Source organism: Podarcis muralis, chromosome 14, assembly GCF_964188315.1.
Source record: "Podarcis muralis chromosome 14, rPodMur119.hap1.1, whole genome shotgun sequence".
NCBI classification, from domain to species: domain Eukaryota; kingdom Metazoa; phylum Chordata; class Lepidosauria; order Squamata; family Lacertidae; genus Podarcis; species Podarcis muralis.
Window position 1 is genome coordinate 4,685,753 of NC_135668.1, and position 70,674 is coordinate 4,756,426.

At 47.0% G+C, this 70,674-nt stretch overlaps 3 protein-coding genes across 29 annotated transcripts in view; 2 read left to right on the forward strand and 1 right to left on the reverse strand.

The window, feature by feature from the left end:
* The first annotated feature begins 18,608 nt into the window (after positions 1–18,608).
* Positions 18,609–52,233, forward strand: TPM1 (tropomyosin 1). 27 transcript variants are annotated; one of them, XM_077919047.1, is made up of 10 exons: positions 18,609–18,919; positions 20,189–20,314; positions 34,363–34,496; positions 35,670–35,787; positions 36,270–36,340; positions 36,664–36,739; positions 39,310–39,372; positions 39,888–39,957; positions 49,639–49,718; positions 51,232–51,463. In XM_077919047.1, the coding sequence occupies exons 1-9, from the start codon at positions 18,806–18,808 to the stop codon at positions 49,710–49,712; spliced, it is 846 nt and encodes a 281-aa protein (XP_077775173.1). In that variant the 5' UTR covers positions 18,609–18,805; the 3' UTR covers positions 49,713–49,718; positions 51,232–51,463. The 27 variants fall into 27 exon arrangements, with proteins under 27 accessions (XP_077775173.1, XP_077775170.1, XP_077775176.1 ...); XM_077919050.1 differs by lacking the exons at positions 49,639–49,718; positions 51,232–51,463 and adding exons at positions 20,485–20,610; positions 41,961–42,043 and having other exon boundaries at positions 18,612–18,919; XM_077919045.1 differs by lacking the exon at positions 36,664–36,739 and adding an exon at positions 37,605–37,680 and having other exon boundaries at positions 18,615–18,919.
* A 5,557-nt stretch (positions 52,234–57,790) lies between these two features.
* On the forward strand, positions 57,791–69,012 carry LACTB (lactamase beta). The gene is given in 7 exon segments (XM_028705425.2): positions 57,791–57,849; positions 57,851–58,154; positions 59,248–59,314; positions 62,354–62,544; positions 62,880–63,210; positions 63,856–64,021; positions 66,334–69,012. Coding segments are annotated over 7 exon segments (1,668 nt in total). The 5' UTR covers positions 57,791–57,805; the 3' UTR covers positions 66,899–69,012.
* Positions 69,013–69,458: 446 nt separating this feature from the next.
* The window catches only part of RPS27L (ribosomal protein S27 like), a 7,879-nt gene continuing 6,663 nt past the window's right edge, over positions 69,459–70,674 (reverse strand). The window contains exon 4 of the mRNA XM_028705426.2: positions 69,459–70,674. This exon is cut by the window's right edge and continues 696 nt beyond it. The gene's annotated coding sequence lies outside the window, so the exon portion shown is untranslated.

Sequence of the window (70,674 nt, forward strand, 5' to 3'; positions counted from 1 at the left end):
AAAACTTCCCTATTCAGGATTGCCTTCAGACGGCTCGGGGGTTGGATAATTCTATACCCGCCAACATTTCTCCGATGAAAATAGGGACATCCTAAGGAAAAGTGGGACATTCTGGGATCAAATCAGAAACCAGGACGGCTTCTCTAAATCAGGGACATCCCTGGAAAATAGGGACACTCAGAAGGTCTGGGCTCCTTGTGAACTTCCCCTTTGTGGCTCCGGTTCTGGTTGCTGTGCTCAGGCTGCCACATGGCTACAGCTTGCAGGACGCCCAAGGACTTGGCTGTGGGTCCCCTTAGATTCCTTGACTGGGTCTTGCTTTCCTGTCAGGTGACAGAGGGCTTCTCCACACTTCTGCTTGTCCTGTGCTTCCTGGGCATGGGTCTGAGCAGTTTTGCCATTGCAGGGGTCAGCAAACTTACCGCGCCTCGGGCCAGTGTCTCCAGTGCCGATCGTGTGGTGGGCTGGAGGGCAGGGGAGCGCGTGCCCATATGCATGCGCACACGCTATTTCCGGCACACTTCCAGGTCGGAGGAGCACTGGAAATAGCTTATGTGCATGTGCACAGGCCTCCTCTGACCCGGATGTGCACCAGAAATAACGCTTGTGCATGCGCAAATAACACATGCGCACAAGCTATTTTCTGGTGCTCCTCCGACCCGGAAGTGTGCAGCCGCGCAGTGCAGCGCCAGTAAGAGCGGGCAGCAGGCAGTGGGGGACGCTGTGGGCCGGATAAACAAGTCCCTCGGGCCTTATCTGGCCAGTGGGCCTTAGTTTGGGGACCTCTGCCCTACTGCTTTCCCCCAGAAAACCCACTCTTTGGCACTAAATCAGAACAAACAGCCATCAACCTGATTGCTGTTTGCTCAGATTCAGCTGAAATCAGGCTTCCCCAGCAAGACAAACAGAGGTGTGGAGAAGCTGAGAGTCTTAACATTCTGCCAAACTCTGATTCTTATCCTGCCTAGTCAGTTACCTACCAGGGGCTGTAGGTCTGTGGGCAGAGCCCATGATTTGCATGCAAAAGGTCTCAGGTTCAATCCCCTGGCTCTGGAACAAACTCCTGTCTGAAGCCCTGGAGAGCTACTGCCAGTCAGTGTTGACGCTACTGAACTAGATGGGCCAACACTGCACAGCCCAACACTGGCAGAAAGTCAACTCAGGTGGGTTCCATTCATGGGCTATGAAAACAATACGGCTGTTTGAACCGGCCCTCAGAATAACTCTGACCAATGTCTAGTGTGCAATAAAGCCCATTGTCTGCTCTGTCAATTGTCCTGGCAGACCAGCAAGTGCCAAAATAGATGGTGATGAAACAGCAGCTCCTCTCTGGCCGTTGTCCTGTTATCCAGCTATTCTGGAGCTATGCCCTCCCTGGGCCAGCTTTCAATTCTACTTGATTAGTGATTCCTGCAGTTCCCTACGGGGCTGGGGGGCAGGTAAACATTTTGACACACGAAGACCGAGCTTGTGAACTGCATCCCCACTCCCTGGGATGCTGCTAGCTGCTATTTTGATAGCCATTGTTAGAACATTACTGAGGAGACAGCAGAATGTAAAAAGAAAAGAAAAAGACAGATACTCCATTACTCAGAAACACTAATCTGGAAGCCATTCTTTCCACTTAAAATAAGTACACTGTAGGCATAGTATGCAGAATACATCATCATTATTATTAGGTCTGATGTACGCTCTGTAAGAAGGAATACTAAATGACTGCTACTTGACCAACCAATACCACAACTGTCCAGACAAAATCCTGAAAATCAATTAACTTTGAAGTGAATGAAATGCATCCTGAGAACTATAGTTTGTCAAGGATGCTGTTAATTGTTGCTCTGTGAGGAGCAAATTACATTTCCCAGGATTCTTGGGGGAAATGTACTTTGAATGTATGGTGTGTTTGCAGACAAATTCAAAGATTAAGTAGGGGCTGGATACGTATTTCCTTTTCTTTGATGGAATTCCTGTTTCAGCTGAGCAGTGTAAGTGGTCATGCTTCATTACAAGAAGTTTTCCATTTCAAATCCAAGGCTAACGTTTGCATTTCAGCTGTCTGAAGGTCTTTTGTTAAGGCTCAGTGTGTTTTTCAAGCTGAACCTATGCAGTCAGAACTAAGCATCAGTGTGCTTACTCCCAGGAAGCAATGCATATGATCACAGTCCTACTGGTTCCTAATAAACTGGGTGTTACTCTATGCAGTGCTGCTCTTAGGAAGAATTGTTGTGTACTAAAGGATCAACGAGGGACGCAGGTGGCGCTGTGGGTAAAACCTCAGTGCCTAGGACTTGCCGATTGTATGGTCGGCGGTTCGAATCCCCGCGGCGGGGTGAGCTCCCGTCTTTCGGTCCCAGCTCCTGCCCACCTAGCAGTTCGAAAGCACCCTTAAAGTGCAAGTAGATAAATAGGTACTGCTTTATAGTGGGAAGGTAAACGGCGTTCCGTGTGCTGCGCTGGTACAGGCTCGCCAGAGCAGCGATGTCACGCTGGCCACGTGACCCGGAAGTGTCTCCGGACAGCGCTGGCTCCCGGCCTCTAGAGTGAGATGAGCGCACAACCCTAGAGTCTGACAAGACTGGCCCGTACGGGCAGGGGTACCTCTACCTTTAAAGGATCAACAGAGATGCTTGCATTTGGCCTCTCCCTGGGGGCATGGCAATGGGGCCTACCATGATGAGCTCTTACGCTTCCAGTTTTACTACTGCACCATTAGTGTGGTGACAATGATGAGAGAGAGAAGCTTTTCTCCCTCCCTGTTGGAAGATTCAGGGCAGATTTTTAAAAAGTACTTATTCACACAGCCCATAGTTAAACTATGGAACTCACTCCCAATGATGGCCACCAACTTGGCTGGCTTTAAAAGAGGATTAGATAATTTAATGGAGGACAAGGCTATCACGATGGCTGTGCTCCACCTCCAGGAACAGAGGCACTTATGCTGCTGAATACTAGCTGTTGGAGGCCATTTCAGTCTTTTCACACCCTGTATTTCTGCCCTCAGTCTTGTAGACATGTGTTCTATTAGAGGTGGTTATGAGACACCCACACCTACAGGAGAACGTCCTCTAAGATGGCACAGAATTGCATCTGATCCTAGGCTTTCCTTGGGAGCCAGAAACTGTCAAACATGGCGCGCGCACACACACACACGGAAGGAGTAACCAACTTCAGCCTCATGGTAAAGAGCCTGTTGAAGGGAAAGTCCATAGTATTACCTAGTGAGTAAAGGGCCTGGTTTGGTCCCTCCTTAGAATGGAAGATGAAGAAAAGCCTTCCTCCTGCATGATATTTCAAGGCATTAGCTCACAATGTCTCGCTCCCAGCATTTGCCTTGGTATCTGAGCTCAGTCTCTTGAGTTACAGACCCAGGCAGGTGCAGCAGGGTGCACTATAAATACTCTCGCCCTTAAGGGACTCAGCAGGCAAGCAAGGAGATGCCTTCTTGAATGACAGTTTGATGGGAACAAGGCCTCCTTGGCTAACAGGGCCAGCCAGACGCAAAGCCACATTGGTCCGAAACGACAAGGCTGGGTCAGACACATTTGCCCATTCCATTCTTTGTTTTTCAGAGCCACACTCTTCTTAGTAATCCTTAAAACAAGCAGTTGGAGTTGCTTGTGACAGTGACACAGAGACCTCTTAAAGTGTGCAGCTGCGACATTCCTCAGTGATTCGGAAGGCTGCTTTGGAGGCACGAGCCGGGAACAAGGCATCAGGGCCCCTGAGATCAGTTTCAAGTTCTGCCACATATAGAACACAAGAACAGCCTTTGCTGGATCAGACCAAATGTGCCTCTAGCCCAGTGTTCTGTTTCCAAAGGCGGGCAGCCAGATGGTCCTGAGAAGCAGGTCCCTGGAGAGCCAGCCACACGCCTTCTCTTTGCCTTGTTGTTGCTTGTTGAGATCAGGGGCTGATTCTGTTTGAAGGGGGTGGGGGAGGGGAGAAGGGAGGGGGGCCTGGGGATGATAGTGCTTAGTTCAATATTGATATCCTACTTTTGTGCATAAAATAAATCAGAGCACCTGCTGCTGCCCCCCAAGGTAAGGTGCTGAGTAGGAATAACTGAGACGACAGGAGGTTGGATGCAGGTGAGCTGTGCAGAAGCACGCTGGCAAGCATTCTCCAAGCAAGCTGCCGGCTAACTCTGCCGCGGCTCCTTTTATTAGCAGAAGTCAACAATTGGAAACAGTAGTGAAACCACCCTGAACTTAACGTATTTCCATCTAAGCTCATTTCCAGCATTAGCAAATACACGTGTCAGCAGGTGTTTCCCTCAAATATTTTCCCTGATACTTGATTACGTCTGTGTCCCCCGTCATGCTCCAGCCAAGTGATATGTCTAACAAACAAATTGTGAGAGGACAAAAGGTCAGGGGGAAAACCCTGTTTTCTAGCCAAGAAGGCAAAAGGTCAGGGAAAGCAGGCGCAATGCTCCTTGACATACATGCATGTCTGGTGCGAGGTTTGCCTTCGCAAAGCGGAGCGTTACCTCCACAGTGTTGGCTTCACATTCACCTTGGGCCAGTCTCCATCAGGCCACTAAGGATGGGAGCCTCCTCTTCCCAGGCCCTTGTGGGGCAGTGTGAGGAGGCACCTCTCTTTGGGCAGCGGGGGGAGGAGAGTTCAGCAGTTGCCCAGAGGACTCTCAAGAAGAGGAGGCTGGGGGAACACTCCACAAAAGAGGGGGTTCAAAAAAGAGGCTGAGAGGCTGCCAGCTTGGCAGGCAAGGAGTGACATAACTGGGCTCCTGAGCCCCACAGGGGTAGCACAGGAAGAATGTGGTTGGTCAAGGGAGCTGTGAGCCCAACAGAATGCTGCTGTCTGCAGGAGAGTTTCTCCTGCAAGTCCCAAAGACCTCAAAAGACCTTTCTGCAATAATTCGGAGCAAGGCTTTAGCGTGGCTGCTCCTGTTCTGTGGAACAGCATCCCTGTTGACAGGCACCCACTCTCTGCACTTTCCAGAAACAGTTGGAGACATTTTTGCTCCAACAGACCCTCCAAGCTGGACGAATGGGTCTTTCACCACGAGTGCCTGATTCTTAGGTTTTTAGTCTTATTTTAAATTTATTTTTGCGTTTTTGAACTGTTTTTAGTTATCTTATGTGCAAATCTCCTTGAGATGGTGGTTTAGAAGGCGGTTGATAAATTAATTGTAATAATAATAATAATAATAATAATAATAATAATAATAATATAATGGTTAAAAGAGTGGATCAAGAAGAAGACAGTGGGCAAGGCCTCTTGGCTCCAGAAAGGGAAGAGAGATGACGATGAAGGAATCTAAAGCGAGACAGAAGGCAATACAGGGATGAGGGAGGGTGTGAGCCATTGCCAAATTAGGAATTTTATATCTGTACAGCCAAGGGGGCTGTGACAAAATTTGATATTGGACCCTCAGAACTCCAGTGTAGGCCTGAGTGGCACTGACCCAGAATAGTAAATCCCAGTTCCATAAGGCAAAAGAATAAGAGAGAGGATGTTCCCCCAATTCCAACACCCATGGGATGGATTTTGCATATCCATCTTATTTAAGCTACATATTTCTTTCTATGCCCCAAAACAAACCAGTATTGACTTTTAAGTGCCATGTACTTTGCAGCAAAGGACTGCAATCAGACACTGCATTGGAAAATAATAGTCCCTCACACATAAACTCCCTTTAACCAGCCTACATAAATGCTTACTCAGTTGAAAAACAGATTACCCCAGAACTGGTGAAACCAGCCCTACAGATGCAGTCAACAGGATGACTCCGTTTAACAGCTCATGGAGGAGGAGGAGGAGGAGGAGGAGGGTGAGGACAGCCACACATGGGAGAAACTGCTGCTTCTCTCACTAAGTGCATTGCAAGTCCTACAGGAACCTCGGTTGCTTGCCTGGGAGTCACAAGTAGGGCAAGCGCTGTTGCGTTCAGATCCTGCTTGTGTGGTTCCCTTAGGCCTCAGGATGTTGGGCCAGGTGGGCCTCAGGTCTGAACCAGCAGCCAGGCTCTTCCAGGGTTTCTGTAGACAAAATGCTCACAATCCAGTGAAACGGACCATGGCTTTCTCCTTAGAAAGCAGCTCAGTCGTATTCTTTCCCTGAGGGTCAGCTCAGAACATTTTGGTGCCTTAGCCAGGCCATCCAAACATTGACTTTCATAAGCAGCGGTTCACATACATGGGATCCAGTCCACTGGGAAATTCTCTTGCAGAGCCTCCCTATCCTAATCATTCCCATGAGGATTCTGCAGAAGAACTTCCCTGTGGCTTGTACCTGACATGGGTCAGGCCTGCCTGCATGTCTTTCTCACTCCTCCTACGCCCAGCGAGGGCAGACACTAACTTGCACAAAATTTGCAGGTGCTAATTTATGTGTAATGGTGAGAACTGAGGAACAATTCCTATAACCATTAAATAGAAAATGAAATAAGAGGCATATTGCTATCCTGGGGGAGATTGTGGCCAGACAACCTGTGTGCTTGCTCAGTCTGCTGACCAGGGGGTGACTTCAAGGCCACTCCTGCTCTCCAGTCTTCTGGTATTATTATTATTATTATTATTATTATTATTATTATTACAATTTATTATATGCCCTTCACCCTAAAAAGAATTAAAAACAGTTCCATGTATAAAAACAATTAAAAAATTGTAAAAATAATTCCATATATAAAAACATTTAAAATCGCTTCTCTACAGATGCAGAGGGAGATAAATATCTCTACTTAAAAGACTTATTCAGAAAGGAGGTACGAGGAATTGGGGAGAATTTTGTTTTGGTTTGAACTGAAAGGTGAATCTAACCCAATTCACACTACTTTACAAAACACAATGCGAATAATCAGAATTCATACCTCTGAATTTTGCAATGCAGTTATTTATGTGGGAAAATGCATATAGTGAAAGGAAGGGTGCGTAAAAATACATCTATATTTGTAAATCTAACATTAAAAATGCTTTACATTATGGCAAATTGGCTTCCAAAAAGTGTGTGTGAAATTCGCACTAAAATATTATTATTATTATTATTATTATTATTATTATTATTATTATTATTAATAAATATGATGGTGATGCCAGTTGGCAGGAGACTACATTGCTGTGGCAAAGACCCAGGCTAAGATGCAGGCCTTACATAGTCCTCTTGCGCTTGCCTCCAGCTGCAGCACATCTCATCACCTGACTGGGCATGCCGGCCTGCACCTGATTCACATAAGATCCGCCCGGCCAGGGGCCGGCTCCTGCAAACCCTCACAGTGCTCATTGCAGGACACACAGCTACCCTGCACCTATCTCATTGCTCTCTAACCCTGTTGGGACCTGGGGTTTGGTGTGTGTTTTTAACTGAAGAACAAAATGGGGGAGGGATTGCAAGACAAATATATTTCCTTTCCACCAACTCCCTTTTTCTTCTGTTGCACAACCACACAGGAGTTCCTTTCCACCTACATAATATACAAATGTTTCTCTGGGTCATTTCACCCTTCTTCCAGTCAGCATTTCCTAGGCAGGCAGAACAATTGCCTCGAGGTTGCTCAGAAAGACTGCTCTTTTCCAGAAAAGCCTGTGAGGCAATCAGCAGTGCCCTGCATGTTGAATGCAGTGATGCAACTAGTGTGTCCCTCATTCTTCTTCCAGGCGGCACAAGCTGGCAGCGTTGACTTTGGACAACTGGACTGGTTGCTAAAAGCTTCTACCCTGGAGAGCAATGTGGTCCCCTCCCCTTTGCAGACTAGCCCTGCCCCCAACATTGCATCCCCCAGCACCTGAGCATAAGGTGTGAACAACCTGCGCATACCTTTGCGCATTCAAACCCATTGATACAATGTATGCAAATTACTTCTGAAGGGAGGGGAAGTCTCCTTCTCCAGTCAGCGGTGCAGCCATGTAATTTTACTCTGGACTTCACAGCCTTAGGGGCCTGGATAGGGGCCTTCAGCCTCTTTTGACTGTATGTATGATTTTGCCTACTTTTGAAATGTTGTGAGCCAATCCTGCTGTGTTTCGTGACCCTTCCTGCTCATCTTCCTGAGTGGCGTCCTGAACCTCTTCCCTAAAGTCCTGCCCTGACAGTCCCAAGGTAGCAAAATAAGGCAGGCCTTGCTTTTGGGGGAGGGACTGGCATTGGTCTGAATCTCTCTCCCCTCCCCCTTCTTACCTCCCAAGGCTTTCACCCGCCTGGCAACTATCCTCTGAGGCTGCTGTGTGGGCAGTGGGGATACTTGGCCACAAGTGGCTGGACAAAGTGACTTCCTTGCACATCTGTGAGGCGCACAAGGAGAGTAGGAGCCATTCCGAGCCCAGTGCAAGGCACCCTCCTTTCCCCACCCCCTTAATTGACAGGTCTGTGCAGGCCACAGATGAGGTGGGGAAAGAGGCCCCAAGCGGTGGGTGTCTGGAATTTCCCAGGGTGGAATCACAAATAATTGGTGGGGGCTGCAATTGTCCCATACTGTCCTTATACTCTGCAAACCTGATGAAATTTCCCTGCTGGGTCTTTTGAAGAATCTGTGCAAGCATGTTGTGTTTTTGTTTTACGTTCCTGTACACATAACTAGAGGAACAAGTTAAATTGCCAGATATTCAGCTCCCTGGGAGAAGCAAACTCTCACTGTAAACAAGAAAATCCTCATTCACAGATTTCAATGCTTGCTAAAGCATTTAGGGTTGGCAACGTTCTATCTTCCTACAGGGAAAGAAAGATTTCTGTACCCAGACTGGTTCTCCAGACTTCCCCCCATGCCTGGGGCTCCCAAACCACATTCAACATCCTCTCTCCAAAGAGGAACTGAATGAGAGGTTTGTCAGTCCCTCCTTGTAAGTAGTCAAACAGGATGCTGCCTGAAAGATGTTCCCTTTTGCCCAGAGGCAATAGAAGAGCCTTCCTCTGTTTTAGTCATCCGGGCTCAGGCAGGATGTAATATGCAACCTTTCCTTTTTTAAAATTTTATATCCCACCCTTCCTCCCAAAGCGATAAAAACAATTTAAAAGTTCTAAAAGCATCTTAAAAACAGTTCCAGTGTAGATGCAGACTGGAAATAAATCTCGACTTAAAAGGCTTGTTGGAAGAAGAAGACCTTCAGCAGGCACTGAAAAGACAGCAGAAATGGCGCCTGCCTAATATCCAAGGGGAAGGAATTCCAGAGGGCAGCTGCCACACAACACTAAAGGCCTGACTGCTGTGACAAACAGGTGTTATTTGATCAACTGGGTGTATGAGAGCTGAGACGATATCAGAACCTCAAGTGTCACTATTTTCCAGGGACAGTCCCAGATTTTTAGAAGCCATCCTGGTTTCTGATTTGATCCCAGAATGTCCTGCTTTTCCTTCAGATGTCTCTATTTTCATCAGAGAAATGTTGGAGGGTGTGGTAGTGAAAAATCCGGATGCAGACATTGTTGAGCTTTTTAAAGTTTTGCCCAAAGTTGTTGAGCTTTTCTTGCAAAATTTTTTTTTAAAAAGAGAGAGATTTTGAGCTATTTTTAATTAAATTCGCTAAAAGCTACACTTCCAACATGGGCTTTCTGGATTTCCCCGGACATTTCAGTGATTTCTGCCTGGGCGCTGTTTACCAGGGCTGAATACCGGCTATGTCTGGGAAATTCCAGACGTATGGCAACCCTAGGTATGGAGTTATGTGACCCCATGAACCAAGGAGATAAGTAACTATACATCTGGACATCTGTATAGGGGAAGTAACTTAATGTGTGATGCTTTATTATGTTTTTATATATGTTGGAAGCTGCCCGGAGTGACTGGGGCAATCCAGTGAGATGGGCAGGGTATAAATAATAAAATGATGGTGATGGAATAGGACATTCCTATTCCGATTGGAAAAACGTTAGAGGGTATGCAGTATTTTTTGGTATCATCTCAAGCTGCATTGGGGTTTGTATACCAGAACCAGAACTTTGAACTTAGCTCAGTAGCTAATTGGTAATTCTTTCAACCGCAGCGTAACATGGTGGTGATTATCCTGCCCCAGTGATCAGTCAGGCTGACCCATTTTGCACTAGCTGCAACTTCCAGACCAACCTCAAGGGCAGCCCCACATAAGAGTTCACTGCAGTAATCTAACCTGGATGTTACATGGAGCTTTTTGTGTCAGCCAACAGCTTAACAAAGGAGCCACCTCTACATTCCAAAATGAAATGAATGTTGTTGCCATTGCTGATAACCTAGGCCAGCTTTCTGCATCAATGGGGTGACTTCCAGATGTTATTGGACTATGGTATGGACTGGTTGGACGTGGAGGAATGGTGGGATGTGCCTCCTGGGGAACCACCAAGAGAAGAAGACTCAGAGGAGTGGTGGTGGGACAACAATGAATGGCTGCAGGGAGAAGAGGGAAAAGACTGGGGAGAGGAGGTGTCGGAAGCTGAAGGGGTAAACAGGGCTTAGTGAGCAGGGAGAGTCTGTGATGGAGAGCAGTCAAGAAACAGACAGAAGCTGAAGCAGACAAGTGGGAGGAGGGAGGTCAAGAGGCTGAGATGAGTCAGGCGGGTGAAGAGTCACAGGTGTTGTTGTCCCCCCCCCCCCCCCGCTGCTGGGACAGCCCCTCTGACTCCTAGAACCAGGAGCTGTATGGAACAGGAGCAGCAAAGACAAGCTTCACGCAGGCACAGTCTCCGATTGCTTGGAAGAAGCCCTGGAGAAGAGGAAACAAACACGGCTGTGGGGAGGCCAGGACACAGCAACTGGTTTCATGCAGTAAGAGCTGAGTGAGCTAGCTCCAGCTTTGAACTGTGAGATTGACTGACAGGAATACAACTGTCATCAGTCCCAGTACACATGCTCTTGAAAAAAACACTGGTGCATTAATAGTGGATTTATTCTGCTTTTTTAATGGTTCTGTGATGCTTCCCCAACACCACCACACTGTCTGCAGGGGCTCCAGCACAGCGAAAACAAACCTAGAACATTTGGGCATTAAAAGTCACAGGGCTTCATCAAGAAATTACAAGGCAGGCAATGGTTGGAAATGAAGCAGTATGAATACCCCAAAGCTTTGGGATGCACAAATAGTGAGGAAAGTGAAATCATGTATGACCGTCCAGATAACATCATGAGCACAAATCATCATAAAAGTAAAGGTAAAGGACCCCTGACAGTTAAGTCCAGTCACGAACGACTCTGGGGTTGCGTCGCTCATCTCGCTTTACAGGCCGAGGGAGCCAACGTTTGTCCGCAGACAGTTTTTCCGGGTCATGTGGCCAGCATGACTAAGACGCTTCTGGTGAACCAGAGCAGCGCACAGAAATGCCATTTACCTTCCCGCCGAAGCGGTACCTATTTATCTATTTGCACTTTGACGTGCTTTTGAATTGCTAGGTTGGCAGGAGCTGGGACCGATTCGAACCACCGACCTTCTGATCGGCAAGCCCAAGGCTCTGTGGTTTACACCACAGCACCACCGGCGTCATGAACAATAAACAGGGCATGTGGAGCAGCCCTTAAAAAGTCTAGTGTTACCTTAAGGACTAGCAAATACAGTGGTGCTTCGCAAGACGAAATTAATTCGTTCCGCAAGTCTCTTCGTCTTGCGGTTTTTTCGTCTTGCGATGCACGGTTTCCCATAGGAATGCATTGAAAATCAATTAATGCGTTCCTAGGGAAACCGCCTTCAGACCAGGTCCGGGGACAGACTGTCCCCGGACCTCTTCTGAAGGCTGGGGGGGGGACAAGGGCTTTTCCTCCCACCCCCAGCATTTTAAAAAACCCTGGGACAGCGGAGGACTTCTCCGCTGTCCGGGCGATCTTAAAATGCTGGCGGGCGGCATTTTAAAATCGCCCCGGGACAGCGGAGGACTTCTCCGCTGTCCGGGGCGATTTAAAAGCCCCTGGGAAGGCAGGCAGGGGGGACAAAGACTTTCGCCCCCCGCCCGCCTTCAGAAGGTGTTCCCGCCCCCCCCGCCCGGCTTCGCAGCAGCACTACGAAGCCCGGCGGCTGGGGCAGGTGTTCCCGCCCCCCCACCCCGCTTCGGAGCAGCGTTCCGAAGCGGGGTGGCTGGGGCAGGTGTTCCCGCCCCCCACCCGGCTTCGCAGCAGCGCTACGAAGCCCGGCGGCTGGGGCAGGTGTTCCCGCCCCCCCACCCCGCTTCGGAGCAGCGTTCCGAAGCGGGGTGGCTGGGGCAGGTGTTCCCGCCCCCCCGCCCGGCTTCGCAGCAGCGCTACGAAGCCCGGCGGCTGGGGCAGGTGTTCCCGCCCCCCCACCCCGCTTCGGAGCACCGGGAGAAGCGATCTCCCCGCAGCCCCTTGCTTCAAAAGAGGTCCGGGGGCAGACCTCTTTTGAAGCAAGGGGCGGTGGGGAGAAGCGATCTCCCCGCCGCCCCTTGCTTCAAAAGAGAAGACCCGCTGTCCCCGGGGCAAGCTTCGTTTTGCGAAGCAAGCCCATAGGGAAATTCGTCTTGCGAGGCAACTCGAAAACGAAAAAACCTTTCGTTTTGCGAGTTTTTCGTCTCGCGAGGCGTTCGTCTTGCGGGGTTCCACTGTAAATGGTGGACTTCTGGAAGGTATGTCCATAGGCAAAGTACAGGGAGAAGAAGAGAAATTGTTGTAGCTTTTTTCAACCAAGTGAGACCCAGAGATCAAATGCCAGAGGCAGGTGTTCCAAACGGGCACCTGGGGATGGTACTGCTGGGCAGCTGCTTGGCTTCAGCACCTCTGGAGAACCCCCCCCCCCCAGTGCTGCCATCGATACTGTATTTATTCTCCATTGGACATCATGTTGTATGATGTACATTCAAGAATATAGGCAGCAGGAAGTGGGGGGAGCAGAGAAACGATTTCAGCCTGCATACTTCCCTCCAATTTATGCCACCGTCTTTTATGCCTTGCTGTGCTCTGACAGGCCTACATGCCTTTAGGCCATGTCCACAAATTACATATTCCTGATTCCCATCCCATTTAAGGGAATGTCTCTAAATTATACACTCAGTCACTCTTAACTGCTGGCCCCTAACATGCACATGCTTCAGGCCTGCAGTTGAGCAAGACGCTCCATTGCTTGGGTTGAAAATTGGGAGGCCTGAAATATTTTGCGACCCCAAGCTGCCCACCCTCAGAGAAGGCTGCTCACTGCAGCTCTGTGTGATGTGCCTACAGTTTGAAAAAGAAGGAAAGATCTGGTAGCAGTGAGTGATGGAAGTGATGGATCTGTGCCCACGATCCCCCTGAAGAGCCACTGCCAGTCAAAGGAGGCAATACCCAGCTAGATGGACAAAGAATCTGGCACGGGGCAAGGCACATTCCTCTCAGGCGCCCAGGGATTCCCAGGCCAAAGTTCTAGGGCAGGGGTCTGCAACCCGCGGCTCCGGAGCCGCATGTGGCTCTTTTACACCTTTGCCGCGGCTCCAGGGCGGATACTAGCGAGGGGAGGAGGCGCATTGTGCGCCCCAACACTCCCCACTGTGGCGGGCGCTGTACTGGCTGTGACGTCGCATGGGGTGGTGCGTGCGTTAGTCACGCACCGTCCCGACGTCACCTTCCCGCCCGCTGTCAGATCGCGGCTCCGGAGATATATTTGTTTTAAATGTCGCAATGGTTTTGCGGCTCCCAGTTGTTTTTTCTTCGGAAACGGGTCCAAGTGGCTCTTTTTGTCTTAAAGGTTGCAGACCCCTGTTCTAGGGGAACACGCCTGGGACCCAGCCGCTTCCTGTGGTCCACCACAGCACAGGAACAACAAGGCCAGGTGACTCTTCCTTGCTGGGCCCCTCCATCTCCCCAAGCAAGAGTCTTGTGGGTCAGGGGGCTGCATCTTGGGAAATGCGAGATCCAGCTGTATTCAATACCAAGTTCTCTCATCTTGTGTCAGAGCTATTCCACTTCAGGTAGCAAGGGAGGGCTCACGGGACAGGATTGTTTCTCCATGTGCAAAAATGGTTAATATATTTACTTGGTTAATACATTCCACTACTGATACAAAAACAACTAAATCCCTGCATCTAGATAGCTAGTACACCCGTGAAAAAAGGGCTAGGCAATAACCCTGACATGCTAGATTTATTGCTGCAGGGATTTGAGGTGTTTGTGGAAGAGGTTGCCTGCCTCTTCAGGGCCATGCACGGGGGAAATATTTGGGTACTCTTATGCACTGAGAGTATTATTCCTGCATTGCAGGGGGTTGAACTAGGCAATCCTTGGGTTCCCTTCCAACTCTACAATTCTATGATTTTATGATTCTGTTATTCCAGCCAGGCTGTGCTTGCATCCAGTTCTCCTGCTCCATCAGGATTGTGTAGACATGCAGCCAGATTATCTGTTCTCAGAAGAGTTTGCCCATTGCATCCCTGTGTGAGTCAATGATCTGGGCCCCATGTCCTTCTGATCAGGACAGTGACTTGTGGAGTATAAGAGGGCATCAAGTTCCTTTCAAGAGGCATCACACTTTCTCTTAGAATAAACATTTTCAGGGGTGAGCACGATTGCAAAAAGATCCCATTTTAACTCTGAAAAATGGAGCACTGCCTCACAGACGACACAAATGAATGTGGGTTTATATTAATGTCATTTTAAGCGAATTGTCAGCAATTGGGGCAGTGGGAAAGGGGAAAGTGCAGGCTTATGTAGCTCAAAGCTAAATATTTTTATACCTCCCCGAACCTAACCTCTGCCGACGTCATTCCTCATTCAGTTCCCACATGTGTTGTTCCCATTAGAAATGTAATGACATGCCAAAATCTGATCTACCAGGGCTGCTGCAGTTACGAAAATATTCTTCCCCTGCCTGGCCTGTGAGTGAAAAGCAGGAAAAGGGTTTCATGAGCCAATCAGACCCTCAGTTATGATGCTACCCTTGAAGCTAGTTTTCATCTTTTAGCCAGACTTTATGAAAAGGTTTTATCTTCTGTTCATTTGTGGTGTTTTATTGTTTTGTTTTTATAAGCATCTGTTTTTGTAGTTTTGTATTTTAAGTCATTGTCAGCTGCCTTGTGGGGTATTTACCTTGAGAGACCTAAAAACACTTAAATAAACAAATGGACTTTTAATGTCCTCAAGGATTTCAGCTCCCCCTAAAAAGGTGGTGTGAACTCTGGTGTGAACACAGCAGAGTGTTGGCAAACTTTGAACTGCGTGGTCCAGGCACAGTCTCTGAGGACCCCGGGACTGGATACAGTTCTATGATAAGGGCAAACTTGGCAGTGTGACATGCAAAGCTGCCTTTAGGGCAACACTCTGCAAACATTATTAATTTGGAATAGTCATCAGCAGCTTGTTTTGCATGGACAGTTGATAGTGCAGGTTAGAATATCCCCACAGGGTGTTTAGTTGCTGGCATGAGGCTGCTTTGACTCAGAAGTCATCCCCTTTGTTCTGAACTCTCTTCCTCCTGTCTTACTGCAGTGCAAGGGGAATTATTTCTTTACGCATGCTCAGGGATATTCTCTTCTTGATTAATGTGAAGTTCATCTTACTGCTAGCATTTTTTTTATCTGGAACAAAGAGTGTGATGGATCATAGTATAGCCCCTGCCCTACTCACAGGACTTATAAGAAGCAATTGGATCAGGCATCATCATCATCATCATCATCATCATCATCATAGCATTAATTTGCTTACTTCAAAAAGTTTAAAGGTGTAAAAGGCAAAACACATAAAACAGTGTAAAAAGGTAAAGGTAAAGGTACCCCTGCCCATACGGGCCAGTCTTGACAGACTCTAGGGTTGTGCGCCCATCTCACTCAAGAGGCCGGGGGCCAGCGCTGTCCGCAGACACTTCCGGGTCACGTGGCCAGCGTGACAAAGCTGCATCTGGCGAGCCAGCGCAGCACACAAAACGCCGTTTACCTTCCCGCTAGAAAGCGGTCCCTATTTATCTACTTGCACCCAGAGGTGCTTTCGAACTGCTAGGTTGGCAGGCGCTGGGACCAAGCAACGGGAGCGCACCCCGCCGTGGGGATTCGAACCGCCGACCTTTCGATCAGCAAGCCCTAGGCGCTGAGGCTTTTACCCACAGCGCCACCCGCGTCCCTATAAAACAGTGTACAGAATATCAATAAAACCATTTAAATAACTCATCAACAAAGCCAGCAGAAAGGCCTTAGAAGCCTTCCCCATCTGAATATGGGGGAACATCTGTGCATGCTTAGAAACATTCTCCTCTATACAGAGTTAGACCATTAATCCATATGGCCTAGTATAGATTCTGCACTGGCTCAGACATGAGCTTTTCACAATCCCACCATGGAGATGGCAGGATTGAACCTTCTGCACGCAGAGCAAATGCTCTACTTCTACAGAAAGGTCCGTCATGTAGTTCTATGTATGAAGACTGAGAACTGTCACTGGGGTGGGGGAGAGAGAAAGATTGTGGGGTTGGGACCTCAGTTTCCTGCAGCAAAGGAAGACTGACTAATCCAAATCCTCTCCCATATCTTAAAACAGGGCAATAAACTTTACTCTGGAGGTTAACCAATGAATTCTGGGGTTGATTAATCAGCAAGGCAGCAAGTTAAGAGAGCACACTTGGTCTCTTTCTTTCTTTGACTGTTTTGTCTCTGGCATGTTATTGCAACAAGGAAATGCGGGGAGGGGGAAACAGAAATTTGTAACATGGCCTTTCCACTATAGCATTGTCTGAAAAAATTGTAAGTAGCATTTGAGTTGTGTGTATGGTACATTTGTTTCAATTCAAGCAATGGATGGGTTTTAAACTGGTTGTCCATCTAAGTTTTAAAACATGTTATTGCTTGATTTTATTGTGTTTCTTTTAGTGCAATTAGATCTTGCATTTCTCTTACAGCACAAGAGGGGAAACCTGAGACCCAGGGTCGCACCTGATGTGGTCCTCAAATGCCTTCTGAAGTTGCCCACTCTTCCATCCCATCAGGGCTCCTTTTTTCTGCTTCCTCAATTTGCCTGGATTTTTTATGTACATCTCATCACCCACACACTTTCTGTGCTTCTGCACACTAGTTGCTGGGAACTGCAGAAGGGGAGAGGCCTCTGGTGCTCAGGTTCTGCCTGCATGTTTCCCGCCACAGGCATCTGGTTGGCCCAGTGGTGTAGCGTGGGGGGAGGGCTGGGGAGGCCATGGTCCAGGGGCCACCACAACAGGCTTCCCTCATCAGAGCCTGGATCTGGCGTGTGAAGGAGCTGCAGAGACGGGCAGCTTCCTTGCACCAAACGCCACCAGCCGCAACTCCATTCCTGGGTCAAGCCTGACCCGGGGGTGCAGAGGAGAGTAGGCAGCAACGCTGCTGCCCACTTGCCTGGGCTGCAGCATGTGCCCACCCAGCTGCAGCTCCATCCCCAGGTGAGGCTTGACCCAGGGGCAGAGAGAGGTGTCCAGCTGCAGCAGCTCTATAGCCGGGTCAAGCCTAGGCATTCTTACCGGAGGTAGTAGCTATGGTGGACATCAAAGCCAGGCTGTCCTGATTCCAGATCAGCTAATCCAGAACATTTTTGTCTCTGGCTCTGCCCACCATAGGCATGCAGCCTGTGGAAGGTTATGCCCAAGGGAGTGTGACCCTCAACAGAAGAAATAGCTTTCCTACCCTTCCTCTATAGAGCCCGGCTCTCTTTCCTTCAGTGCCACCCTCCCAAGATGAGGTAGATCAGGCTGAGGGAGGAGTGGCCCAAAGATTCATGTTTTATAGGTTATAAATGTCATATATAATGACTTTTGTTGTAATTGTGATGCTTAGCTTATTTTTCATTGCTGCTTTGTTAATAGTGTTCCATAGATATTAACTGGTTTTTTGAAATTTTATTAGAAGTATGGTTTTATTGATTTCCAGTACATAACAATTACAAAAGGGTGGGGAAGGCAAAATCCCAGCTTGCCTCCCTCCCCACTCCAGGACCAATCAGTCTATTTGAGTTTGCCAAACTTCAAGATTTGATTTCAGTGGCTGCCGTTCTTCAGGGTTATCAGTAAAGTATTTTATAAAGCGATTGTAATTATTTCACTGTTGATTTGTTAATTATTTTATATGGTTTATGCTGTACTTGAGAGGTTCTCTTATGCTGTATTACGATATTCTTTATTGTTTGCAAACCACTTTGGGATTCATTTGAATGAAAAGCATCTAGGAAATACAATCAATTAATCCAAGGAAGGTGGAGAGCTTAATGGCTTGAGTCTGCCTTTGAACCCGCTTCCCCCTGGACTGTATAAAGGTAAAAAGAGCCTGGGAGGGGGGCGTCCATCGGGTCCATCACCCTCTTCTCACAAGATGCCCTAAAGGACGGGAAGGCGCAGGGCGCCCTGGCCACTTGCGCTCCGGAGGAATCTCCCGCTTCCGACGGCGGAGGTGGAAGGCAGCAAGGAGCCAGGCAGAGCCCAACGGCCGTCCATGGTCTTCACCCGCCTCCTGGGAAAGCCGTCCAGGCTGCTGAGGGCCATCCTGGGCCGCCTCTTGGGGGTAGAAGCAGAAGCGCCGTCGGGCCGCGAGGTTGGACGGAGGCTCCCCGGCAGCAGCGGCTCCTGCCTTCTCGCCCCGTCCCTCTTTGCCCTTATATAGGCATCTCTGGGATCAAATGGCAGGGAGAAGAGAAGAAGATGCGGAGAAGGAGAGGAGGAGGGCTGGGGAGGGAGGCGGGCGGGCGGAGGGAGGGCGGCGCGAGCCCTTTCCCAAAAAAGTATTGGATGTCTCCAGGAATGCACTCGGCCCCCGGGGACGGCGGTACTTATCTGCCCGGCGCGACTGGGGAGGCGCTCGCACTTCAGCCCGGCCCTTCGTCTCCGCGCAGCCCAGCCTCCTCCAGGAAGGCAGCTCCAGAAGCAGCAGCAGCAGCCAGACGCACAGCTCCGCCGCCGCCGCCGCCGCCTTCGAACCGGGACGTTCTTCTTCTTCTTGCCGCTGACCCCCGACCACCGCCGCCATGGATGCCATCAAGAAGAAGATGCAGATGCTCAAACTGGACAAGGAGAACGCCTTGGACCGGGCCGAGCAAGCCGAAGCCGACAAGAAGGCGGCCGAGGACAGGAGCAAGCAGGTGGGCGGACGCCCCGTCGGGGCCCCGCAGGGGAGTGGAGGGAGTTTGGAGCGGGGCTGGGGAATATGGGGAGCCACCCCCCGAGAAGGCGAGAGGGCGCGCCAGCAAACGACCCTCCCGATTCTCGACGTGTTTCCTCGGGAGTAAGGTCCGTGGATCTCCGGGAGGTTCCAGACCGACGGGCTGCCTTCCCGGCGTTGGGTTTCTGGAGTGCTTTGTAAGAAAGAGGGCGCGCGGTGGGCCGTCGAGGAAAGTTGCCTAAAGTTGGGGGTGTCTTTCTTTTTTGCCCCTGGAAGAAGCTGGGCTCATGGGAGAGAAGGGGCCTGCACCTCCTCCGGAGGAGGCTGAAGGGGAAGGTTTCTGGACGGTGGCTCGAGGGTAGCAGGCCCCGCTCCGCGGCTCCCAGGTCGTGGAGGAGGAGAAGCAGGGTGTGCCGGTGGGACTTTCTGACACACGGAGACACAGGCCGGCCTGCCAGCTTTCTGAGCGTCAAACTAGTTTCACTGCAATGAGAGGAGCAGAATCCCTACAGCAGGACCAGAAGTCTCTTTTCTCAGAAGCAAAATCCCATGGGGGGTGGGATTTTACTTCTGAGAAAAGATGCAGAAGGCCAGGCGGTGAGGCTGCCCATTGGGCTCAAGGGCCCTGATCCTGAGGAGGCATGCCTAGAGGACTGAGCCCACAGCCTCCCTGTGGGAGGAAGCCCCAACATTCCCCGTTCTGCTTGGCTTCCAAGGGGGCATGAGGGTCCTTGCCATCAATCAGCCCAGGCCAGCTCAAGCTTGTCATGACTAAGCCCCACTGAAAATAGTTGCTCACAAATAACTTGTTTTGTTGGTTTCAGCAAGATTTACTAGTGACTAAGTATAGCTGGATTGGGGTCCAGTTCAAATCAGGGACTGTCTCCCACCCCACTTTTTTTAAAGTGATATCCAGAGTGGGGTTAAAAAATAAAAAGAACAACCAAACCCTCTAAGTCAATACCTATATCTAAGCACAGGGTGTTGACTGGCCTGTGGATGGGGCTGAGTCCACGGCTCAGATCTGTTGCATCCTGCCTCACATGCCATTTGGTTAATGCCTTTTCTCCTGCTTCTGGTCTTGTCTGCCCATGTGATGGAGACTTTTAAAAATATTGTGCTTGCTAATTCCGGGGTGGGTGGGAGGAATCCAAGAGGGTGGCTGAAGGCAGGGCAATGTCCCTGGACACAAATGCATCTGAGTGTATTGTCTGTCTCCTCCTCTTTTGCCTCTAACATGCGTGGCTAGTTGGAGGAGGACATTCTGCAGTTGGAAAAGCAACTGCGGGCCTCTGAGGATGTGAGGGACCAGGTTCTGGAAGAGCAGCACAAAGCGGAAGAGAGCCTGCTGGCTGCGGATGAGAAGGCCACCAAGGTACCGTGCTGAGAGGATGCTAACGGTTCTCCTTCTCTCCCTCTTTCCTCCTTCTCTCCTCCTCTGTCCATCTGTCCTTCTGCACCTGCACCTCTCCTCTGCGCGATCACCTTGCCTGCTGCACCCCCTTCTCCCACACGTCCTCCCTGCTTTCCCCACGCCACAACCAGCTGGAGGATGAGCTGGTGTCTCTGCAAAAGAAGCTGAAGAGCACTGAAGATGAACTGGACAAATATTCTGAGTCCCTGAAAGATGCCCAGGAAAAGTTGGAGGTGGCAGAGAAAAAGGCTGCAGATGTGAGTACCCTTCCCTTTCCACCATCACACACACCACTAACATTTGGGCTGCCATCAGCCCAAGACATCTCTAAGGCCACACAAGTCCATCTTCAGGGCCAGGCATCTCTTGACATGGGCGGATGGGCCGGAACATACCATTTTCCTTGCATGATGACAGTCACTCCATCACCAAAGAGCATGGGTACCATTTGTTCATTTTGGGTACCTCAAAGCGTGTAAAGTGCTACAGCTTCATAAGCGAAGGGGAAAGATGTCTCTCGGGGGTCAATATGCAGGCAGAGGATGAAGGGATAATTGATGTTACATTTAAAATCTTTGCAACCATTCAAAAGACACATATTGATACACATAAAACAGAGAAGGGATGTAAATAATTAGGGTTGTTGAGTTGAGGCTTCAGTGCATATAATGGATACACAGTACCTAAAGATTTCTGTGCTTGAGGATGTGGTGGTAGAGTTAGGCCAATGATTCTTAACTTCCAAGCCATCTTCTGGTTTTGAAAGTCAGAAGGTTTGTCAAGAAAACTACAGCTGTGAGGACTCAGCCCGGAAGGTGATACTTGCTGGGTCTGCAGTCTGCAGGAGATAGATCCAGAGAATAAGCATTGGGGTTATATATAGCTCAGCACTTTATATGGTCTGGGTGAGAGCTGCACCCTTTGCAGCCTCTCATTCCGCCCACCTGTCTAACCCTTGACGAGTATTAAATAGTCCCATGCATGTAACTCTCAGACATTTGTAGCTCCCCGTCCATTACGGTGCAAGGGAAATTCTTTCCAAGTAAAGACGTCCTCCCAAGTTTAGAGCTGGTGATGCACATCCCAAGCAGATGATGTCACTTATATTTCACTCATTTGAAAAATGGTAGCATAACTTCCATATACATAAGTGGTTTTAGAAAGAATGGGCGAAAGTGCGGTGTTAAATGAAGAAGATCCAGTGCAAGTTGGAAGACAAACTTCTTTCTTATTTCTGCTCAGTCCATTGCGTAGGATTAAAAAAGAAAGTCTTGTGCCCAGCCTAGAAAGGAATCTGTTTGACTTAATTTCAGCCATAGAACCACAGAATGACTCTTCGTCTGAGAGACAGGCTGCGTCTAATCTGCTTCAGATGTGTTTCCCCTGTATGTGGCATTCTATAGATGGAAGTCAGCATTCCAGCCAGCCGGTTTATTTAACTTGTTCAAAGGAACCGCATATAGATCCAGGGGAGATATTCCTTATAAGGAAAAGAATGCAGACTATTTTGAAATGGCTTGTCTCAGATGAAGGCTGGGGAGAGCTGAGAAATGCTACTGGATTCTCAGAAGGAGACTCTTGCAGTTTCCCTTTAATTCAGAAAGCAGGCACATTGGCTTGCAAATGTTGAAAGGAAAGCGAGAGCTCCTTCCCCATCTTTTTCCATCCTGTACCTTTTAGGTGTGGGGTTTCTTTTTGTAGAAAGCAGCAAAAGGAGATCCAGTGCTACTTGATCTAGAAGGCCAACTTGCCTAGAGAGGAAATAATTTCCTGGATTGATTCAGAAAAATGCTTAGGGAAGGACGGATGTTAAATGAGTGTGCATGAGGAAGGGCTCCCTGGAGTGAGATCACCTTTACTGGCTGGGATTGGGCAACTGCGGGGACATTAGTCATGGGCAAAGCAGAAGGCAGTCAGCCTCCAAATCACTTCCTTTGAGACACACTGGTTTGCCTGTAGTGGGAGGGAACAGCTTAATGAGTAACTTTAGGGTGTTGCTATCCTGTTCCCTGCGTGGCCTCCACCAGTCAGCAGAGTCTTGGCAGGTGCCCTTTTACTGTAAAGGTGTGCCCTATTGTTCTAAATTGTCACAGATCCTACTTTCAGAAGCCTTCACTGCCAGAAAGCTGTAGTACAGGCAGCCCCAACTGAACTTGCTCTGCTTTGAAAACTATGTTTGCTATCAGGAGAGAGAGAGTCTCTCTCTCTCTCTCTCTCTCTCTCTCACACACACACACACACACACAGAGAGAGAGAGAGAGAGAGAGAGAGATCAGTACTACTCGTGCAGCATGTTGACTCAGGACTGAGTCCCACTGAGTAGATTGAGTGGGGTGGGGCTTGCTGGCTGGTAATTGTTTAGGGATTGCAGCCTTTCAGCCCAATCCTATACTATTATACTCAAAAGTAAGGTGAATTGAGTAATCTGGGGCTTACTTCCCAGGTGCATGAAATGGCAGCTGAAATCTGCCTGTTACTCCATCCTCCACTTCTGCCCTGAGTGTGTGTGTTTTGAAGGCTTCCTCAGGAGGTTTATGGTAATCCAAAATGGCCATCCGTGGGGGGTTTCCTCCCTCCCAGGAGGGTGAGCAGGCCAAGTTCCTTCTGGCTTCTGAACACAGCTTTCAACTAAAAATCAATTTGGATGACCAGAACAATATTTTCCATGTGCCGACCTCCGTAGGATATAATTCTGAACATGTGGAACATCCTGTCTTGTGGAAAGGAAACTGTTATAATGAAGAGGGCTAAGCAGCTTCTCTCTTTAAAAAAATACCCTCCTTGCAGACTTCTCCATTCATTTTTAAAAGGGGTATTTTTAAAGCAAACAATTGAAGCTCAGTTTATATATGAAGCTGTGTGTATGTGTATTTAAAAGCAGAAACATCTACATGTAGAAACAACTAGTGCGCCAGAGCCATATGCCACAGACTGGATTTCTGGCGTACTCCTTTTGCTCACAGTCACCAGAGACAACGCACCTGGTTGGGGCTGAAAACCCGGCAGAAGGTTCTGTAGATGCTAAGTGCTCAATCCCAGCCAGGTAGGTTGTCAAATTACTGGGTTTTAAATATATATATACCTGGTGTCGTGCTTAAACCAGGGCTGAGGAGGAGCTGATTCTGCCATAGGCCAACACCCACCACACCCAACTTGGCAACTCATCTGACCAAGATTTGAAGCCAAAGTTTAACTGAAGTTGCAAATTCTAGTCAAATGGAAACCCTGGCTAGCCTTTGTCATAGCTCATATCAGTAGATAAGGTAGGAGTGAGGAAACCACTCCCTGTGGGGGAGCAGAAAAAGAGAAGCCCATAGCTCAATGGCAGACACCCCTGGTTTTTACATGTAGAAGTTTGGTGATCTGGTGCCCTGCCCCTCAGGGTTTTGAACTAAAACTCCCATCAACTCCAGCCAGCTGGGCACCAGACTGGCAAAGCCTGCTTTAAAGGATCCTTGCCTGAGACCCTGACAAGCTGTTGCCAGTCAAAGACAGCAGTACTGGACGAGATCAGGAGTAGGCAGGCTTTAGGATCCACTTTAATTTTTTTACCAAACCCCCAAGACCAGCCAATTGGAGTCAGTTACAAAAGGCATCCTTTTGGTATTCTCCACTTGGTTCTGCAATCAGAAGGAAGGAATGGTGATGGCATAAGGTCTCTCCTCGACCGCCCTTCGACTGTCCTCCACCCCGGTTTTTCTGGTGGTGCCAAGAATCCCCCTGTGCCTTGTTGCTATGAAACTCCTTGGAGATATCTGGAGTATTTTGGACAGCACTTGAGCATCCTGCTGTCACTAAGCCCCACCTATCCTAGAATGACTCTGGAATATGGAGTGTTCAACTCAAGGCGATTCTCTGGTTTGACATTCCCTGTGTTTCAGCCAGTATTCTTCCTAGTTTTCTCTACCCCAGCAAGTCCTGCTCATTCCCCCTTCCTGTTTTCTCAGGGGGCGGGGCACAATTTTTCCATTCCATTTGCATTATAACACAAGCATGTTCAGAGCCAATTTATTTGCTCTTTCCCAAATAGAAGGAAGTAAAGCCCCCTTCTCCCACCGAACACACCTAGAGTTGCACAGAGGCCACAATTCTGTTTGCTGATATCTTGAACAAGCATACTTTTCAGAATTCATGCAAGTTCTCTAAGCCTTCCCTGCAAACATAGACCAATATAGAGATGGTAATAATATTGGTCTACCTTGCAGGACTCTTGTGAGGACTGGTGAGATAAGGCATGTGAAATGATTTGAATGCCAGCAAATGCTAAGTGGCATTAAGGCCACAATCCTAAAAACCTAAGCAGCTTTGTACTGAATTAGTATAGAGACAATACTGAGGTAGATGGACTAACTGGGAACAGTTCTCGGGGGTTTCAGACAATAGAAATCCCAAAGCTATACCTGGCGGTGCCAGGGATTGAAGCTGGGGCCATCTGAATGCAAAGCCACTGAGCTCCACCCTTCCAGACTGGGGAGTAATATCCATCAGACACAACAGGATTTGCTTCTGAATAGACATGCATAAGATTGCACTACATATCTCCCATAACGGTTTCCAGAAACGTAGACAAGCACCTTTCATTCTCATGTCTTCCCATTTCATTTGCGTTGTTATGGTGGCCCTTTCGCAATCTCTGTTGGTGGGAGTCTGTCTTGTTTTTGCATATCTGGCTCTTGCTAGGTAGCCTGCTAAACAATTGATGCTGGGAATCTGTAGCAGGCTCAGTCCCTGGTAACTACTTCCTACTGTGCGATTGTGACAGCTGGCTCAACTCTTTAGATGGTTTAAAGCCAGGAGTGTTGCTGTAGTATCACTTAGAGCCAAAAGCATCTGTCCCTGGGAGCACAACCCCACCTTGGAAGTACAGTGGACGCTCGGGTTGCGAACGTGATCCGTGCGGGAGGCATGTTCGCAACCAGCAGCGTCCACAAACCCGCAGCCCCAAGTCTGCACACGCGTGGGTTGCACTTCTGCACTTCTGCATATGCGCAAAGTTCCGGCACTTCCAGCTTTTGGCAGGTCCATAACCTGAAAAAATGCAACCTGAAGCATCTGTAACCAGAGGTATGACTGTACTGTGAATCTTTGACCACCAGGTGGCACCTGTGCACCTTTTCTGGAAAGTCTCCATTCACTTCCCCCTTCCCCCTTTTCTGCTGCAGCAAGCCCCCAAACCTCTCACCCATTCCTGCCCCAGGGCATTTTGTCTTTGTACAAATAGGAGAGAGAGGCTGGGGCAGTTCTAGCAGAACAGGCCTGGGACAAAGCCGCTTAGTCCACCACAGCACAGGAACAAGGCCAAGTGACCCCTCCTTGCTACCCAAGCAAGAGTCTTGTGGGTCAGGGGGATGCACCTTGGGAAATGCGAGATCCGGCTGCATTCCATACCAAGTTCTCTCATCTTGTGTCAGAGCTATTCCACTTCAGGCAGCAAGGGAGGGCTCACAGGACAGGATTGTATCTCAGTGTGCAAAAATGGTTAATATATTTACTTGGTTAATAAATTCCACTACTGATACAAAAACATCTAGATAGCTAGTACGCCCATGAAAACAAGCTAAGGCATAACCCTGACATGCTAGATTTATTGATGCAGGGATTTGAGGTGTCTGTGAAAGAGCATCCTTCACCTTGACCTGTGCTACAGTCCAGAGGTTGCCTGCCTCTTCAGAGCCATGCACTGGGGAAATATTTGGGTACTCTTATGCAGAGAGGCAGGGACGTGGGTGGCGCTGTGGGTTAAACCACAGAGCCTAGGGCTTGCCGCTCAAAAGGTTGGCGGTTCGAATCCCCGTGACGGGGTGAGCTCCCGTTGCTCGGTCCCTGCTCCTGCCCACCTAGCAGTTCGAAAGCACGTCAAAGTGCAAGTAGATAAATAGGTACCACTCCGGCGGGAAGGTAAACGGCGTTTCCATGCACTGCTCTGGTTCACCAGAAGCGGCTTAGTCCTGCTGGCCACATGACCCGGAAGCTCCCTCGGCCAATAATGCGAGATAAAGCAGAGTCGGCCACGACTGGACCTAATGGTCAGGGATCCCTTTACCAATGCAGAGAGGCAATCAAAAGCAGATCACATAGCATGATCCCAGAAGTGTTTACTCCGCTGTAAGATTTTGTGGGCCTTGCAAAAAAAGTATGTGAGGAACTGTGTCTGCATGCAAACTGATCATGGACATGCTTCTTGTTGTTTAGTCGTGTCCGACTTCGTGATCCATTGGACCCGGTGGACACGCGTCCTCAGTAGCAAATCCCACGGCTTTGAACTGGAGCTGGACTCACTCCCGAGGAATTCTAGGAAATGAATTCCACTGGTTTTACAATTCCACTTGTTACAATCAAGCTGGATATATATATTATTGATTTTTTAAAATTAATAAGGAGAGAGGTTTACTTCCAAACTAACAGTGTAAAAGGGGTGGAGGTCTCCACATATAACTTTGGCGAGGAATTAGGCAGCGCGATCCGCAGCGCATTTCATCCGCAGGAAGTCCCGCAGATCTCGGTGATGCTGGTTGGGCTTGAGCGGTTCTTCAGGCGCTGGAGATGCGGCCTTGAAAGGAGTGCGGCTTACTTGCGAGTAAGTGCCCACTGCAGGGCAGGGCGCGGCTCCGCGCCGAGACGCGGCGTCTCCTGGCGGCGCAGGTGGGAGCTGGCGGGGCCGCCAAGGCGGACTTCCGGAGGCGGCGAGGCGGGAGGAGCCGGCGGTGGGCGCCGCCTTGCCTCCTGGCCCTGCGCCGCGCTGCTTGCCGGTCGGCCGCGGCCCGCTTCCCCTTCTTGCTCTCCTCTCCTGCGGTGCCCATGGCGGCGGGGCTCAGCTCGCTGGAGGCCGTGCGCCGCAAGATCCGCAGCCTGCAGGAGCAGGCGGACGGCGCCGAGGAAAGGGCCGGCCGGCTCCAGCGGGAGCTCGACGAGGAGCGGGCGCAGCGCGAACAGGTAGGCGGCGGCGGCGGCGCCGGCCATCCCCCGAGCATCGCGCCGGGCGCCGCATTCCCAAGGGCGGCGGCCGCCCTTCCTGCGCCTTTGCGCCTCTGGCGTCGGGGGAGCCCCCGATCCAGCTCGCCTGGGAACCGGGAGGACGCGGAGCGCGAAAAGGGGGTCTTTTCTCTTTCCAGCTCCCGCCTCGGATTTCTAGCAAGGCGGGACTTGGGGAGCCCCGCTTGGAGTCGGCAGCTCCTCGGTCGCCCTTCCATCCCGGAGACAAGAGGGAGCCCAGTTCCCCGCCGCGGGCCTCGTGCCCTGCAAGGCGCGCCCCGTAGCCCGTCTCCCATAAGCTTCCTCGGGAGACAAAGGGGGCTGCCGGGGATGCTGCGATGGCCTCGCCTCGGCGAACAAAGGCGGCGCTTTTGGAAAGTTCCCCGCAAGAAGCGAGCGGGCCGTTGCAAGGGGAGCCTGGCGCGGCGCGGCTTCGACCGAGGCCGAGGAGAGCCTTGCAGGAGTCGCTTCGGGCTCGGGGGGCTCAGGCTCGGAGAGGAAGCGTAGCTAGAGTGAGCTACCGTTTAGGATTGCTTTGCGCGCCGTGGCAGGTCTGCACCGCGTGCCCCTGAAAATCTGAATTCGGGGCAGCGCAAAACCCACCTTTACACCTCTGGGATGAAGAGGGCGGGGCTCTGGGCACAGCGAGGGGGTTCTAAGTGTTTGCTTTTTTAAACGGAGTATAAAATCCATGCAAAACAGCATGGCTGTGAAGGACATGCATTAATGTGCACACTTTGATTCCGGTTTATCCGGCCTTCCTTGTAAGCAGCATAAATTGGCATGCCAGCCTCATAGCCTACCCAGAAATTTGCCTGATGCCAAGGGGGACCATTGGAGCATCCTATGCTCCAGTTTTGGCTACAAGGGCTCCCCAGGGATTTGCGCAGGAGGTTTTCCCAGCTCTGCCGGGGCCTGCTAAGGGTCGAACTTGGAACCATCTGCCTCCTAAGAAGGAGCTGTTCTGCCCTTTCCTCCTTTGAGCTAGGGCCCTTCCCTAACCTGGGGGGGGGGGGGGCGGTTTAGGTGAGGCTCGGAGACCTAATGCAAACCAGAAATCCTTTAAAGCTAAGCAGAGACTTGAATTCCCCTCCAACTTAAACCCAGTGTCCTGTCCTCTGCAGCATATTAACTTTTCTCTTTAAAATGTTGGAGGATTTGCTCCCATGGGTGTAGTCAGGGGGTGGGGCGTCTGCGCCCCCCCCAATCAAGTAAATAAATAGAAATAACTAACCGACCAATTTCATTGCAGATATCTTGGTTCTGCCCCTGCAACAAAAGCCTGCCTCCGCTAAAATAATTCCTGGCTACACCCAGATGCTGCTTAGAATCATAGAAACCCATAGGGTCGTGGGTTTGAGCCCCACGTTGGCCAAAAGATTCCTGCATTGCAGAGGGTTAGACTCTAGATGACCTTTGGGGTCCTTTCCCACTCTGATTCATAGACTTCGAGAGGCATACAGTCCAATACTCTACAATGCAGGACCCACAGCTAAAGTATCACTGATATAGGTGGCCATCCATCCCCAATGAAGGAGAGACCACCCCCCTCTGTGCACATCTTGCACTGCACCCAGCCCTGAGAGGCAGCTGAACATTCATTTTGGAATGTTCCCAATACAGGGTCACAGTATTAGGTGCAAACAACATTGTGTGTTATACCTGTGCAAATTTGTTGGCCAGAGGAGGGGTGGGGACTCTTTGGCCCTCCTTAAGGTGTTGGATTCCATTCCCCCATCAGCTGCAGTCGTCAGCAAGGTCAGGGATGATGGGAGTTGTAGTCGGGCAACATTTGGAGGATGTTCCTCACCCTGGACTAGAGTTCTTTCTCAACGAACATCAGAAGAGTCCTGCTGCTGGATCAGATCAAAGAGCATAAGAATAGCTTTGCTGGATCAGGCCAAAGACCCTTCTGGCCCTGCATCTGTTTCTCACAATGGCCCACTCCTATAGAATGGAAACATCATCTGTCCTACCAGTTCTCTTAGTAGGCTAGCAAAAAATAGCAGTAGTAATAAAAGCCTTCTGCAGAGCAGATTGGGGCATGAGGGGTGCTGGTTATGGAAAAACATTTCCCTCCCCGCTTCTCCATGGCCAATGTGGGAATGAAGTGGGCTGATGGGGGAGGGCCAGACCATTCATGCACCCCATGGCATTCCTTGTTGCCTGCCAGGGGAGTTGCTCAGCCAAACGTTGGCCCTCCAGATGTTGCAAGGATACTGCTCTCCACCTTCCCTGAACCCTGGCCATGCTGGCTGCCAGCTTTGCTGGGTGATGGGAGCCCTGACAACATCTGGGGGTCATTGCTCCTGCCCTGACTCTTCTCATTTGGGAGAATATGCTCCCACCTTTTGTTGTGTAAGGAATGGCTTTGCTACTCAACGCCACAGCTCCCTGTGGCAGATAATTCTGCAGGTTAACAGTGTACTTAAAATGACAAAACTCTCCCGCAACCACCCAGTTTCTTTGGATTGTGACTCCTGCCCTTTGGTATTTGCTGAAAGACAAAACTCCCTTGTCACTTTCTGCGTATGCCACCCATGAGAGAGCCCTTCTGGGTCAGCCTTTAAAGGCTTCTCTAGCTTATCATCCTGTTTCCTGTGGTAGCCAACTTCCTGGGGGACCACAAAGGAGGTAGCACTCTGGTGCTGTTGCTCCCCAGAAAGTAGCATTCAACGACACATTGCCACTGAACATGGAGATTCCACTTAGCCATCATTACTATTGAAAAAGACCCCTATTTGTGCACTTTCCTGCTCTGCTTTTCGTGCAACTTTCTCTTCATCCAGGTTGTTAGTGTGTGGTTGTGCTGCCTGGGCTGCAAATTCTCAAGCATGCTGTCTGAGATTCACCCACAAAAGAACTCTGCCTTGAGCAGGTGCAGCTGGTGACTCAGACATCATGGATGCCTGGGTGATGGGCAACTTCCCTGAGCATTGCTAACCAGTTTCATTCAAGCTCTGATCCTGTGTTCATTTACATGGGAATAATCTCCCTTGACTTCTAAGTAAATATGCATAATGATGTTGGTACCATTTTTTTTAGAAAAACCAATGTGAACATCTTTGAATCTGGTTTCCTTTGCTACAGGGCTGAGTTTCACATGGCTGCTATGCGCAGGGTTGCCATACAGGTGTTCAGATCAGGACTTGTTTTGTTTTGTTAAGACAAAAAAAAAAAAAGTGGCACCTGCAACAAAATGTTCAGGCTGCCAGCAGCTCCCTCCCACCTCCATTTCAAGCACTGCGATGCCACTTCAAAAACCATCACTTCTCTCAAAGGATCCCGGGAACTTGTAGTTTGTTAAGGCTACTGAGAGGTATTAAAGGTAAAGGGACCCCTGACCATTAGGTCCAGTCGTGACCGACTCTGGGGTTGCAGCGCTCATCTCGCTTTAATGGCCGAGGGAGCCGGGGTACAGCTTCTGGGTCATGTGGCCAGCATGGCTAAGCCGCTTCTGGCAAACCAGAGCAGCGCATGGAAACGCCGTTTACCTTCCCACCGGAGCGGTACCTATTTATCTACTTGCACTTTGAGGTGCTTTCGAACTGCTAGGTTGGCAGGAGCAGGGACCGAGCAACGGGAGCTCACCCCATCGCGGGGATTCGAACCGCCGACCTTCTGATCAGCAAGCCCTAGGCTCTGTGGTTTAACCCACAGCGCCACCCATGTGCCTCTACTGAGAGGTGTTAGGAGAGCCCCATTCCCCTCGCAAAGCTACAGTTCCCAGAGTGGTTTAACAATTCCTCTTCTCGGGGAACTCTGGGAGCTGTAGTTCTCTTGAGGGGAATGGGGGCCTGCTCACAACTCTCAGCACCCTTAACAAACTACAGCTCCCATGGTTCTTTGGGGAAGCCATGGCCATGAAAAGGGAAGCTTTAAGTGTATAGTGCAGGTGGGGCCTTCATTGCTGTTCCTGTTTGCCTGCTGGGATCCTGCCCTTTTCTCTGCAGCAAACATTTAGTTGGGCAGGTGCCGTGTGGGGTGGATGCTTGACTTAATGGCAGGTGACCCACTTGTTGACTTGATCACCATGCAAAGCACAGGGAGGCGGGGATGAGGAGAGGAGGGGCAGGGGAACCCGGAGCCAGGGCTGTTTGGGGATGTGGGCTCTAGGTGGAGCAGGACTCCAACTCCTGCCGTCTCTGACCATTGGCCATGCTGCCTGCTGGGACTTGGGGTCCAGGTTTCCCCATCCCTGACTTAGATGGTTTTGCAATTCAGGCTGCAGTCCTATGCCTGGGGACTCATCTCAGCATCTGAGAAAACGTTGCCTGTTAAGGAAGCCTTGTATGTATATTTTTTACATTTTTCTTGCTTGCCTGTTTCTCCAAAGAGACTGGAGGCAGCAAATAATAGTAAAAACAGATTAAATCAAACATGATTCCTTTAAAAAAAAATCCCCCAAAACACATGTCCAGATCAACCCATTTAACAAATTCCGGCAGCTTGAAAATAATGTAGAAGCCATCCTGGGGTGGGTGGAGATATATAATCAACCCAAGGACTTTTAAAGCCAAGGTCGTTTAAGTAAGTCCACAAAAGTTGATAAGTCTGTAAAAATGTTGTCTAGCCTGCTGCAGAATGGGAGTGCAGGGCTGGAGAGCAGGCAAGCTCTTAGAGGCCAGGCTGTAAGAAATGGCCAGTGTATTGTGCAAATTCCAAATCCTGTGAGGATACTCCTTTAAAACACACAGATCCGGTAACTAGCAGAGTTGTTGAAGGGGAGTCTCTGCAGGGTGGAGGGTGCTGTTCCCTTCCCATTCACTTCAGAATGACGACTGGAGGGGGAGGGAAATAGTTGCTGTCAAGCCCAGCAGCAATCATTAATCCCTGGTCTTCTCATAGTGAAACTATGAGCAAACACAGACCAGAAACTTGTGTTTATCGGCTAGCCCTGGAAGTGCCCCTCCGGTGTCATGGGTAGTTTTCTTTACCATATAAGGAAAAGCCCTGCTTTGCAGAAAGAGGGGAGAAAGGCGGAGGGGGGGGGAGAGCAAGGCCATAATTTTGGGACTTTCAAGGAAACTACAAGCAAGCCTCTGCTGACTTTCTGCTTTGGGAACAGGAAGTGGGATACTGACCTTTAATCACTGCAGACTGCAGTTGGGTTGAGATCAGTTTTGATGTAATTATTAACTGGGCTGCCTAATCGGTTTTTTTCCGCACTTGAGACCAGGGTTGTTTGCCAGTTTCCCCCTCCCCAGAGATGAAAGTGCTGTAACACTGAGAGCCTCGGAAAGCACACATGGACTCTGCTTCAGCCACGCCGGCCCAGGAAGTTATTCTGTGCAGGCCCCACCCAAGTGAACAGGAGCTCAGTGCATTGAAATGTGGCGTCGCCCTTTTGACTTCCAGAAACTTGTATTTATTCCTGATCTTTTTGCACTGGAGATCCTAAGCAATAGTGAGGCTTTTGCATCAAAAACCACAGCAACTGAGTTTGCAGAAGAGCATGAAAATGTGGCTTAGGTTGCAGTCCTAAACCCACTTCCTAGTGAGTAAGCTCTCTTGCACACAGTGGAGTTTCCATCAAAGTTGACATGTCGCTGTGAACTTGTGGAAGTATTTAAAATTAGGTAGTCTGGTTTGCTCATATTTCATGTTAGAATAATAATAATAATAATAATAATAATAATAATAATAATAATAATAATAATTTATTATTTATACCCCGCCCATCTGGCTGGGCCTCCCCAGCCACTCTGGGCGGCTTCCATAAAAACCAAAAATACAGTAAACTATCACACGTTAAAAACTTCCCTGAACAGGGCTGCCTTAAGATGTCTTCTGAATGTCAGGTAGTTGTTTATCGCTTTGACATCTGCTGGAAGGGCGTTCCACAGGGTGTAGGGAATGACATTCCTTGTAAAATAAGGCGTCCCTTGACAAGTTGTATAAAAAGTATTGAACTCTTTCCCCCTCTCTGATAGGATCATATATGGCACGTGGGCCACCACACGTTGGGTTGGAGCTACTGACTGGTGCCCTTTCTGGCACAGAGGATCTGAGAGTGCAGGCCACTTCCCCGTGCGCTGTGGTTTTTCTCTTGCTGACTTGGCTGAGGATTCAGCATCAGCCCAGCCCTGGAGAATCAGCCAGGAGTCTGAGCTGTCTCTTTGGGTCCTGTCCAGGACTCCCAGAAACTCCCCTGGCCTGCTTATGCCCTGCAGAGACCCCAAAGCTTTTCATGGGGGAAATGCAATTCCGTCCTTACTCCATGATTTGAGCAAAAAGTCTGGAAGTATGTCAGGCTGGTGCGAAGGAGAAGACAGCTCTCTGCCCCAAGAAGTTTGCAATCTGGAATGATGGTAGCCAGTGTGGTGCCCTCTAGAAGTTGGTGGATCCCCAACTCCTGTCTGCCCCAGCCAGCATGACCTGTCATTGAGGATGGTGGGAGTTGGGGATCCAGCAACATACAGAGGGTGCTGTGTTGGCCACTTTTGATCTAAATTTTGGAAGCAGGAGGAGTTGCATCCAGGGCAGCACATCTGTAAAGGGCAGTTGCTGGGCCTCATCTCCCCACCCTTCGTGTTCTTGCCCTTGATCTTTAATACCCATGTAGCTCTTTCACGTTGTAGCTCTGAAAGGTGGTGGGTGGTCCATTTCCTTTGACTGTTGATAAGTGAAAGTGGCTCTTGATCCCTCAGTGAGTGAAGGATGAGACTGCCTGAGGTATATCATGAAGTAACTCTTATGAAAAGGAAAGAATTGAGAAATATTCTAACAGATTAGGCAAGCGGTGATGGGGACACACATGGCCACAGCCTGCTTTTTTAAAGAATCCTCTACTTTAATAATTGGTTGCTTATTCTCTGCTAACCCCTCAAAACACCACTTTCCCCTATTTTGTTTCCGTCTGCTTCCCCCCCAGCCTGGCACCCTCCAGATGTTTCAGACTTACAGCTCTGGGAGTTGTAGTCCAAAACACCTGAAGGACGCCAGGTTGGGGAGAAGCTGGCTTTCCTCTTCACAGTGTGCTTCCCAACCACCTCTTCGGCTCCCTCAAAACTCACGGCGTTTTCCTTTCTCCACAGGCTGAGAGCGATGTGGCTTCTCTGAACAGGCGTATCCAACTGGTAGAGGAAGAGTTGGATCGTGCCCAGGAGCGCCTGGCAACAGCCTTGCAGAAACTGGAGGAGGCTGAGAAGGCGGCAGATGAGAGCGAAAGGTGGGGATAGCCCTCCAACTGTTGTCCAATCTCAAAAAAATCCCCCCAAAAAACCACCTCAGTTGGGAGGCAGGAGCATAGCAGCTGTTGTGGCCTGGCTTGTGTTGTGTTGGGCCTTTTAGCCTTGGTTGTGTTGGGCCACGTACCCTAATGCACAGCATATCTTGGCAAGAGGGCACCTGAATGGCATCTTCACACATCCATATCCTCCCAGAGTTCCCTGAGAAGAGGGATTGTTAAACCATTCTGGGAACTGTAGCTCTCTGAGGGGAATAGGGATCTCCAAAGTGCTCTCAGAACCCTTAACAAACTACAGCTCCCAGAATTCTTTGGGGGGGGCATGACATTTTAAAGTGGTATCATTGTGCTTCAACTCTCTGGTGTGAATGTGGACACAAGCATACATACATGCACATGCACTCCGACATGGGGCCCAGTCCACCAGGGTATTATTTTATTAAATTTCTCCAAATTTATACAGTTAACTCCCCCTTTGTGTGCATTTGAGGCATGCATGACCACTGACCTGTACACCATTTTCAGCCCCAGAAGGGCGTGAGGCTGGCTTACACAGTCCTCTTGATGCATACAGTGCATTCCCTGGACACTGGCTTAAAAAAAAAAGCAAACTAGCAAATAGCCTGTTGTAAGTAGCTGTGTCTTTTGAAGGGAAGTTTGTACCCTTTTACACCCCTGCAAAGTATTTGTGAGCAGAGGCTGAGCCAGTCGCTGCCAAGAATGGAAGGGTGGCACCGAATTGTTCTTTCCCATACGAGTGAGTGGCAGCCATACATGTACTAGATAGTTGGACTATCTTGAAGTTTAATTTTGGTATCCAAAAGTGAAATGAGCTGGGGGCGGGGGGACAAAATTTCAGCCCACCAGTGAGGAAGGCACTTGTGGGAAGTCCTTAATAGTGTTTTAGAATTGTGGAAACTTTCCTAGCCAGAGAGATGGCTGCAGAAGATATTCAGTGGGTTGGAGGCAGGTGCTTTATACCCCAGGACTATCCAGGGAAGCATAAATTAGGCAAAATCAGAGAGGCCATGCTGATTTGCCTACAGGTCACAGAAATAACTTTGGGGGGGGGGTGAAGGGGAGCAGAATTGTTGAGACACAAATGGGCCTTCAATAGCAAGCTGTTTTCCAACCCTTGTAATTTCTGCCTTCCAGAGGAATGAAGGTCATTGAGAGCAGAGCCCTGAAGGATGAGGAGAAGATGGAGATCCAGGAGATCCAACTCAAGGAGGCCAAACACATTGCTGAGGACGCTGACCGCAAGTATGAAGAGGTGGGTACTTGAGCGCAGTCAGGGGCCCTTGGGAGGTTTGGCTGCTGTTTCCAAGGAGGACCTGTGAGGAGGCAGACCTGAGATGCTCTGCAGAAGGCATGGGGTGGCAGGGTGACCCACTGAGAGACAGCAAGGATCTGAGCGGAGAAGCTTTGTGGAGGAAGCCCACAAGAGCGGGGCGGAATGTGATGTCTTTTGCCTAGCAAGTGTTTGAGAGTGTGTGCTGAAATTTCACAAGGGCAGGATCTCTGGGAGTTGTACACCATCTCCTGAAGCTGGGGACTTGACCTTGGCTTCCTGCCTTCTGAAATGGTCTCCCTCTCCACCTCCATGTCTCAAGTACGGTCAGCACAGTTACTTGGGGCAATCTTCCCTGACCTATTGCCCTCCAGATGTTGTTGGGAGATGATTCTCCACCGCAGTCTCCATCTTGCTGCTGGGCCCTGAGTCTCCCCCTCCTTCTGCTTTCCCCATTGCTATAGGTGGCTCGTAAGCTGGTGATCATTGAGAGCGACCTGGAGCGTGCGGAGGAGCGGGCTGAACTGTCAGAAAGGTAGGGGCCACTGCCTGGCCGATTAAAAAAGGGCTCTGGGGTCCGTGCGGCAAGTGTGATTTATGTCGCAGTACATGAGTGTCTGGTGCGGGACGGTGACTGGCTATCTTCCAGCGGCAGCTGCGGGGGTCTGCTGCATGCCTTGGCACGCCTGAGTGTGTGTGCGTGTCGTTGCGCCTGCGTACGTCTGTGCGCTTCCGTGGTGTCTGAATCGTTTCCTCTGGGGGCCTCTCTTATTTGGTCTGGGTCACTGCATGCTTTTTTACTCGCACACGGATTGTTTTGTGAATGGCTCTTGTGCATTTTCATGTGTTCACTAACAGCCAAGCCCGACAGCTGGAGGAACAGTTAAGGATAATGGATCAAACGTTGAAAGCATTAATGGCTGCTGAGGAGAAGGTACTGGAGACAACATACCTCTGTATCTGTGAACCGAATGATCAGGTTTTTTTAGCTGCCACCCAAATCTCCTGGCTACCCTGACCTTCTAGTTAGATGCCTCTTAGCAGTAGTGGCTGGATCTCCCCTTTATCCTTCTCCTTCCTCTCCTGTGTTTGCTTTCTCTCGTCTCTGGTGTGGATGCCGGCGTGTGTGTGCACAGGTGTGTGCTTAACCTTTTTTGTAGCTGATCGAGCCCCAAGAAGAAGCTGAACCTCCTGGGTTGGTTGAAGAGTTTTGGATAAGTCGGCCCTCAGGTGTTCTGGACTACACCTGCCGCTTGGGCTGTTGGGAACTGTAGTCCAAAACATCTGGCGTTGGCAGAATAAATAATACTGAATCAACCTGAATCAATAAATCAACCTGAGTCAATTAAAACCCACAATTGTGCTTGTACAAGTCACATCTGCATTGGCTCCTGAGTGCAGAAAGAGAATTCCATGGAAAATCCAGACAGAAGATTGTTGCAGGTCTGCAGACAGTTCGAAAATTGCCATTTTGGCCCTGCTGAAATGTGGCAACGTTCATTTGGGGGCCTTTCCACCAGGGACTCTTGACTCACCCAACCCAGAGCACGTGTGTGATGCCCCAGTAGCATAGCAGATTTGTGGACAATATTTTGGAGTCCTTCAAAGCAACTTGGGGTTCTGCGATTAATTTATCTCTTTGATCTCAAGTGGGTTCAGCTTCTTTCAAGGCCCTTTCTTAAGCTCTGAGATTCAGTTTTCATTTTTCTCTATCTTTTCTTCCCTCTCTTTCCCTCCCCCCTCCCCCAATGACTGTTCTTCCTCTTGGCCCCTTTCCTCCCTCCATTCCAAAATAATAGCAAATGTGCTGAACTTGAAGAGGAGTTGAAAACTGTGACCAACAACCTGAGGTCGCTGGAAGCTCAGGCAGAAAAGGTATGGTCTAGCTGCGAAAGGTGCAAATGTTACATGATGGGCTTTCCAAGCCACTTGTCAGAATGTTTATTCTGAAGCAAGTCCTGGTGCCTCCAGTGCAGTGGCGTAGCGTGGGTTGTCAGCACCCGGGGCAAGGCAAGTAATTTGCGCCCCCTAACCCTTGGATTTGCGCCCCCTAACCCGTGGATTTGCCCTAACCCCAGATGTTGCGCCCGGTGTGGCCGGCCCCCCCGCACCCCCCACGCTACGCCACTGCTCCAGTGGGGAATTTACTTCCCGAGTACTCTTTTTTAATATATTTTACTTGCCACTTATTTCTGATGCTTCTAATGCCATGTTTACACCATACAATTAAAAGCACTAGGGTACTACTTTAAACGGTTGTGGCTTCCCTCAGAGAAATCTGGGGGCTGCAGTTTGTTAAGGGTGCTGAGAGTAGTTAGGAGAGACCCCTGTTTCCCTCCTGAAACTACAATTCCTTGAGTGGCTTAATAATCCCTCTTCACAGGGAGCTCTGGCAATTGTAGCTCTGTGCTGGGGAATAGAAGTATCCTAGTAACTCTCAGCTCCTTTAACAAACTACAGCTCCCAAAATTCCTTGGGGTAAGCCATGACCATTTAAAGTGGTATCATTGCACTTCTAATGTATGGTGTGAATGTGACCGTAATCACCCAAAGCTCCCAAGGTGATACTTACAGTGAATACAATACAGATTGGATGGGTTTTGAAGCTACCTCAGATGACTCTTTACCTAGCTGTGTCCAGAGGGCTGCTGTCAGGTCCTGGGCAAAGAAGCACATTTCCATGTCCTTCTGTTTTGAGATCTGTTTAACTGAGAGGTGTCGGGGATTGAACTTGAGATCTTCTGCAAGCAAAGCACTGCTCTTTTTGCTGAGACCTACAGTAAAACAGAACTGTAAAAGCATTCTGTAGATCAATAAAATAATAAAATAGTATAATAACAGTTTTGTTTAGGGTTGCAAAGTGGATTTCTTATTACTATTCTAAAAAGAGAGGTAGAGCAAAAGCCTGCGTCAACAGTCACTTGTTGCCAGATGAAAGCTGTGTGTCTTTGACCCTTTAACTGGATTTCTGAGAATCGGCAATGGATGCTTTCAAGAACAGACTGTGACTGTGGCTTGTAGCATTATGAAGCTGAACAAGGCACCCAATAGGCTATCTTTTAATCATCCTGTGTCAGGAGTTCTGTGCTGTAGTGCAAACCTCTTTCCAGATCCCCCCTGCCCCCACGCATGAGGGAGATTGTGCAGTCCTGCAGAAACAGCTGGTTTGAGCCAGAGCTATAAGCCAGGGTGGGGAGCCAGTGACCCAGGCAGTGTGGCTAATGGTCAGTGGTGGTGGGATTTGGGAGTCCAGCAGTATTTGAAGGGCCATTCCTGTTATAAGCTTTTCCACTGTTAATGCATTTAGCTTACAACAGGCTATTGCTTGGGCTTGCACAATGAAATCTGAACACTTACTCCTGGCATTGCAGTTTTGCTGGTTTCTTCTCATGCAGTTATTTTTAGTGGTCTTTCAATTTGTGATTGTAAAGATATTGGACGTTGCCACCTCAGTGCTGCCCATGTCTGCTCAGTTGACCTTCCATTGGTCTGCTTAATCTACAGTACTCGCAGAAGGAGGACAAGTATGAAGAGGAGATCAAGGTCCTTACTGACAAACTGAAAGAGGTAAAAATGCCGCTGTATCCTTGGGGCAGAAGCCAACCCTCTTCTTTTCCCTGCAGCTTTTAAGAGATTTTGGCCAAACACCATGAAGAATCTTATTTCTTGCCCAAGTGGAGGGCATGAGAGCTTTGCTCTGCTGTTGGGAAACTTCCATTCTGACCAGAAAATGTCCTTTGGGGGCTCCATGTACTAAAAAACAGAGGGCTGCATCCAATTTTAGGCCATTGATTTTGGGTCCATAAATTTTAATAGTTCTACTCTGAGCATAATGTAATTGGATGTCACCTATAAATATAATTGTTACCTTGGGCTCCTTTGGTAGGAAGGGCAAGATACAACATGAATAAATAAAAATAATTGAAATGCTATATTGTTGTATTTGGAGCAGGTTTCCCACTCTGTTTTGGAAGATTCTGCTGCTGCTGCCGCCACCCAGCCTCTTTGCACAATGCAGAAGCTTTCCTATACCTTCCTTGTGCTTTTTGACCATTGCCTTTGTGTGTTTTCTTGGCCTGCAGGCTGAGACCCGAGCTGAGTTTGCAGAGAGGTCGGTAACTAAGCTGGAGAAGAGCATTGATGACTTAGAAGGTACGTTTCTTTATTTGCATCCCTTGCTAACCTAGAAGGCTGAGACAGCAAACTCCATCTTTGAAGTAGGCACTTACAGTGGACAATTGCTAATTTTTGGTCAATACTGGTAAGCGTCTGCCATGCATAAGTGCCAGGCAGCAGAGGTTGGGAGACCTCCCTAGCATCACTGCGTCTGGAACGGAAGTGACCACTAGGCAAGGGAGGAAGATTGCTGTCTGAACAGGAGGGGACACAGGTGGCGCTGTGGTCTAAACCACTGAGCCTCTCAGGCTTGCTGATCGGAAGGTCAGCAGTTTGAATCCCCGTGACGGGGTTAGCTCCTGTTGCTCTGTCCCAGCTCCCGCCATCCTAGCAGTTCAAAAGCACACCGGCGTGAGCGTGAGTAAATAAATAAGTACTGTGGCAGGAAGGTAAATGGTGTTTCCACATAGTCAGATTTGACAGGACTTAACCTTTACCTTTAACGCATGAACAGGGCAGATGAATAACAATTGACTGAAAATGGGGTTTCAGAATGTTTGATAACTGGCTTTAGACAGAAGGTTTTGCTTTTGCATCTTTCTCTTTTGTCTCTGTCCCTTTGGTGTCTCAAGACTTCATTCTCTTGAATATTGAACTCCACTTCCTCCTCCTCCTGGTCCTTCTGGAATATTCCACTGTAAAAAAATGAAGAAGTCAGATAGGAAATGCTATGAGTGCCTTAAGATCACTGGCTGAAAATGTCAGCCAAGGGAGGCATTGCAGTTGCTCCCATTAGGAATGTTGCAAGTTGACATAGTTTTCTGATGGAGATGATGAATGAAGGTCAAGACAGCCATTTGGTGGCACCTACTGACTCCACTGTCAGCGACATTTGAAGCCTTGCTTGTGTGTTAATAGGGAGCATCTGTTTAGCAGTTACATGCACCCTTTGCTTCCAAGGTCTTCACAAGTCCTTGGAATTTTCTTCTGTGTTGGTTGGACACTTGGGGAAATGGAAGTAGTTGCTGGAGAGCCTTCCCTCAAGTCTTCCTGTTCTTGTTGGGGTGTGAGGCCTGACCCTGCTCTCATTCTGTAGGGAACTGCTGCATGGGAAGGGGTTGTCTGCTGTTACACTGGAAGAATATTTTGGACTTGGACTTTGCCAGCTTGTGGGTTCTGGTGCTTCTGGCATACATCTCCGGGGGAAAGGAGGAGTTTGGTTTCAGAGCCCCTTGGGCCTCAGCGCTATTCTTTCTGCTGAGCCAATCTGCTGTCTGACCCTGTGACAGTGGCACCAGGTCCAAGAGTTCAAGCCCCTTGATGCAATGACAGAATCGGAAGGAGCAGTAGGAGAGATAAGGACTTTGACAAGTCCTAGAGAAAAAAGTTCCCTCTGGTGAAATGCTGGTGCCCCAGTGTGTTTCTGGTAGGAAAGCCTTCCTTGGGGGGGGGCTGTGCAACTTCTGCTTCAAGCTGCGTCTAGGCCACAGACTTCTCCAACCTGGTGCCCTCCAGATGTTTTGGACTACAACTCTTAACACCCCCAAGCCAGCACAGTTGCATCATGCTGGAGCTGATATTGTAGTCCAAGCATCTGGAGGGCACTGGCTTGGAGAAGGCTGGTCTAAACTGTACAACTTTTGGCTGCAGAGATGGAACAGCTCAAATGCATGTAGAAAAGTGGGAACAAGTTTTATCCAGGTTTAATGGAAAGCTAGCATCTAGGAGAGTTTTTGCAGTATCACTTTGATGTTTGCTTCCCACCATTTTCTTGCTGAGGAATGCTGTATTGTTATTATTTCTACCCCCATCTAGCAACTCCACTGCTTGAATTCTTTTTGAACCCATTTGACTCATCTGTTTTCTTTTGCTTTCTCTCACACCTCTCCTGTGCCACACGCTGCCGCCTTCCACACACCTCCATCTCTCCCCTCCTGGCTGCCATGACTTCTGGACGGTGTTTTGCTTCCACATCACCCTTGGTCACTGCCTCCTCCTCCTCCTCCCACTTCTTCTGCCTTCCCCTTGGTGACTCTCAGATGAGTTGTATGCTCAGAAACTCAAGTACAAGGCCATCAGCGAGGAGCTGGATCACGCTCTCAACGACATGACTTCCATGTAATTGGCCTCTTGTTTCTGCCTGCCCCTCTGCCCCCGAGGCGCCTCGCTGCTGCAGCCTTGCAGGTTAAACTGGCTCACTCTTTAGTGCAGGGCTGGCCTCTCCACACGCCTGGTGCTGGCGTGGCTGTGCTCTGATGGAAGCATCTAGGGTGGTGGTGGGAAACGTTTTAAATAAAAGTAAGCTTCCAGCCTTTAAAATCTTGGAGAGTTTGTTAAATGTCTCCTAATAATTTCCATGCCAGTTTCGTGGTTTCATCGAGCACAAGGCATTCCTAGTCAGCAATAGATTGGCTGGCAGCCAAATTCATAACACAATTATTGGCAATCAGCTGTGAGGTCCCCCAGCCACCCAGTGCAATTCTTTTTGCTGGGCAACTTACCAGACTCTCTTAACGAGAGGGAAATTCAATGGTCTTTGAGTTTTTTCTATCGCAATAAAGAGTGGGCAAGTTTCATGCTTGGATTGATGAATTTATCTGACATTCCTACAAGGCTCATTTTTACCTAAGTGTGTGTCCATCCTGCTTTCTCCCTACACCCTTTTGGGAGTGTTTCTCCTTCAAGTTCTCTTCTGTTGCAGCATTTCTAAAGTTCTGTTCCCAAATTTAGTAAGTTTTTATGGTTGCATTCCTAACCTCCACTACTAGGAGATGAACTCAGTTGAAATCAGTGGAATGCACTTCCTAGTAAACATACTTCAGGTTGGATAAACTATGCAGCCTGCGGGCCAGCTGCTTTTAAAAACAGCCACACACTTATTGGATCCTACTTCTCACTATCATTTAGCTTCACTATTTCGTGCATTCCTGCTATGCAAGAGGTTCAGTGTAGTTAACAGACTTTGGTGCATGTTGCTTTAAGAGAAATAAGGGCTGGAGATTCAGGACAGACATGCCTCTGAATACCAGTTGCTACAAATCACAAGTGGGGTGGGTTGCTGTGTTGCACTGGGATCCTGCTTTGCAGATTTCCCATAATAGGCCTCTGGCTGGACACTAGGAGAACAGTGACATCTTCCCATTTTTTCAGACTCTCAGAGTATCAGAACATGGCAAGGAGTTTTAAAGTGAGAGATCAGGTGATCTTGGCTTCCTTCACCCCCCCCCCCAAAAAAAAATTCAGCTCAGGATGAGTTTGCAGTTTATTGCAGTCCATATATCTTATTTATGTGGAGAGATCTTGGGGTTTTAGGATTGGTGTAATCCAGCGGCCAAAGGGAGCTGCTGCTTTCACACTCTGCCTGCTTCCCACTGGTTGGGCATGGTCTAAAGATGGAATGCAGGTTTCTTTGAAATAATTATTCCTTAGTTACGGAAAGGGAAAAAGGCATAGAAATTGCTTAAATAATGTACCAGCAGAGCTGAGTCTTAGAACACCCAAGTAGCCCATAAATAGTGGAAATTGCTGGGAGTTTGAGTCTGTGGGGTCGATTTGCTTTTTAATGTCTTAAGAAATGCTGAGCAGAAGTCAACTGTCCTGTACTGAGAACTCGTAACAAGAAATTTGCTAACTTATTTAAAAACAGCAAAAGGGGAAATCTCAACCTACTTCCCAAATTGCATGGCTAGCTTCTTTGCAAAATTTCAGTACTTTTAAATTTCTGCATATTGACTGAACATTGCACACTAACACAATAACCTTCTTGGCTAGAGAAAGTAGAGATTTTTTTCCAGGTCCTGCCTGAGAGGGAATTTGGAAAAGGCAGGTGAGGAAGTTGGATATGCCTGGCTTGAAATAGCAGGTGTGTGGATGAGGGTCTGCCAGCCTTCTCCACCCTGGTCTGCCCCCTGCGCTGTTCGGCTCTAGCTCCCATTATTCCTGGCCATTGGCCATTCTGGCTGGGGCTGATGGGAGTTGGAGTCCAACACATCTGGAGAGTACCAGGTTGCTTTTGACTCAATGGTGTGTGCCAAGAGTTACTCTGAATTAAGCTGCAGAAATAGATGTATTTAACACCGTTTTTTGTATATGTTTTGAAAGTGAATATTAATTGTGAATATTAAAAAGAAATACCTGCCAAGAGTGCTTGTGGAGGCAATTGGCCTCTTCCCTCCAACCAACCCTGCACCCCTTACACTGACGGTCATTTTCTTTGTCACCCCAGTCACTTTAAAGTGGGGGGGGGATGCAATTAAGACGCCCATGAGCTCAAAGTCCCCTCCCTCCCAGGCTGATTTGCATAAATTTGTCATGATGAGCAAGGTATGTTCTGAGTGCAGTGTTTGAAGGTACTGAAAAATGTTGGCTCTGGCAGCCCCCCACCCCAGTTTGGGAGGGCTGGCAGCCCCAGCTGTGAAATGTGTCATTACAGCAGGAGCAACCCTCTGATCAAAGCCGGCTTTGTTTCTCTGACCTGTTGCCTCTCTCCTGTCTTGCTCCTCTCCCTTGCTGCTTCCTTTTCCACACCATCCATGATGCCATTTTTTTTATTTCCTTTCTTTTATCTCTGTGCAGATAAATGTCTTTGCTTCACTCCTCCAAAGACACCTTCGTCACACTGGACAACCCATCTTTTCCAAGCTGCTGGCTGTTTCTCAGTACACGGTCCTGTCCTTCTCGCCCAGTTTCCCTTTAACCTTTTCCTCCTAGCTCTCCCTTTGCTCGCAGGACGTGGGGTGAACACTGTCTCTTCCTCTCTCCTCCCTCTTCTGTGCCTTTTCGACTGTACAGAAACTGGCCAACCTTCAGTGTAAAATAAAAAAAAGAATCCCACTGTGTAAGCTGTATCTCTTTTGCTATTTCTTTTATTTATTTCCATCATTTCAAGTATGAATAAAATAAAAAAAATCTGCTTTCTCGCCATTAGGGATTTATTCTTACTTTCTATTTTAGTTTATTTTTTGCCTCTCTCTTCCACTCTACCCTCCCCGCTCATCCCATTTCACAAACCACCTGACTTTAATCCAAGAATGCAGCATCCATAGTGTAACCCTCCCATTGTTGGGGTGGAAAGAGTGGGGGAAGGGTCTCCTTTACAAAGCCAGTTTCCTTTTTCTTCCTTGACTTCTCTCTCCCTCTTAGCCAGGTGAGACAATATAGGCTGGATTCTTAAGAACTATTTGTTTAAAGGTGTGGGCATTTGGAAGGCTGTCAGCTCAGAACTAAGCGTCTCTGCATATGGTGAAAGTCCACTGTAGCCAGGCTTCTGTGTGTGGACGCTCTCAGAACTGAGTGTTCTGAGAATCTCAGCTTCCACTTAAAAATAAACACGGTTCTAACCCTTATGATTCTGGAGGCGGTCAAAGGGGAAGGTGGCAGAACCACATCCAGCAAAGGAAGATGAAAACCCAGATTGAGCAAAGAGCTGAGGCTGAGAAGAGTGCTCTTTAATAGGCTCCCTCCTCTCTTCCCAGCTGGTCAGGTACAAAGTGTTCATTAGAAGGTTTTTGAACATATATTTTTCACATGTCACAGGCTGAACAATTCATATTGGTTTGGACCATCGTGGATCAGTCTGTGGTTGGGGAATTGCCCAGTGTAGCTGTTGGCTGGCAACATTTGCCTGCTGGTGAAGGTGTTGGCCAGTTGGTTGCCAGGGTGGTATTTGGCTTGCAAAACGGTTGTCTTCCCCTGAAGACCTAGGCAGGCAAGCAACTCCAAATCTGCAAGAGTGATCAAATGGAAATAAGTCCTGATATGGACAGGACAATAACAAAATGTGACGATACGTACAATACAATAATTGTTTCATCTGTGAAAAATGGAAATGCTCCAGAATTAACTGGTGGCTAGCTGGCAAAATTCGGTTTTATTTGAATCCTCATCATAAGCCATCCATGCAATGTGAAGATAAATGAGGAAAGCATAGTCCTCATATGAGAAGAAACATTGCTAACATTGCAGTCCTGTGAATGTCTGCTTGGAACTAGACCCAGCTGAATTCAGTGTTGCTTACTCCCAAGTAAGTGGGTGCATGCCCACTTATTTGAGAGTAATCCCATTAAACAAACTTGTAACCAAATTCTGAATAGATATGTACAGTCGTGCCTTGGATCTCGAACGCCTTCGCTCCCGAATGATCGAAACCTGGAAGTAAGTGTTACAGTTTTCGAACGTTCTTTTGGAAGCCGAACATCCAACAGGACGTCCGATGGGCTGCAGGAGCTTCCTGCAGGCAATCATAAGCCGCACTTTGGTTTTTGAATGTTTTGGAAGCCAAATGGACTTCTGGAACAGATTCTGTTTGACTTCCAAGGTACAACTGTATATTATGTTTCATGTCACCGGGCCAGTCTTATTTATTTATTTGTGACATTTACATATCATCAAGTAATGCACATCTTCTGAGATGCTTACAGTAGAATTTTGCTAGCTGATGAAAAGTTGCTTGAAGACCTGCATGCTTTCCCAGGGCCCCAGCTTAGAATAATAATGGATATTACTGGCTATGGTGGGTAGAATTATACAGTGGTTTAATGTTTTAGGGACGCGGGTGGCGCTGTGGGTTAAACCACAGAGCCTAGGATTTGCCAATCAAAAGGTTGGCAGTTCGAATCCCCACGATGGGGTGAGCTCCCGTTGCTTGGTCCCTGCTCCTGCCAACCTAGCAGTTCAAAAGCACGCCAAAGTGCAAGTAGATAAATAGCTACCGCTCTGGCGGGAAGGTAAACAGTGTTTCTGTGCGCTGCTCTGCTTTGCCAGACGCAGCTTAGTCATGCTGGGCACATGACCGGGAAGCTGTACACCGGCTCCCTCGGCCAATAAAGCAAGATGAGCGCTGCAACCCCCGAGTCGGCCACGACTGGACCTAACGGTCAGGGGTCCCTTTACCTTTACCTTTAATGTTTTTAAATATGTATGTTATTTAAACTGTATTTTATTTGTTTTTTTGTAAGTGCTCTGATATTATTTGGAGGGAGAGTATGTGAGGGAAATTATGTATAGAAATAAATGTGTATAGCAGTAAGATAAAAATATGAATACAAATAAAGTATATCTAAAAGGCATTCTCACATAAGACTTTGCACCCTCTAGATGTTTTGGAATACACCTCTATTAATCCCCAGCCAGCAGGGCCAGTTCTCGGGGCTGATGGGAGTTGTAGTTCAAAATATATGGAGAGCACCAAGTTTGGAAGGCTGCAACAGGCCTGCCCTTTCTATTAGCACCCCAACACTAAGCTGCTCATTGAGAGTCCCAACAACCAAAGCAAGAGAAATTGAGGCTGGTGGCTTCCTCCATAGCTATTGGAATTAACTGGTCCATTGGAGCATCTGTACCTTGATTTGAGAGAGCCACTTGGACACTTATTTCACTCATGTACATGATATTTAACAGATATATGATCTCATTGATACACGCCAAAGGACCCAATGACTTGGTGAAGTTTCTTGTCAGAATTGATTCTACTTCATAATACATGGATGGTTTCGTGGTAGCGCAAATTAATTTCATCCATGAAAATGGACATGTTACCAGTTTTGTTCTATTGTTATCATGACTTATTTCACTTCTGTGTCACACTTTTGGTACTGGGCTTCTATGTTTGTTTAGTTCGCTGGTTAACCATAAATGTGTTAACTGTTATTATTTTTATATACTGGTACTTGAACTATATTGAGAAAACAGTGTAGGGGCAAGCCTTAGCCTCTCCATGGTCATTTATGTATTTAGCTTGTTCATCACCTTGTATCAAAATCTCAAAGCAACATGTTATGTAAAAGAATCAGGCCATACAGTTCAATGCCAATAAATTACATATAACAATTACAGTGGTGCCTCGCAAGATGAAATTAATCCGTTCCGCGAGTCTCTTCGTCTTGCGGTTTTTTCGTCTTGCGAAGCACGGCTAATAGTGGCTTTGCGGCTATTAACGGCTTAGTGGCTTTAAGAAAAAGGAAACAAACTCGCAAGAACTCGCAAGACGTTTCGTCTTATGAAGCAAGCCCATAGGGAAATTCGTCTTGCGGAACGACTCAAAAAACGGAAAACCCTTTCATCTAGCGAGTTTTTCGTCTTGCGAGGCATTCGTCTTGCGGGGCACCACTGTACATTACAAATTACCAATAAATGACTTAAAGAAATATAAAAGGGCAGCTGAAGTACTGAAAGTCATCACAACAAACATATCTCCCGGCAATATGATTCCTGTGGTCAAATTCTGTCCAGTTTATTTACCCTCATTTGCAGGGCATGTTACAAAAATGCAGTCTCATAAACATATGCATATCTTATGGAATATTTGAGGTTCTTCTAGGGATAAAAGGAGGCAGTGAAGAGCTGTCCAAAAACTTCTTTTTGAATGATGCATCCAACACCCTGCCCTTTGTCTAGCCACTATAAAGAGACCATAAAGGGATCTTTTCACACAAGCAGGAAAGTCTGTCTCACTTGGATCTTATCATAGAGGCTTCTGGGTGCTCTCTGTTCAACAATGGAGCCGGCATGGGGTAGTGGTTAGAGAGTTGGACTTTCAGGGGTCAGCAAACTTTCAGCAGGGGGCCAGTCCACTGTCCCTCAGACCTTGTGGGGGGCCGGACTATATTTTGAAAAAATAATAATGAATGAATTCCTATGCCCCACAAATAACCCAGAGATGCATTTTAAATAAAAGGACACATTCTACTCATGTGAAAACACGCTGATTCCTGGACTGTCCGTGGGCCAGATTTAGAAGGCGATTGGGCCGCATCCAGCCCCTGGGCCTTAGTTTGACCAGGGTTCAATTTGCTGCCTCTCAGCCTAACCTCACAGGGTTGCTGTGAGGATAAAATGGAAAGAGGGAGAACCCTGTACACCATTTCAAGCTCCTTGAAGAAGGTGGGAGAAATCAGTGGGAGAAAGTTCAGAGAAATGTGTCTAACGTGTGTAAAATGTGTTTGCGTTTGAAAAAGTTAGCCACAAATAAAGTCCGGCTGCAGCCTTTACATTGCCAAGGAAATGCCACAGCCTCCTAGGACATCAGGAAGCTGCTATAGGGCATGGCTTCTGTTCAGTGCTCTGGAACAACTCAGAGGTGTGGAAAGCTGGAATGAATTATGGGACGGAAGATTTTGGTTGGCCAGTGTGGGAAAGACTGCTGGACCCAGGGCTCATGTTTACAGTCTTCTGAATGGTGCCCCAAGCCTGATACTTGGCCATCTCCTGGCCTGCCACCCTTAATGGTGCTGCCGAGCCCCGATGCATGCTATGCCACCGCCCCCCACTGCAGAAAGCAGTGGTGGTTCTGCAATTTATGAACAGTCATCTTCTAACGTGGTTATCGGCGGTGAGCGCATTGCCCACCTTTGACGGTAGGCTGTTCTTCCTGGCTGGGATTCTGTCACGCCTGTAACAAGAGCATGAGGGACCTCCGGCTGTTACTGGACTCCAGCTTCCATGTGTCCCAGCTAACTTGGCTAATGGTCAGGGCTGATGGGAGTTGTAGTCCAACAGCATCTGGGCTATCACTAACACTGGGACGTGTTTGAGCTTTTGAAGTCTGTGTTTTCATCTCAGGGTTGCTTGAAACTCGTGCACTTTTCCAATGTCTTTCTGGCTACTGAGCTGTGCATGGGGTGATTTTTCTGGTTAATTTTCTGGTCTGTCTCTAACCTTCTGTTTCTTCTGCCTCTTCCTCCTTCTTTTTTCTCCTGATTCACTTGCTGACTTGCACAGACCACCTCTACCAGCAGCTTGAGCAAAACCGCCGTCTAACTAACGAACTAAAGTTGGCCCTGAACGAGGATTAAGCTTTAGTAGGAACCAACCCTTTCTAACAAATGTGCTTGTGATTCAGTTGCTATTGAAATATGCAAGAGTCCTGTGCAAGTAAGAAATATTGCTTCGGTGATTGTTGGAGGTGAAACTGGCTTGACTTAGGGACATTTCACCGATCAGTTGTGCTCTGTTTAGAACTTTTCCTTTATTGTTTGAAGGCCAGCTATATGCCTGATGATAATTTTACAGAGGAAATCAAGCAGCCTTCCTCTTAGAGTGGAGATTTCACTAGTAACGCACACAGGTGGGAGCAGAGAGAACTTGGAAACCTGAATCTTTTATTTAAAAGATCTCAAATCAAATGTACTCCCAGCTGCTTATTTGGAATCTGAACCCCATAAGTTTTGAGTCCCGGTAAAAACAGCTTTTGTTTATGGGTTAAACTACCCACCTAAAGAAGAGGCCATTATTGAGAACCTCTGGTCAATTTAAAGGTACGCTTGCATCATAACAAGGTCACTGTTACTGTTTGGTTGTATGTGGTCCTGCAGTTTCTCTGCTTACGTCAGCATCACTGAAGCGTGTTTAGTGGCTGTCCTACAAAGTGTGCATGTAACAAAACTAAGAACTGTTGTAAAACACTCTCTTTCTTTATTTTTCTTTCTTTTTCTTTTGCGGGGGGAGGTTGGAAGGCTGCTGTAAAAATAAGTCAACTGAGGTTTTTTTCCAAACAGTCAAACTGGTCCCCCCCCCCCGGCTTTCCTTTTCTGGTAGTTGTTAAATATCAAATGGGTAGAATTGCTTCTGAAGTCCAGTCATCAGCATTTTTAAGAACATGTTTGCATTTCCTCCTGGACTTTCCCTGGAACTGGCTGCCTGAGATTCTTTTGCACCTTTCCCTATTACTATTTTTTAAAGAAAAATGAGAAAGCTCATTGAATTACTCTGTTGCAGCAGTGGCAGCCATCATGTGACATAAGGTTGATGGGTTTTTTTGGTGCCACTAGGATTAAAACAAAAAACACTCCCCAAAGTTGTAGCATAACTTACTCTGTTTAGTTCCCCACCACCACCTGGTTCTTTGGTGTTATGTTTGATATGATATGAGCCAGGTGTCTTTGTGCCAAAAACAAGTCCCAGTTCTTGGCTGCTGCCTCCTTTGGTGATGGACCCAACAGATAACTCACTTATCATTTGGCAAAGGTGTTTTTGGGCTGCTGGCTGCTCTGAAGTGCAGTGGCGTAGCGTGGGTTGTCAGCACCCGGGGCAAGGCAAGTAATTTGTGCCCCCTAACCCGGTAGGGGCAGAGAGCTGTGAGTGCGAGAGCCCCCCCCCCCAGATGTTGCGCCCGGTGCGGCCGGCACCCCCTGCACCCCCCACGCTACGCCACTGCTGAAGTGTGTTGCCTTTGTCACCGCCTAGTTTATGTTAATCCTAATATGTCGTGGTCATGCACCCTTCATGCTCATTTACAAATGATATTTGCCTGTGTACAATTAATATAAAACTATGACATTTTTTTCATAACTTGACTTTTCTAATCCAAAACAGAGAAAGTGGCCCATGCCAAAGAAGAGAACCTCAATATGCATCAAATGCTGGATCAAACTTTACTGGAGCTAAACAACATGTGAAAACCACCATAGCTGCGGCCACACCACTGTCAGCTTTGTTTTGATTTATTTTTTCACCTGCTTGCCATGAAACCCTGAAATGTGTCTTTATTTTATTACTGTCCCCCCATGTTGCTATACTCACAGGTCCACTTGCTAAACCCCAGGCATGGAGTCAGGGAAAACAACATATATACACATGTATATGTATATGTATGGGGTTAGGCTCCATGTGGCTGTGAATCAGCTGTGCCATATTCCTGGCCCTAATGTTGCCTCCGTTTTGTAGAATTCAGTGCTGCAAATTGTGTGCAGCCTTTGCTGGGGGGGGGGGAGGGGGCAGGTGATGGCAGAAATGTTCTCTTCCACCTGTCCAGCCAACTTAGATATTAAACAAAGATTGATGTTAGAAACTCAGGAGAGGAACAAGGAGGGGTGTGTGTGTTTGACATTCCTTGAAACTAAAGGTACTTGTGTGGTCCTTTGAATGGTATTTCTTTAATCTCAGCGGTTTGTCCAGCTCAGTAATTTGATTTCTTTGGAGATGCCTCAAGCTGCAAAGGTCTGGCCTTTGCTTTTGAGAACAAAACAGGCCTGTAGGCCCCATTTTAAGCTATTTAATGCCTGAGTTGAAAACGTGCAATTTACAGCTCACTACAAATGGTTAGGCAGCATTTTGGTCTGCAAAAAGTCATTCCATGGCAGCGTCTTAAGATCCGCTGCACTGGGGAACAAACCAAACATTTTTCATCAATGGATTCCAGTTGTTAACTCTGTTTTTGTCTGAAACTCAAGGGAATCAAATACATTTGGTATTTGCCACATGTTTGTTTGACACACTTTTTTTTAGCAGTTTTAAAAAAAACGTATCTGTATGTAAACATTGTATAATTGATAATAGAATAAAAGAACAAGCACTCTAGGACATTTTGTAAAAACATGCTGCCTTGTGATCTTTATTTTCCCATCTTACTGGTTTTGTGCACGCAGCTTTTCTGTTATGGTGATGGAAACGGGAGGAAGGATGTCATCGTTCCAGCACTGGCAAGACGTAGGATGGAAAATGGGGGTTCCAGCAAACTTAATCCTCAACTTCAGATCCTTTTAAAGGTTCTGTCAAAAATTGGGGGGGGGGAGGTATAATGCCTAAGTGAAAAGTAATTTGGGGGTGGTGGTGAGGAGTCTGTATGAAGCATGGATGAGTGCCATGGACCACAGTTCACATATTCACCACAATCCAGCAGCTTTTTAGTCTTGGAGAGGTGTCACCCATTGCATGCATGAGTCAAGGCAGATCTGGAGACCTTATGGTATGCTGCTAGCCCTCAGCAGTGAATTGGGGGTAGGGGAAGTAGAGAGCCTGGCTTTCCCCTGGAGTAAAGGTGGATGCTGCTGAAACAAGTGTGTTAACAAGGGCAGGTGGAGAAACTAAAGGCTGTAAGTTGCGCAAAGGACTTGTGGTTCTCTAATAATAATAATTATTATTTATACCCTTCCCATCTGGCTGGGTTGCCCCAGCCACTCTATATGTTGCTGAATCAAAATTCTCTATCAACCCTGACCGTTGGCTGTGCTGCCTGGAGAATAATGGATGTTGGGAGTTGAGCGTCTGGAGGGTCACTGGTTCCTCATGGATGATGGAGGATTCCTAAAGACAGGCACTCACACTGTTGAGTTGCAATTCCGTGCGCACACATCACCCCAGAAAATGTCCTACCTCTGCACCCCTTGAAAATATTAGCTGTGTGTTTCCTTAGCTAGAAAAATGGTGGCATACAGCTAGAATTTCCAGGAAAGGGAGCAGGAACATTTTGTTAACTTTTAAGCCAAAGCACCTCAGCTTTCCATGGTGAATGTAGGCCTCCACCTAAGGAGGCTGCTGCCATCCTGCTAGCAAGTGTGGGTGGTTTTTATTTTACTTTGGGCACTTCCTATCCTAAGCCTCTGCCACCCCCCGAAACCCTACAACCCCACAACACTCTAAGGCAGCAGCTTGGCATCGAGCCCGTAGGAAATCCTTATTGGATTGGTGATCTGATCAGCAGCTCAGGAACAACATGAAGAGTTTCTACGAAGCGCATGACTTTCTATTCTATTGCATTCTTTGGGGAACATTCTGAAGAAGCCCTTTCACAGAGGAAACCTGTAAAACTTTCTTCCTGAATTCATTGCATGAAGCAAATATTGAAAGTCTTAAGTTGCCAGAAGAGTTTAAAGTCAGAAGTATATCAACATGGGGCAGTTAATGACTGGAATCTGGAATCAGTGAGGCTGTCAGCTCTTTGAGCAGTTTGGAAAGAGAGCTCTGCTTTTGGAAAAAGGCTCTTTCATTACTGGAAATGCTGGCATCATCATACTATTTTCTTATAGTAAGGAGTACAAGAGCAGGATTAAGAGTAGTCTACCCAGATCTGCCCCCCACCCCAGTGTTTTAGAATTTAGATGACACCTCCTGCCTGCCTATAATTCTTAAGTGCCAACACACGTTCCATTTTTGTATCTCTGAACAGCAGAACTTTAAAGTTTTCTGCAACATGTTTCTACAGATCAGCCTGTTGCCCTTCAGATGTTTTGAACTTAAGTTCCTCAGCCCTGACCACTGGTCATGCTGGCTGGACCTGAGGGGATTTTGATTTAATATTTATATTCCGCTTTTCCAACAACAAATGTTGATATCAAAGCGGCTCACAATAATCATAGCATTAAAAAACAACAAACAATGAAGGCAAAAAAGTATTGGAAAGTGATTTATAATGAACTGGAAAAAAATGTTTAAAGTTATTCCCCCCTCAAAAAAACAACAACACCTGGAGTGCTTTCTGTTGCGGATAACTCAGACTGAAATCCCCAGGTGTCAGAAAAGTTTATTTATGTACGCAACAACTGCAGCCCGTGTTTCGTTAGCCCCAAAATGGAAAGTGAGCGAGCTCCCAACTAAAGAAGATTGGCAATTTAAGTTGACAGAAGATGCACAACTTGCAGATTTGACATATAGAATAAGAGAGCATGAAGAACATGCGTTTAAATAAGATTGGAAAATGTTTATTGAATATATGGAAAATAACTGTACAGCTGAAAACGCTGGCACCATTAAGATAAATTCAACAGAGTAAATAATTTTTCATAGATGTAATAGTGGAAAACCAATTGGAATAGTTACTGTAAAATACGCAGGGATGTAAGATATGCAAAATGAACCATGGAAAGAGAAGAAGGGAAGTCACTGGAGACGTTAAAGTATGTAAAATGTTTATCTGAAATTGCAAAACAGAAAATGTAAAATAAAAATTACACACACACTCTGCAATCACTATATTATCAAACACAACAACATAAAGCAACAACAGATTCATCAAAATGATTAATACAATTCAATATAAAGTCATAGTAATTCAAAATATTACGAAGAGCTGAGTACCAACACTGTGCAGATGAGATCCTCTCTCAGGGCACCAGACGGCATATTTCCAGGCATATTTGCCATAGTTTTTAATATTGACTTCTTTTTTACCTTGTACATGTCCACAGCAGTTGGTGTAGGCTTTGCACAAGGGGCCTTCTCGATGGATTGTGTGCCTGTTATAGTGAGAGGGAAGTTGCCATTTGAAGTTTCGGTACCAAAAGGTATTGGACTGGGACTGGGACTTTCACAGACAACTTAGGGACACAAGGGCAAAACTCCCAGGAGACCCAAGCCAGCAGTACTAGTGGTCAGGGTTGATGAGAGTTGCAGGCCCAAAACATCCTGAACGTGCAACTTTGGCTACCCATGGCATAATGCAAATAGGGCAAAGGAAGAGTTATGCTTATTTCCATGCTGCTTGGAAACCTATCTCCCCAAAAAAGTCCGGAGCAAAGGCTGAGCCCAAGAAATCATTCCACCACAATTCAAATGGAAAGGACTATCAACACAATGCAGTCGCAGTGGCCTAGCGTGGACGGAGACTCGTGGCCACAGGCGCATTTTGGGAGGGATCACAACGAGGTGCCCCCACGACAGGATCCCTCATTGAGGGAAGCATCGCCCAGCTTTCAGGGTTGGAAGGGCAGCAGGGCTGGCACCCGGCAGGTGAGCGCACTTCCCCACCTGGCTGACTGGAAGGGTGTGCGCCTCCCCTGCTGCGTCCTGCTCATTTCTCCCTTCTTCCCTGCGCTGGAAGAGCGACATGAGGATGCAAGAGGCAGGCGCGCTTCCAATCAGTCCAATCCGGTTGAGAAGGGCATGCGCCTCTCCATCGGCGTCTTCCTCATGGTGCCCTCCAAGCCCTGGGCACTGGGAAGGCAGGCTCCACCGCTGTGCATTCAATACTGTTGCTGTAAGTAATCTGCCAAAGTAAAATGCTCTTAAGTGAATCCAGACTTTCTCTGTGTTGGATATGAATTTGGCATTTGATAAATGACTCTGTTTTATTGGGAAAATAGTAATGAGAATTAAAACAACAAATGCTGAAATGAATCCCACCTGGTCTGCATTTGATTGCACATCTGAAAGTGGTTTGGTCTGGATTGGAGCCCAGCTCCATAGTTCAAAACATCACTGGACACGGGGAAGGATGCAAGAATTTGTTACTCTATATTTCCTGGATTCTGCACTACTTTATGGTACAGGATAAATTGTTAATAGCCAAAATAATTTGCTCCTATCCTTGGTTTTCATCATTGCTCCACCTACTTGCCCACAGTGTGGGCTTATTTCAGTTGCTGATTTTTAGACTTTAAAAGTAATGGGTATGATCCACCAGGATGTCCCCCCCCCCTTCATTTCAATGGAGCTTGTGCAAAAAAGCATTCCAGTGAACAAAGTCTAAGATGGAGACAGTTCTGGACATTTTGGAGCAAGCCTGAGGCAGAAAATCCAAATGGTGGTTAGTATATAATGATAAATTTAAGAATGAACACTTAGCTGCTTTTTAATAGTATTCCAAAATCTACTGAGGTACGTTGTCTCGCTCTGCCGAATGGTAAGTGAAGCTTGTCAGGCAGCAGGAAGAAAATGTACATACTCCGTTCTCCCAGCGTCTAGACATTGTTGAATGACAGCCTCTATAATCCCTGACCTGCTGTCTAATGAGACTTGGAGCCTAACAGCAACTGGAGGGCCACAGGCTCCCCATCCCTGCTTCAAATTGCTATTTAATGATGGCTTAATAATAGCTGTCACCCTCCAACATTTCTCAAATGAAAATAGAGACATCCTACCATACCCTCCGCTCACTGGAAGGACAGATCATGAAGCTGAGGCTCCAGTACTTTGGCCACCTCATGAGAAGAGAAGACTCCCTGGAGAAGACCCTGATGCTGGGAAAGATGGAGGGCACAAGGAGAAGGGGGCGACAGAGGACGAGATGGTGGGACAGTGTTTTCGAGGTTACCAGCATGAGTTTGACCAAACTGCGGGAGGTAGTGGAGGACAGAGGTGCCTGGCGTGCTCTGGTCCAGGGGGTCACGAAGAGTCGGACACGACTAAATGACTAAACAACAACAACAACAACAACAACAACCATACCCTCCAATGAAAATAGGGATGTCCTAAGGAAAAGCAGGACATTCCAGGATCAAATCAGAAACCAATACGGCTTCTGTAAATCTGGGACTGTCCCTGGAAAATAGGGACACTTGGAGGGTCTGAGACAAACCTGCTTTCCGGGGTTGTGAGAGTAAAAGGTGGATGAAGAATTGATTGATTGATTTCATATTCCATAGCACCAACCAGACCTACATTTGAAGGGCGGGGGAAGCATTCTGTAACGTTCTAAAAAGTTTCAGTTAAAAATAGTTACAAATAAAAATCAGACATGATTTCAAAACATTAATCCAACAAGATTTTCAAACATTAAACAAACAATAAGCCTGGGTGCCACCTTGAGCTCATTGGAGGGTAGGTGGGATAAAAATATACGATACGATACGATACTCTTTATTGTCATTACCCCATACAGAAGGAAATTGAAAAATCTACACCAGACATTCAAAAACCAACAAGCCTGCTATCCCAGCCTGCTTAACCCCCTAAAAACTCTGATACCCCATAATTAAATACAATATACTCCCACAGAGACTACCTTACACTGCGTTTAAAACCAAAATCACATTTGGATAAAAACCTTAATAAATCTAAAACGTTGGATAATTTTAAACGTAATAGATGAATGGGACTGCACACTCAGAAGATATGTTGAGTATACTAAGCAGGAAAGAAAGAAAGAAAGAAAGAAAGAGAGAGAGAGAGAGAGAGAGAGAGAGAGAGAGAGAGAGAGAGAAAGAAAGAAAGAAAGAAAGAAAGAAAGAAAGAAAGAAAGAAAGAAAGAAAGAAAGAAAGAAAGAAAGAAAGAAAGAAAGAAAGAAAGAAAGAAAGAAAGAAAGAAAGAACTGATGAATACAGAAGGGAGGGCTGGCTGGCTGGCACAGTGAGAATCCAATGGGACTCCGCGGGGATAAAACAAGCCCCGCAAGACTCCGCTCGATGCGCTCGATGGGCTCCTGCGCTGTCTGATCGCGGGCGGCTCCGCTCGATGCCCTCGGGGGGCTCCTGCTCCTGCCTGGCGCGTCTCCTAGCAACGCGGGCCTAGGCCGGAGCCGGGCGAGCGAGGCAGCTCTTGGCCGGCCATGCTGCGAGGGCTGGCGGCAGCGCGGAGGGTCCTGCTGCCCGTGAGGCGGCCGGGGAGCGGCGGGCCGGGGGCGCCATGGAGCCCGCCCTCTCGCGGGAGCCGCTGGCGGCTGGGTCCCCTGGGGCTGGGGCTGGCCCTGACGGCGGCGGCGGCGGCGGCTGTGGGGAGCGAGGAAGAGCGGGAGGGCCCTCGGCCGGAGAAGGGCTTCGCCCGGGCCGTGGCCAGCAGCAGGGACCTTGTCCGGCGGCTGAAGGTGGGAAGGCGGGGAGGGGCCGAGGGCCAAAGTTTATTCCGCCGCCGCCCCGTTTTGTTTTGTTTTTAAGGACCGAACGGCAAAGTTCTGAATTTACATAGCATAAACTATGAGAAAAATTTAGTCCCCTGTCTGCGTGGGATGCCTTAAGTGTGCAGTACAAGTATAGAAAATCATGGAATTATAGAGTTGGAAGGGAACCCAGGGGTCATCTAGTCCAGCCCCCTGCAATGCAGGAATCACAGCAAAAGAAACTGGCAGATGGGCATCCAACCTCTGTTTAAAAGCCTCCAATAAAGGAGAATCCACTACCTTCTGAGATAGTCCATTCCACTGTTGAACAGCTCTTACAGTTATAAAGTTCTTCCTATGGTTCAGTCGGAATCTTCTTTCTTGGCATTTGAATCCATTAGTTCAGGTTCCTGCTCTCTGGAGCAGCAGAAAACAAGCTTGCTCCATCTTCCAGCCTTTGAGATATTAGAAGATGGCTATCAGATCCCAACTCCCTCAACCTTTCCTCATAAGGCTTGGTTTCCGCAGCTTTTATCATCTTAGTCACCCTCCTCTGCACAGGTTCCAGCTTGTCAATATCCTTAAATTGTGACCAAGACAGAATAGAGCATCCTCATAAGAATCTTCTGCTCACTTTGCATCCTCCAAACTCTGATTAGTCTATTTCTAGACCACCCTTAATATGAAGATTGCAGGGTTGTTTACAGCATACTATAAACCCCTTGCAATAAAAATAAATAAATCTTTAAAATCATATTGACGTTTAAACTAAACTAGCACCAGAGAAAGGTCCTCAAGACTCTGAAGCATATGCAGCACTGGTGCCTCCAAAGGCCTGAGTAAATATATCTGATAACACAGAGAATAAAATTGTGATCCAGTTAGCAAAATTTTGGCGTGGAGAAGGAGGAAGAGGGTGGTTTCTTCTCCACCTCCATTGATGTGGGCAAGGGTATGCAGCTGTAATAGAATTAAATGAGATTTAAATGGTTGTGGGGGGTTTTAAGACACACTCTTAGGATTGGTGCGTCAGAAGGATTAGGAGAATTCAGAAAGTCAAAGTTGTATTTTATTCCAATAGGATGAAGTGGGAGCACCTGGAATAGTAGCTGGAGTTTCTGTAGATGGCAAAGAAATTTGGTTAGAAGGTAAGTGAGGATTAGTGTGTTTTTATTGTTGTGTCAAAGACTTCTTGTATGCAGGGGCAGGGGTTGTCTTTATATTTTAAAAAAATTACATTTAAGATTATCATTCATTAATATAATTTCTATAGCTCTTTTGAGGATGCAGGGGGGAGGAAAGCTATCCAAATACAAAATTTGAGGAGAAACATAAGTTTGTGATGTAAGTCAGTAAGTCGCAAATACAGGTTTGTGATGTAAGTCAGTAATGTTCACAGGATGGCTGGCTGGCTAGCCAGCTTCCTCATTCCTCTGGAGCAACAGTATTCTCCTGCCATGCCTGTCAGTTATAATTCCGCTATCATTTGGCTGCTAGCAGGAATGGAGTAGGATCGTGTGTATGCTCGTTGGTGGGTAATATCCTTTTAAGATGCCACACTGGTGAATTTTCCCCTCTCCCCCTTTTTGTTCTTGGGCCTTGTTTCCCTGTTTTGGGTTCCCATCAATTCCCTAAGGCCTGGGGGTGGGGGGGTGTTTTTAAAATACCACTTTAACCAATGGTATATTCATAATACAAAGACTATGAAAATAACATTTAAAATCCTGTGTTAGCGGTACACATAGCGGGAGCAGGATAGAAACAAGGATTTTCCCAGGTGTGGCTTTTCCTGTCCTAATGCTGTTGTGATGGAATAAGATCTGGCAAGGTGACGGCGCCTGCTTGGTTCTCTAGTCCCGTTGCTTCCAAAATGTTCTCTTCTGTCCACCCTTTCTGTCCTGCTTCCTTTAGCAACTTGGGCTCTTGCCTTCCCAGCTGTTTGGCACTATCTCTTCCCTTTCTCAACAGCATGCAGCCTCCTCCTTTAGGCCCTCTCTGAGCTTCTGAGACCAGTTCCTCCTTTGCTGAACTAGCTGCTTACTCTGCTCTTTGTTTCATCAGGCCTCGGCCTGCACCATCAACCCTTCCCTCCTGTGTTCCTGTATTTTGATTCACTGCTTTATCCACTTTCTTCTTACCCCATTAGCTGTGGGTTTACCTGCTTCTCGCTTGACTTGCTGCCCAAGGCAAGCTTTGTAAACACTTGTGTGGCATCACAGCAACTTATCCAGCACCAGAAGCTTCTGCACAGCATCGCTTTGCACATTTAGCTATGAAAACCTTTTCAGAGGTAGCTCACTCTGATGCGAAAAAGGAAGTGCTGTATGCCCTCCTATTTCCGCTGGGTTACCCACACATTCATGTCTGCTATGCTTAAATAATGAATATGATGCAAAATGTAGCCTGTGGTGTGTGTCCAGGTTGTCTGTACTGAAATAAATGGGCGTGACTTTATGTCATTGCAGTTTCACCCGGTCACCTATTTTTCTCTGTGGCAGGAAAGGTTGTACTCCTTCTTAATAACTACTTCTCAAAACTAAGTTTAACTTATTCTTTCCATTTATGTGTTAATCCTTTTTTAAAAAATGCCTATGGTGCACATTAACTAAACCAGAATGAATTCCTGCAATAATTCCCAATATCCCCTGTCATGGACTACTTGAGATTCATGAGAATCTTGATGTACTATTTAGTTTTTAAAAGATAGTTAAATAGTTTTTATAGTTAAATGTAAAGATAGTTTAAAAAAACAACAACAGTTGAATGCAAGCAGCCAGGATTAGATTATTGTTTTAGCAATTGTAATGTGCTGTGCTAGATGCTAAAATATTTTTAAAGTATTTTAAAGTATTTTAAAATCGCTTATCTTGCCACCATCTGCTGTTTTTTTCTTTAAAAAAGTAATATGATTAATATTTTCCAAAAAATATTATTATTTCATATTTCTAAAAGCTACCTGCAAAATGTCACCTTGGGATCTCAGTGGGATCACATTTAAAATATTTTGTACCGTTGAAAATAAGTTTTCAAAATTTTAAATTTGTAACTTAACTTTAGCATTTAGAGTAAGTCCATCATGTGACATATTAAAGCCCATGAAGTTCTGAAGAGATTGGTATTTTTAGTTTTGAAATATCTCAATTCTGGGCTGAGCTTTTAAGGTTTTTGTATAGTCTTGGCAAAGCCAAATTTATCAATATTGGACCTTGTCTTATATTACTTATAAGAAACTGAAACTGAAAGCAATATAAAATGGTAAGGTAAAAGTCATTGGATCACTTGACATGGAATGCCCCCTCATAATCTGAGACCTTCATACCACTTGCATAAATATTTGATGTGAGAAAGGAGTCGTAAAGGTTTTTTTGTTCTTCCCAAAGAGTTGTAAAGTTGATGAGAGTTATAACAAATGTGCCCAAATAAGACTTGCTCAGAAAGTTCTAATAAACTGACTCAAAACATTCCCTCTTGAAGATGTTTGCTTGCCACAGGGAGGTGCCATCCCTTAATCCGGCTTGGGCAGGTCTGACTTGTACTGTGACCTGTATAATCACTTCTCAGGACAGCAAACATTTATTTGAACTCTGATACGTTGTCTCTTTTCAGCTTTTCTCTTCCTCTCTCCAGCTCCAATTAGGATCTTAAATGGCATCTATGTTTTTGTTAAAAAACATTTGTTTCCTTGGGTTTCTTTCTAGCGCTCTCATGCAGCTTCAGAGCTCAATGTGGTAGCCATTCTCCCTTCCTAGACTTGATAACTTTGTATTGATACCGGAACAAACATGTTTGCCACACACAATATCTCTTATCATGGATGTTAATGAAGTGCTGCTATTCATTTGATGTGCAAACAGACCAAAGCTAGATATTATGCCTAACTCACATCTGTCTGTCTTGAGAAGAGGAAATTATCAAAAAGTCTTTGAGAAGTCTTAGGCTGCAGACACACCATCCAGTAAAGCATATTGCTTCCCTCAAAGAATCCTGGGAACTGTAGCTTATCCCTCACAGAGCTACAATTCCCAGCACCCTTAACAGTTTCCAGGATTCTCTGGGGGGAAGTAATGTGCTTTAAAGATATGGTGTGTACGCAGCCTCAAACAACTTGATCTTTTGGTTTTCAAAGAGCCTGAGGCATTCCAGTGCACAAAATGCCACTTGACAGTAATCTGCTTATTCCCTTAAAGGAATGGGTTATGCTGACGTGGAGAACCGTGTGCTCTGCAAGCCAGAGACCGTCCTGCGAATTGCAAGCATTAGCAAACCTCTGACTATGGTTGCTGTTGCAAAGTTGTGGGAGGAAGGAAAGCTGGATTTAGATGCTCCAGTGCAGAAGTATGTTCCAGAATTTCCTGAAAAAGAATATGAAGGTGAAAAGGTAAATGAGGCCATTCACCAGCGTTAAGTGGTGGTCTGATGGAATTTCTTGGATATCCAGTCATCTGTAACATGTTTAATAGTGACTAGCACACAATAACTCTCTTGTTAAGAAGAATGAAGCACATGTAGTAGGAATATAGCTTTCTTTATTGGGATGGGGGCATCCCTCTGTTGTCCTGCTGACTTTAGCAAGGCTAGTTAAGTGTCAGCAGATCAATGGATTGTCATTGACAAGTCCCCACCCCCCACCCCAAATGTTGGAAAGTTTTTGTTGATGATAGCATGTGGTATCACTCCACTGTTTACTTGAGCTGATGTCTTTTTAAAATGTAGGTCACCATTACAACAAGACTGCTCACTTCACAGTTAAGTGGGATTCGCCATTATGAGAAAGATATTTCCAAAGTAAAAGAAGAGAAGGAAAAGGCCAACAGAACCCTGAAGGCTACAAAAGATATCACAACATCTGACAGAGAGAAAGAAGACAAAGTCTCTGAAAAAACTGACTTTGCTAAAGCCAAGCCGGAACACAAAGGCAATCCTTCCAAAAGTGAAAAGAAAAAATCAGAGTTTGAACATAAAGAATATTATTTGAAAGAAAAATTTGATAATGTGATTGATTCACTGAACTTATTTAAAAACGATCCTTTGTTCTTTAAACCAGGTGAGTTGTACATTTAATCCAAACTGTTTAGTACAGCTGTGTTGTCAATATGCCTTTTGGAAGCCTTACATAACTTGGTTGTTTCAACATTTCTTTTTCATGGAGAAAAGGTTTGACTATCTTTGCCTACTCCATTTTCATTTTGAAGTAGGTCTTTATTTCTTTACTCTTCCTCTTTTAAGTTTAGTATCTTCCACTGTTTGCATGAAAGATATCTATGTCTGTTCTGTGGGGATCTGAAGAGGAGGAAGTAAAGCCCCATTCTTTCATGCAGAGGGTCTCTGCTTAGATTCGTACCATTTTCTGGTGTGGTTGAAAAGAACCATGGAGAGATGCTGCCAGTCTGTGTGGACAGTCTGGATCTAGATGGGCAATAGTCTGACTCTATATAAGGTAGCTTCCTATGTTCCAAAGAGTGAGTATACAGTTGCAATCGAAATTATTCAACCCCCCATTGCAAATTGGTTTATTATCAAAATTTACAGACCTTCAGCTGTTTGCAATGAACAAATCAAACAAATGGATGTTCAACACAATGGATGCTTCAAGTGGTCTCCCCAAATTGAGCTGAAACTGCAACTTATACTGGTTTCTCCAGTCTCACATCATAAACTATGTATAAAATGTACCTTTCCTCCCTTCAAGGTAGCCAGTTTTTGTATTCAACTCATGGATTTACTCTTCTGAGTGCTGTTGTGGAGAGAGCCTCTGGTCAGAAATTCACAGACTACATGCTGAAAATATTTAGTGACCTGGATATGCTGGCAACAGGATTGGATGATAATGAGCCCCTTATATACAACAGAGCAAGGTAAACTTCCATGCAGTCATGTCCATGCAGTCCATGCTTCCATGCAGTCATGTCCCATGGCTTGCAACAGTTGCTGTTCATTTGTTTTGGCTTAATAAAATATGTTCTTTGGAATATCCACAGCAATCTGGGTTCCACTGACACTGACAGAAGCACTTGTGTATCTTTATATGGCATGTCCCCTCTTGCAACAGTCTTATTTTCTCTCATTCACAACTGAGCAGCTATTGGCTCCGTTGGAGTTGTGCATAGCTCAGTTTTCCCCTACCTTGTGCCCTCCAGATGTTTGGGATTACAACTTCCAGCAGCACAACCATACTAAAGGACCCCTGGATGGTTAAGTCCAGTCGAATTCGACTAGGGGGTGCAGCACTCATCTCCGCTTTCAGGCCGAGAGAGCCGGCTTTTATCTGCAGACAGCTTTCCACGGCAGGTGACCAGCATGACTGAACTGCTTCTGGCACAATGGGACACCGTTATGGAAGCCAGAGTGCACGAAAACACTGTTTACTCCCTGTGCCATATGGCCATGCTGTTGGGGGCTGATGGGAGTTGTAGTCCAAAACTACAGGCACCAGGTTGGGGAGGGCTGCTTTAGAACAAGATGAAGAATTAGTAGTTGGTGCAGGTAATAAAGACACTGCCAATTCTTAAAATTTAGTTAAATATTGCGTTAAATTCTGTAGAAACATTTTAAATTTTGGAATAGCCCTGATGAATGGTTTCCAATAGTTCCCATGCCTTGGGTACCCTTCTCTCCCCCCCCCCCCCCTCCATAGTGCCCATTTAATGCTAGCCATTCAATGATCCCCAGATGAGCAGGAGTTTTAATTACAAATTATTAAGAGATCAAAAGCAATATGTTGTGTTAATCAACTGCTTAGAAAGAAACTCCCTCACACCCTCACAAAAAGTAAAAATGGCACAGCTATTGCTGTTAGAAAGTATGGACAATTCCCAAGGGACATGTCACAGGGAACATTGTGGATGTTTAGTGTTAAGAAGCTTATATTTTGGAAAAATTGTTAGGGACAGTGACTTGAGGAAAATGGACAAGCCCTTAATTTTTATAAATGAAAATAAATCATATGTAGCAGTTCACATAATTCCAAGCAAAATTAAGGGGAGCTGATAAGCTTAATGTAATGCTTCAGCATGTCTGGGAGTGATGTTCTAAAATCAGAGTTCACTGCCACCTTGTGGTTCTCTTTGTATTTACATAATCCAAGGCTGTGAGATGATAGTACAGTGGAACCTCGGGTTGCGAACATGATCCGTGCAGGAGGCATGTTCGCAACCCGCAGCACCGTGTCTGTGCACGCATGGGTCGTGATTCGGCGCTTCTGCACATAGCACAATTTATCGATTCTGCACGAGCGCCTAAACCCAGAAGTAACTCATTCCGGTACTTCCGGGTTTGGTGCGGTGCGCAACCCAAAATCACGTAACCTGAAGCATCTGTAACCCGAGGTACCACTCTACGTGCATTTTTGGTAGTCGTACCTTTTTCAAAGAGCCAAGTATAAGAAGCAGAGTGAGTTTTGGCCTAGATCTAAGATCATAATTCAGCCAAGTTAACAGCTCTTAAATTTGTTCATACCTACAGTTCCACAGCCCTCAAAATCCTCCAGTTTCTTAGAGTTTCCATGGCTGGCAAGCTGTTTACTGGCATTTTTGCTGTGTGTCTTTTAATTCAGAAAGCTGTGAGGAAGGGTTCTCACCTAGATTTCAAATTTGGAGGGACCGAGTTCTGAGGCATCTTCATTACTTTACAGTGGCCTTGAATTCATACAAGAGCTTTACTGCTCAAGAGGCTCATCAGTGCACTTGAAGGTCTAACCTTCACCAGTACAATGATGTGGCTAGAGTACTGATAGCCTTGTTTCCTTTCTGCTGTTCTAGTGCAACTTGTCCTCTTACCTTTCATAGTAAAGCAGCTCCATGCTCAGATGTGGAACCAAGCAGTGGGGAATCCAGCAAATAGCTGAGTGGTGCTTGTTAATTGGGCAAAGCTTCCCCATTTTTTTAAAAAAAAAATTGCACTGCCTTATCACAGGCATAGGCAAACTCGGCCCTCCAGATGTTTTGGGACTACAACTCCCATCATCCCTGACCACTGATCCTGTTAGTTAGGGATGATGGGAGTTGTAGTCCCAAAACATTTGGAGGGCCAAGTTTGCCTGTGCCTGGGTTATCACCATCTTTTGCTTTCTTCTCGCGTGCAATTTCTGAAGTTTGCCTGTGGCACATTTGAATAAAATAGTTGCTTCCTTTTCTTTGTGGATGACTATCCTTCTTGCTTCCCCCTCCAGGAACTACATTCACAACAAAAAAGGCCGTCTGGTCAATGCACCCTATGTGGACAACTCCTACAAGTGGGCTGGTGGTGGCTTCCTCTCCACAGTGAGCGACCTTCTTAAATTTGGCAACGCTATGCTGTATGGCTATCAACTTGGACAGCTGGAAAACCTCGCTGCTGGACTCCTTCCTGGCTATCTCAAACCTGGCACCGTAGCCATGATGTGGAGGCCAGTTCCAAACACAAAAGCACCTGGGGACAAAGATGTTAAATATGGGATGGCGTGGAGTGTGGTGGAGAATAAGCAGGAATATGGCTTCTGCAGGCGGCAGCGACACTATGCCTACCACACGGGTGGGGCAGTGGGTGCAAGCAGCGTCCTGCTCATTCTTCCTGAAGAGCCAGACTCTGCAGCTTCAAACAGTGGGCCACTGGTGCCACCCAAGGGTGTCGTGGTCACAGTTATTTGTAATATGCAGTCTGTTTCCCTTAGCAGCATTGCCTTAAAGATTGCAATGGAATTTGAACAGGATAAGTTGGCACAGTACACTGTTAAAAGCAGCTCCTTACAGGATTAAACAAGGTTCCAAAAGAAATGTGGAAAGCTATATATGCTGACAGGTGTCCATAGCACAGAAAGCATCATATTGCAAAGGCATGTCCCCATTCTATGTTGGTTGTGCTGCATTCAAACTCGCTACTCAGGGAAGCAGCCATGTGGGTCAAGCAAACACTCATTAAAGGTATTTCTCGGGTGCAAGTTGCCAAAAGTGTGAGCAGTGGTAACTTTTGCCACCTAAAGCCAAATCTAGTTGCCAATCACATCATTTCACCACTTCATTCTCTGATCTTAATTGAGAAATTGACTTTTAACTTTCACTGTTGTATTTGAAAGATTGAGAAGGGTAGGGCTGGGCGATGCCAGCTTTTCAACATTGTGATGTACCAGCCAAACATCCCGACCTGACGATACACCATGATGTTGAAACAGAGGGAGGAACAAGCTGCATTGGCCAGGAGCCTTCACCCAGGCAAGTAGTCACACTGTGTCTTTCCTCCTGGGGTGAAAGACCACTCAGAGAGGAAAGACACACCCCACCCTCCTGGATGAAGGCAGCCAGGTGGTAGCCAAGCGCACAGAGCCTGTCAGGCTCTTTCTGTTTGTCTGCCTTCCCCTACACCCCAGCGAGTGTGCCAGGTCTTTACTCCCGGGTGATCGACCACCCCTGGAGGAAAGATGCAGCTCACCCTCCCAGACGAAAGCAGCCGGGTGACAGTAGCCAAGCGCCCAGAGCCTGGGAAGCTCCATTCACAAGGCTGCCTCTGCCTTCGGCCAGAGCACGGTGGCAGTTTCACCCGGCGGTATATTGCAAGTGAAACCACCGCTGCTCCCGAGTCCCTCTGCCTACAGCACCTGGCTGCAGCTTGTTTCTCCTTCAGCACGCTGGGCACTTGGGAGCAGCAACCGTTTCACTCAGAATATACCGCCTGATGAAACTGCCATCGCAGTCTGGCCCTCATATTGGTCTTGGGCAAAGTATTGATACATCACCTAGGCCTAGACAGGAGTGGCGAAAACCCAGGGGATGACTGCCACAGGCACCGCTTGACTCAAGTACAGTTGTGGCAAGACAGCAGGAGAGCAACAGAGGTCTATTAATCAGGCATGGTTTTGGTTCTGCTATGCCTGCTTGTGGGTGCCAGCTCTCAATAACGGACAGAGAAAGGCAGCAGGGACTGAGCTCCTAAGAGCAACAATTCCCATCAGCCCCTTAGGGACAGTCAAAGGACCTCCTTCCCCTTCTTGCTGGAACAGTTAGCAGGGCTCAATCCTCCACTTCAGTAACATTGATACAAAGTACAGAAAGGTACTAAATCCTGCAGTTATGGTGGGATTGACTTTACAAGAGACTCTTAAGTTTATGTCGGGTGCTGCCATTTTGCTTTTAATAGTTTAAGAACTTGCCCACCCAGTAATAATTTCCTAGACTTGAAGGTAGTCGGGTGTGTGTGTGCAATTTTGGTATCATGTTTGCCTCACAATAGCAAAATTTTAGTTGGTGTCAGGTAGGCATGGTCACAATAGGCTGCCAATGTTGCTCCCTGCCAATCAACACTTTACTGCGTGTATTTGTGAAGTGTAGGAAACAGCCATTTGAAAGCTTTACGAGAAGTTTACATTTATTTAAAAGCTTCACTCCTATGTGCATCTATTTGGGAGTAAGCCCTGTTGAATAAATGAGACATGCTCCCGAGTGAATAGATTGAGGCTGCACCTGATATTTTTTCTCTCTACTTGCTCTTCTCTAGAAAGCATACAAGATGGTCCTTTGTTGTTGTTTTATTAGCCTAGAGTTCCTCTGAGAGCCTGGTGCACCATCTTCTTCACTTTTTTAGTCACACCTGCTAGTTTTAAGAGTGGAGTCCTGGGGCTGATGGGAATTGTAGTACAAAACTTCAAGGGTATGAGGTTCAGGAGGGCTGGCCTAGGTGCTAAATGATTGATCTGTCACTATGATCCTTATATAAATCATGTTAAATGTTTATTTTTCTCCTGCCCCTGCCTTTTCTCCAGCAATCTGAAATTTGGCTGAACTAATTATGCTTATGTAAAATGCCTATTTGGATCCTTTTATTACTGACTAGCCTTTTTGTATGCCTTAACCAATAAATACTTTATGTTGTTGATGAAGTTCAAGTGGCTATGGGTGCTACATCATGTTCAATTGCATTTGCCCCCTTTTTGGCAAGAGGTGTAAATTCTGGAATCTGGGACAACAGCTATCTTGCTTCCTTGTAGTTTTCAGAAGTGTAGAGCAACATTTGTAAAAACTGCATGGGGATGACAGAGGTATAGAAGGATGGGAAAGTAAGACAGTGGTGGGGGGTCCTTAACTGGAAGCTTCTTTAAGAAGCCCCTCATCCACTGTTAGTCACAAGAGTGTGTCATCTTGAAACTTTTGAAATAGCCCCTAAAGAAGCACAAAAGTTTCTTTGCTGGGGCTAAACCTACACAAATTGGTTCACAAATGAATGTGTAACTACAATTTATACATTTACCTAAATTAACAATTCCTTGGATAAAGCAAGACAGGTTAACTTTTTAAGAAGTGCAGTAAGGCAGCTCACACTTTCAGATTTCATATCAAGCAGTTTATTGATTCTAATACAGACAAATTAAAAAAGCACAAAACACAGCTTTAGTTGAGGAAAGAGACAACTACTGATCAACTAAGACTCTTCCAACTTGGAAGGAGGCCTGTGAACCTCTAATGATGGTTTTGAGGCTTATGTTTTGAATATTACCAAGTAAAGAATGAGACGCAGGCTGTAGTAATTATGATTAAAGTTAACCTGCAATGAATTCTCTTAATGCCTGATAAAATATTCAAACCAGTCAGAAATGCAACCGCCATAACATCAATCCACAATTTAGTACTCCTTGCAGCAAGTTGCATTTCTGGTTTTAGTACTGTGGGTCATGACCAGAACAAGTGAAGTGCATGTCATTCTGCTGACTATGCAGTACAGGCTATAAACAGCAGTTCAAGAGGCAGAAAACAGTCTATAGAATCATAGAATTGTAGTGTTGGAAGGGACCCCAAGGGTCATCTAGTCCAACCCCCTGCAATGCAGGAATCTTTTGCCCAACTTGGGGCTCAAACCCACGTCTGAGATTAAGAGTCCCATGCTCTCCCAAATGGATAATCAATTTGAGTACAAGAACATGAGAAGTTGCTGTCTACTAGGTCAGTCCATTTACCCAACTAGCTCACTGCTGCTTCCTCTGACAGGCAGAGAAGCTCTCCATCTTCTTTTCCTTCATCTGCTGTCTGCATGCAAAGTATGTGATCTAACACTGAACGACAGTGCCGCCCCATAAAAAAAATCAGAAAAGTTAACAAGGGCACTGCATTGTATCATCAGGGAGGCACACAGCAACGCAAGCCGGTTCTGAAAACAGTAGTCAAGTGCTGTGCAGTTAGTTGACCAGCCAGGAAATGGGATCAGCATCTTTTGTGAACTTTTCCTGGGCAAGACTACCAAAACAATAAACCAATAGGAACCTAGGAAGCTGCCTTATATAAGTTAGACCATTGTTCCACTTGGCTCAGTAATAATCCTTTTCCTGTGGCCTCCTTGGCCTAATCTCCATGCCACATTGTGACACCTCTCTCTGCTGGCTTCACAGCAAGAGTGGAAGCATTCATAGGCCTATCTTCCCTGCATTGGTCTGATTCTGAACTGGTGCTCTTTTTCTATAGGAAATAAGAAGAATGGAGGAAAAAGGAGGGATCCTTGTGGGTTTTTCTGAGACCAGAGCACAGCAATGGTGTTTAATATATAATCTTGA

Excerpts from the sequence above, each read along its gene's own strand:
- TPM1 (XM_028706868.2), top strand. The coding sequence starts at position 18,806 with ATGGATGCCATCAAGAAGAAGATGCAGATGCTCAAACTGGACAAGGAG. Across the intron at positions 18,920-20,188 it reads CCGAGGACAGGAGCAAGCAG|TTGGAGGAGGACATTCTGCA; the intron begins GTGGGCGGACGC and ends ATGCGTGGCTAG. Across the intron at positions 36,341-37,604 it reads CGGGCTGAACTGTCAGAAAG|CAAATGTGCTGAACTTGAAG; the intron begins GTAGGGGCCACT and ends CCAAAATAATAG.